This window comes from Cyprinus carpio, chromosome B20 (assembly GCF_018340385.1).
Source record: "Cyprinus carpio isolate SPL01 chromosome B20, ASM1834038v1, whole genome shotgun sequence".
In the NCBI taxonomy this organism is placed as follows: Eukaryota; Metazoa; Chordata; class Actinopteri; order Cypriniformes; family Cyprinidae; genus Cyprinus; species Cyprinus carpio.
Genome location: NC_056616.1, coordinates 23,755,806 through 23,817,966, shown reverse-complemented (window position 1 = coordinate 23,817,966; position 62,161 = coordinate 23,755,806). Strand labels below are relative to the sequence as shown.

Sequence of the window (62,161 nt, the reverse complement as noted above, 5' to 3'; positions counted from 1 at the left end):
AAGCCAAGACCAGTAGACTGAAGGACAACTTCATCCATCAGGCTGTCAGGAAGCTGAACTCGCTCCCGAACTTTTTAACTTTATTTTTATTATGTGTTTTTTTTTTTACATGCGCTTATTGTATTGTTGTATCTTATATTTTATATTTGATCTAGATTTTTAGGTTCTACTGTTAGTGTTATCTGTATGCACCAAGGGTCTGAGAGTAACACAATTTCGATTGTCTGTATGTATTCATGTGGAAGAATTGACAATTAAGCAGACTTGACTTGACTTGACTTGACTTGCTTGAAGTCCAGTGTTAAGTTTCCACAGTGTGTGATGATTTGGAGTGCAATGTCATCTGCTGGTGTTGGTCCACTGTGTTTTTTGAAAACCAAAGTCACTGCACCCGTTACCAAGAAATATTGGAGCACTTCATGCTTCTTTCTGCTGACCAGCTTCTTCAATATGTTGATTTCATTTTCCAGCAGGATTTGGCACCTGCCCACACTGCCAAAAGCACCAAAAGTTGGTTAAATGATCATGTTGTTGGTGTGCTTGACTGGCCAGCAAACTCACCAGACCTGAACCACATAGAGAATCTATGGAGTATTGTCAAGAGGAAAATGAGAAATAAGAGATCAAAAAATGCAGATGAGCTTAAGGCTGTAGCATCTGCTTAAGATCATGTACGATCGTTTGGGCTTTATGTTGTAGGGATTCCTTTAGCCTTTTGACATTTGCATATAAATTACAGAATCTGGCCCCATAGTATACATTTATATGAGTATCTGGAAGATACTGAGCAGACCTTCTTTAAGGTCTCCCCATCCAACTTCAAACACATTCCGAGATAACTAGATAGCCCTCGATAGCAGACACCTAATGGGCCCGGCTGAGCAGCCAACTCACATTCTCACCACACACACACACACACACACACACACACACATTTTATTAATTGAGTACATGTACAGAAATTGAACATACTTTCCTGAAGGCCAACAATTCACTAAAATGTTTTTTTATTGGTTTTGTGAAGTATTCTAATTTGTTGAGATAGTGAATTGGTGGGTTTTTGTTCAATTTGGGCCAAAATCATCACAATTAAAAGAACCAAAGACTTAAACTACTTCAGTCTATGTGCATTGAATTTATTTGATACAAAAGTTTCACAATTTGAGATGAATTACTGAAATAAATTAACTTTTCCATGACATTCAGATTTATTGAGATGCACCTGTATGTAATGAAAACAAGTAGCCTAATTTATTTGCATTTATTTACTCGCATTCTGTTGCTTCTTTATGGCATCCTCCACAGCATCAATAGTTTTGGAGTAGGTCTCTTTGATCTCCATTTCAGAGAGAAAGGGTAGATCCTTAAATCTTGTTTCCAGAGCTGATCCCATGCACAGTGTCTCTCTTTCACTGGCATATCTCTTTCCCAGATCTTGCGCTATGGCAGCCTCGATGTCCTTTGCTGTCTTTGTATCATCCAGGCTTTCTTCTGTGCTTGTGACAAGCTTTGAATAAAGTGGTGCAATGACAGAAAGAGTGGGCATACTCTTTTCTGACATTACCAATGTGGCATTCTTCATTGACTTCAGTGCCTTGAGCACTTCCTCAGCACATGTGATGTGAGCCTCATTCAGTGTGAAGACATCCTTTTTACTCATTCTGACTCTGACTTGAAAGTAGTGCTGCAAAAAAATCTAAAAATCTTTCTATCACGTCATAAGAGCTATTCCACAACGACAAAAATCTGTGTTAACCTGTGTTTTGCTGGAGCAGGGGGCGTGTTTGTGTTTTAGTTGCCAAATAGTCGCTTCACGGCTGGTAATTTCGGTGCGTGAGGGCGAGATTCAAGGCTATGCCTTGGCAATGGATGTCTGCAAGTTCAGTCGCAACATTCGTATTTGATGCATTGTTGTCTGTTATGATCGGATGTTTCCATTTGACGGCGACTTCCTTTAGTAATTCTGCAATCGTGTTATCCCCATGTGTCATCGTCACTCACTCTTTGTCTGTAGTACATACAATCCTGGATCGTATGTGATAAGCTGGTGTGTTACAAAGATTCAGTGGCTTGTGATGTCCAAGCTTGTTATCTGTTGTGTTCTGTGGCGGTGGTGAAGAGCATTACATTAGCAGCACAAGGTCATGGGTTCAATTCCTAGAACACATACTAGTAAAAATAAAAAAAATATAGCTAGCGCGATTGCACTTTAAGATGCTTTTGGATAAAAGTAACTGTATTAATGCTAGCATTAAGTGCCAGCTACTTCCTGATACTTGTTTAACTTCAGAGATAAGAAGATCAAGCTATTCAGTGGTCGGCATGGGCATATCCAGGGGAGCTATCATGGCAACCGTGGCGTACCCTGAAGCTAAGGACGAACTATTGTTGTTTCACCTCTATGCACTGCCTTTCTAAAAACACATAGTTTTTTAAGAAGCCTCATGTCGGTCTGGAAAAGCGAGGTGCTCTCTGGTGTGACCAGGTATCTGGTGCATTGTGATTGAGATTGAGAGACTCTGAAGCGGCATTGTTGAACACACGGTGACTGAATCTTTAGGTAGAAACGCCTTCAGGCTGATTACACAGATTGCATCCATGCAAGTCACTGAACCCCGCATGTCCAATCAGAAGCTCCTTTCACAAAGCTTGGTGTTGTGTTTCTTTGTTGGTAACAAGGCTGTATTCCTCTCTGTGTGGACTACATCGAACAGAACAACCTCGGACAGCTTAATCTGGCTAAAGGTGGCCACTCAACTGAGACTGCCTGCTCTACTCGGTTACTGAAGCCTAGGCAGCTCAAAATCGTACTTAATTTTGCTGGACCTGTCTGCTGCTTTTTGACACCGTTAATCACCAGATTCTCCTGTCCACCCTCAGAAAGATGGGCATCTCTGGAACCGCACTCCACCTTTCTGATAATTCCAGAGTCTTGGAGGTTGAAGTTTTGAGTCTACGTTACTGGGGTTCCTCAGAGGCTCAGTCGCGGACCGCACTTCTCTTCTCCATCTACATGATGTCGTGGGATCTGTCGTGGAAACGGCCTTTATCACTGCTACGACTTCACTACTCTGTTCAACCAGATGACCCAGCGGTGTCTGGTATTTCTGAGCTGGATGAATGTTGACATCTTTGTACAAACTCAAAGACCATTTGCTGGTGGTTTAATAACTTAATAGTTCTGGCTTCTCTACTCCCAATGGGTTGGAGTCAGCTCTCCCCTTCAGGACGGCCAGAAGCAGGAGTTGTGGATCATCGACTGCAGACGCCCACAATGACCCGGTCAGGTTGCCTTATACAACGTGTGGAAGATTGGGCCCTGATAAGAGCAACCGCAACCTTCAGCTCTTGTTCTCAGACTGGACGGTAATGTATACTCCTGGTGTTCCTGCGTAACATCGAAGCGCGGTCAGGTAAGCGGCGAGGGTTGTCTTCAATGAGTCCGCCACTTCCTCTCATCATTGGCTATCGGTAGCATAGTGCTTGCTGAACGCGCGACCGCGGCGTGCTGGCTTCATTGGTTCAATCTTATCGCCTCGAAGTTTGTGACTCTTTAGATTGAGCGGCGTAGCAATGGTGTCAAAGAGATTTAAAAAATCTCTCAGACCTTTTCCTGGACGGACCCAGCTGGTGGAATGACCCCCCGATTTCAGTGGAACAGCTGAGTCTTTACTCATTTTCAACATCTCATCTTTTCTGGCATAGCCAACTAATAGTACTTGCTTTTTCTTTTTCTTGTCTATCTTGTTGCTTAAAAAAAAAAAAAAAAAAAACGTACGTGAACACCTTTGTTTAACTGAAGACTGTCATGGCGCGGTGTTACTCTTGTTGATTGATTGCTTCATTGTTGTAGGTGAAGCTGGATAAAAAGCGTCTGCTAATGGTTGTATGTAAATAATCAATACCAATATGGTGATGGGCTTAAACTCATTTAACATAACAAGATAAATGAAAATCACTACAATCATTTGTCGTACTTATCATGCAATATTTTATGTTCATCAACCGTAACCAAGCGACAATAGAATGTAAAATACATGTATAGTTACAAAACGAGCCGCTTCATAATCAGCTTTTGGGCATCAAACCATCCAACTGCAAAGACAGATCAACACATAACAGGTTATGAACATTTTATGTCTTTCTTAGCTTTAACTTTCAAATTATAACTGGTTTTCTGTCACATGTCTTTTTTCAGTTTTTAAACATTAGATGTAAGTGTGACCAGGTTGGTTCAGTTGAGGATACTTCCCTTAATCATCTGGATCGTAATCAGTAAATTTAAACCAAACAAACTCCTAAAATATGACTGCTTTTCTAAAGGGAGACTATTTTAATGTGAAATGTGATCAAAAGAGTTTGAGTATTAAGCGATTTATAATACCTGCAGAAATGCCAGGCTATTGGTTGTTAATAGCTGAAATAAATTACGAATAGTGCACCTCTGTGCATGCGTCTCCTTTACGTAGGTCCACTAATGGTAGTAGGACGGCTTCCGGTAAGAAAACACATTTGCACTATGGGTTCAGCATATGGAACAAAAAAGAATTACATAAAAATAAATATTTATTGTGTTGCTGAGAAGCAAGTGTGATAGCAGTATTCATTCAGATATTAATGTTTTAGAGTGCTTGCAGAGCAATAGATATAAGTGGATATGTGAATCTTAAATGCCTCTTTCTTGAAAACAAGTGTAGAAAAAAATCCATAAATCAAGGGGTTTGAAGTCGAAGCTGAGAAAATATGCAAAACCAGAACAAAGCATTACGAAAAGCAAATAGCTGGGGTCCAAGAATTGAGAAAAAGATATTGGTACCTACAGTAGCAGCCAACATAACAAAAATAAAAACACCAATGGCCAGGTACGCTGTTTCTTACTCTGTGGTGGTCACTCTTTCGATAACCTTGCATTGTATAATCGCTGAGCGCGGAATACATGGATTGATGGCTACGAAAGCACACAAAAAAACCAAGTTAGAAAGGATAGTGCAATTGTGAATCACAATGTAGTCGCGTGGCAACCTTGCTCCTGCACATAGACACTGTAGGCATATGGGGAACGACCAACTGATCCACGCAGGAGACAAACGAATTTAACATAGTTACACATGTAACAATTATACCAATTTAAGACACATGGTCTAAAAATGCATATGAAAACTCAGGTGTTTAAGAGAATAAAACTTAACTAGACAATGTGCACTGGTAGTAGCACAAACAACTATACAGTGTGCTCTATAGGCACAATGGGTTTGTTTCTAATTACATTTTTGAATAAATAATGATATACCTGACTTCAGGAAGATACATAGTATAGGGCATATGAAATACACGCCACACTATGGGTGTCACAAGTCGGTCAGGCTCATCACCCTCTGCACACTCCCTCACTCATGCATTTATCTCCAGCACCTGTTCACCATCCAATCATCTAATCACCAGCACCTATTCACCATCAACCCATCAGCTCACCTCCACATAAAAGCACACAACTCAGTCACTCTCATCGTCCAATCTTGTAGCTGCTTAGCGGAACCGCTCCTGTTGTTAGCTACCTGCATTGACTCATTACAAACCTTGCTACTTACCTTTCATTGACTCCTTCTCCCAGACCCCTGTGTTTCTCCAGTGTCTTTCCAGCGTCCCTCCCGAGTGTCTCCTGCGATCCATTCCCCAAGTTCTCCTCTCCTGCGCGAACCCTGAGGTGTGTGCAACGTGTCTGTTCCCCTGGTCACCCCAACCGACGGTTCTAGAAACCCCCATCCTGTCCATCCTGCCAGAACCCGCTTCATCAGTTACCATATCCTCTGCATATCTCCCATACTCTGCTCAAAACCCCTTCAATAAACCTAACCCGCTTTAACCTTCTGTTCCCGAGTCCTTGTGTTACAACGGGCTGATCTGACAACAGAATCATCCAGTAGTGTTGTGTCACAGTTGTAAAATACTCAGACCAGACAACAAAGAAATCTTCAAATCAGTTGTAAAAACATAAAAAAAAAGTCAATTTGGTTATTTAGTTTCCCGTGATCACTTCAGGGTCACACCTGACTCTCAAAGACCACTAAAAGGGGAACACACCCCCTCGTAAGTGGAACCAAAGAGTAGATGGAGCAAGTGTTTGGCTTCACAAAGAGATCAAAGCCATTTGTTATGTGGAATGGCATTTGCATTGCGAGAGTTCCTGAGTGTTTGGCTTCACAAATAATTAATTTTGTACGGAAATAATTTCATTCCTTTCACTGAGAAGGTACTTTAGCTTTCTTGAGCATAATTACGAATTATAATGACTTATACTCAGGGGTGCACATAACTTTTTAATCCTGGTTCTAATAAGAGAACCTGGAGATTTGGCTTGGTCTTCACACTGCATATGTGAAAGTGACATACAGCCAAGTATGGTGATCCATACTTAGAATTAATGCTCTGCATTTAGCCTATCCAAAGTGCACACACACACCATGAATACACAAACCAAAGCAGTGGACAGCTATTTATGCTGCAGCACCCGGGGAGATATAATGTGACACATTAAATATAACTATGAAAATGTATTAATAATACTTATTATTGCACTTATTTAGTTTATTTAGTTTTTAAATAAAATATTAAACTAAATAATAATGTGTGGTAAAACTATTTAAAATTAAAAAGTAGGCCTAGTATTAAATACAAATACAATTATTTTATAGTAAATTTAAAAAAATAAAATGCTACTATTTACTACTACTTTATTTGTTTGCCTCTATAAGAAGAATCGCTTTATGTATTTCCCCAGTTGTAAGTCACTTTGGATAAAAAGTAAATAAAAGCGTGGTACTTGTGCAATAAAGATGGTATTAAATCAAGTCAGATCTTAATTTTTACAGCGCATTTGTATTTTGGTGGGCATGTGGACTGCTTATACTGCTTTTATGCGCTGCAGAATGTGCTCGGGAGAATCGGCGAAACAACAAGCATAATCTAAACCAGTGGTTCTCAATTCCAGTCACTCAACCCCATTGCTCTGCCCAATTTGTCTCTCATTTCTTAAAACACCTGATTCAGATAATCAGCTTGTTCGAAGAAGTGAGCTCCATGAATGAAACGGTGTTCCGATTGAATGGTCTCCGGACACAGTGTTCATTGCTCCCGGCTCACCTGAGCAGGGGGTAAATCTGAATTTAACTTCACTTTCGGAAAATTCATTCAAAGATTTGTTTCTTGTGCAACATCTTCACACAATGACAAGTGTGAAATCATGTTCTTCTGTAAATCAAATACAAATAAAATTCACATCTCGCCCCACTTCAAGTACACTTGGAAATGGAACTACGTTACCAAATCGCTTCGAACTGGAATCATGGAAAATACCCTTGTGATGTCCGCTTTGCAAGGGCACATAGTTTGAATAGAACAAAAGTCCCCTCTAAAGCGATTATAAAAAAAAGAAAATACAAGTGTGCAGGACAAAAGAAGGCGTGGCGTGAGGACTCGAATAGAGCACAAGCAGCTATACACTAGCTCAAAACTTGGCATTTTGAATCAATCAGTGGCAAATCCTTTACAAATGTGAACAGGAACTAACGCAGTCTGTGAGGACCGTCAACACACATCACCAACAGGTAGGCTCTGGTAGGGGCATGTGAGCATCTTTCTTAAAATGTCTCTACATTTTAAACTTTAAAATTATAAAACTGGTTTTCTTGTCAGCCATGTCTGTTGTCTGTTTTTTTTTTTTTTTTTTTTTTTTTTTTACTCTTTTCAGTTTTTAAAACGACCCACTTCCCTTACTCATCTGGATCTTAATCAGGAAATTTAAAACAAAAACAAACTCCTAAAATATGACTGCCTTTTCTAAGTATTTTAAATTTAATACCTTTTACTATTTTAGTACTTTGTACTAATTTTAATGTAAAACCCAAGGAACATGTGATATTAAAAATAGTTTAATTGTATTGAACGCAATTTATTAAATATCAATTTGCAGGGCTATTGCAACTGCAGGCTATTTAGGTTGTTTTATAATGGATTGAAATCTATTTGAATATAGTGCAAAACCCTGCCTGGCGCGCCCATCTTTTACCATCAGATTTCGTAAAAATATTAAAAACTGCATCCAGTAAAAACCATTTTGCAAAATAATTTCAGCATATCTGAAATTAAAACAGAATTACAATAGATAAATATTTATTGTGATGCCTGAAAATTGGTGTGGAGAGCAGAATTCCATTCAAATATGAATGTGTTAGGAATGCTTGCTGCCACAGAATAAGTGCATATGACGCATCTTAAAGGCCTTCTGAAAACAAGAGTAGAAATAAACCATAAACAAGGGGTTACAAGTCGAGTGAAATGCAAACCAAAACAAAGCCTCAAAAACAACAGCTGGGGTCCAATAATTGAAAAAAAGGGTCGAGAACCGCCACAGAAACTATCGGGGCAGCCAGCAGAACAAATAAACACCCATGAACATGGCCAGAGTTTAGCTGCTTTTCTCTCTCTGTGAGCCGACTTTGGCTTTCTTACCCTCCAGTGTCTTTATGACATACTTCTTTTGCATGTTTTCGTGCACCATAGAAGATTTTTTACATACAGAGAGCTCATGATCGTCCCAGATAGGAGATAAAAGAACGGCATATACTACTCCACTCCTTGTTACAAAAAAACTAACCCACAATTTCCCACCACCCATAAGTCTGCAATATAAGCAGTTCCAATCCAACTGCACTTATCCCTGAAAACACAACAGAGAAACTGTATACAAATGAAAACAGCCATATGAAGGTAGTAAAAACAGTCACAGTGTTGTTTGTGATCCTCATTTTGTACCTCAGAGGGTCACAAATGGCCCAGTACCTGTCAACAGATATTAAACTGAGATGCAGTAAGGAGGACATACAGAAGGTCATGTCTAAACTAGAATGAACTTTACACAAGAATTCTCCCAGATACCAGCAGCCTTCAACAGATCGCACCATGCTGTACGGCATGACCAAAGAGCCCAGCAGACAGTCACTGGCAGCCAGAGAGCGAACGATCAGATGAGTTGGAGACTGAAGCTGTTTGAATTGAGAGATGGAGATGATGATCAGCAGGTTCCCAAAAACTGTGCTGAGGATCATCAGCACAAAGAAAGCATACATTGCCACTTTAACAACAGTAAGACGATGCAGTTTTGGACAGGAGTTTGGCCGGAGTGGATAACAGAGAAACATATTCTCAGTTTGAGTCTTATTTGAAGTCATCATCTGTTCCAGATGCTGAGATGATTTCCTTTGTTAAAAGGTTGACAATTATCAACATTTGTTTAGTAAAGATAAATATAAATATATAGTACATGCCCGTCTATTTTAACTCCATAAATGTACTCAGAGCAGCTGAGTTTTGTCCATAAATACCCTCATATTTGAAGCAACCCTCCTACTCATGACACTGTTACCCATAGTTACAAAAACAACATTAGCTCTGGAGATTAAAACGAAAAAATAAGTGAGCATTAGATACACTATGGGAGTATCATGTATTTTATGCAAAATGTGGTTATATAAAACGTACATTTACTTATGTTTGTATAGATGCTGAAATGTACAATACTAATGTGTTTACAGCATCTAAACATACAACACATAAAATGTAAATTATTAATGTATGAATAACTTTACAGACTTACAAATGATTCCTTATGAATACTGCAATCGCCACATTAATATTTTTATTATATTGCATTCAGTTGTCATATTAATGGCACTGTTTTTTTCAAATGCATTTATTATAAAGGGGTAATACAAACTTTTCCCTTTCTCTTTGGAGTGTAACAAGCTCTTGGAGCATAAAGAAGATCTGTAAAGTTGCAAAGACTAAAGTCTCAAATCCAAAGACATATGTTTATAAAAGTTAAGAGTCAACCATGCCTACTTAAAACGGCTTGTTCTAACACACCCCACATGTATATGTCACGATGTGGGAAGATTTGCATAACGCCACCCAAATGTTCACGCAAAGAAAGTAGGCGTAAATTTTATTCTCGCTGTTGCCGCTGCCATGTTGTGGAGTCACTGTGTGTTTCAGTGTAAAAGTGAAAATACTTAGTTTGGCCTTCCAAAAGAGGACACAACTAGAAATCAGTGGTTAAGTTGTATTTACAACACTGTTCCAGAACAGTTCAACCCAAATATTCAGATGTATGCAGCACATTTTACAGAGGACTGTTTGCTGAACCAAGTGGTGGACAGTAACGGAGTAGCTTTACTTTATTATTGTACTTATTAGAGGTAGAATTTGTAAGATATTTGCAGTAAAATATCCAAAAACCACTAGGCTAGTGTTATATATTTTGTCCAGCTGCGATTGCACCAACAATATCTCTCAATGTTTCTCAGCTACTTGTAAATGATGAGAGAATTCTATTCTAAACAGTGACACTGGGCAGTTCAATTAAGCCTGTCATTGGCGCTAGTTACACCCTCTGTGACTCCTTTACTGACGTAGGGAAACCACATGACAACAGTAATGGGGACAAATGCGGAAGTAGTGTCAGCGTCCAGCAAACCACTAGCTTGCTTCAAGCAGTTCCTTGTTTACTTCTTCTTGCCGTTTATGGTGGATTGTTACTTATTTATGGAACATAATTCCTGTTTACCGTCTGCAGCTGGTTCTGTCGACAAGGACAGCTCCGTGGCAGTAAGCGTCGCAGACCCAATAAACGACCCAAGAAGAGTTTGGGGCCGAGAGAAGAAAGAGCGAGGATCAATATCGGTGCTGCATTTTCTAGATGGAGAGAGTTTCGCGACAAACTTCAACTAGAAAGAGATGCCGATCTCGCTTGTGTTTTACTCGACAGGTGATTTTTTTTTTTTATTTGTATCTTTACAGAAAACGTATGCTATTATAACGATCAACAAGATTAGTATTATGGGGCATACACGCCAAACGCGGGGCATCGCGTCTCTAGACTCGCGCAGGGACGCGTCTTTGCATTGACTTTGTATGTAATCTTTCCATCTGATTGATGGCCGTCATCGGTTGGGTAGAAGACAACAAATCCCATCATTCCACGCTCCAACTCACCAAAAAAAAAAAAATCGACATTATTTTCTCACCATCTTGTCATTGCAAACAATTTAGACCTTGTTTTTCTTTGAAACAACATTTTTAAGGTATCTGTACTTTATTGGAGTAGTTTTATTTTGTGTAACTTTTACTTTTACTTTACTACATTCCAAAGCATAAGATCATACTTTTTGCTTCACTACATTTCATAAAACATATCGTTACTCCTTATAATATATCACATGCTCTGACACACAGAAGCATGTCTGATTCAAGATTTGTACCTTTTAAATCGGTTCACAAATCGCACCAAATGATTCATTCATAAATTATAATGATCCGATTGCAGCTGTTCTCAAATCGACAACTCACTGATTTTAATGATCCATTTAGTGCAAGTCTCCAGTGAACTGAATTCACAAAGAACTGGGAGATCTTGTGAGCGCGTGCGCGACTTATGCTGCTAAAAGTAAGTTACTAATGTTGAATTTTAGGATTAATTATTTTAACTGAATCATATTTAGGTCAAAGTTGTTAGTTGTTTGTGAACTAAATCTTCTATAAAGGGCGATCTATTTAAGCCCACTGAAATGGTTGAATGCAGACACATCAGCATCAGTGGCTCTTAGGTCAAAAAAAGGAAACATTAAAATAACACAGATTAAATAAAATAACTCATGCACGTTCAAATTCCCCGCTGCCGTAACGTTAACAGTTTGATTAAAATGCTACGCATTTAGCCTTATTTGACGTCTGTTTTTATATTGTTTATCAACAGAATACATTTTTATAATGTTTGGATTAACCACCCAGAAAGACAGATTTGAAATAATTTATTCATAACCATACTGAAAATAAGTAAATGTTGTTAGCTGATGCTAACTGTCTAGCTAACTAAGCTTACTGAGTGCTAAGTTGGAGGGTCATTTATTAAATATAAAGAGTCCAAAATATTATTATTCAACCATCTAGATAGATTACATCTGGGAATGAAAGGATGTGATGTTTGGGAACATGGCTGACTACAGTAATTATCAAAGTGGGAAGTGATGCCCTTTAGGGGCATAGTTTTTACACCACAGACAAGGTTTGAAAAGAAAAAAAATCATTATGAAAATATAATTATATTTTCCTTAAAATGTTATTCCTAATTTCAGGCCTTATTCTCCAGTCATATATAACTATGATGTTCTGCAAAACAACAAATTTTAAAACACTTTTTTCTTACTGGTGAAAATCTGATGATCAAATGTGACCCTGTACCACTCTTAAGTAGCTGGGGTATATTTGTAGCAAAGCCAAAAATACATTGTATGGGTCAAAATTATAAATTTTTCTTTTATGCCAAATATTATTAGGATATTAAGTAAAGATCATGTTCCATGAAGATATTTCATAAATTTCCTACCGTAAATATATAAAAACTTAATTTGTGATTAGTAATATGCATTGCTAAGAACTTCATTTAGACAACTTTAAAGGTGATTTTCTCAATGTTTTGATTTTTTTGCACCCTCAGATTCCAAATTTTCAAAAAGTTGTATCTCGGCCAAATATCATCCTTATCCTATCATCAGCCGGGACATGGCATCACAGTATGGGGGCATTCAGGCAATCACAATGCAACAGATAGCTGAGCAACAGATAGCTGACGCACTGGATAGCTGGCCAATCAGAGCACACCTCGCTTTTCAGAACAATAATGTACAGTATGTGGAAAATAATGTGTTTTTTTGAACCTTAAACCACATTGCATTACAATTACGTAATCCAACACATTGCATTACACCAAATACACAAAATAATGTTCTTTTTAGTCATATAACCCCGTTAAATTAAGTTTACTCATTTATACTTAATATGAAATGATACCATTTCGGTTTGTTCTGTACACACGTGTGATTTATGCTGCCAACTCATTTTAAAAAATAAACTCTTAAAAAATGGTGCAAAATAACATTAAAATCGGTTCATTGGCACCTAATCATAGGGGAACCACTTTAAGTGCTATTTATGATCTATCTTTAAAAACCTTTCTCAAATGGTGAATTGCCACGTTTTAGAAAGACTGGGCATAGAGTATCTACAATAATGTACAGTACATGAAAAATAATGTGTTTTTTACATTAATGCATGCTAACATATTCTCTGACACTCAGTACACAAAATAATGATCTTTGAAAACAGCACCATATGACACTTTTAAGTGAGCATTAGATTTACTATGGGAGTAGTGCAAAACTGTTTCCTTAAGATGTGCCTTTAGCCCAACTGTGTGCAATAATAAATAAAATGTAAAGGATATAAAAAATACAGCAAAAATAGATACGGATACTTTAGATGCAAAACTGCGACTGATGTCACGTATCTGGCTGGGCTGTGAACAGGGGCACCTTAAGATAACCAGAGGCCCCCTGGCTACAGCATTACAATAGCCCCCCCTTCCCCAATTTTTTTTAAGCTTCCTGACAATGATTTATGTAAAATTTCTATTTTGTTTTCCCCTTGATGATACTAGTTAACATTCACAAAACTGTTCTGCATAAAATGTGAACATAAGTGAATATGCAAATTCATTCTTTGCTAGAAGGTGGCGCTTGTGAAAGCAGTCGTGATTTCAACTGTGACGACGAGCGCGTATCAGGATCAACTGAACGCTGGATTCTCAAAAGTATGTGAAATATTTAAAGTTTGCGGCAAAGAATCTTTATAATACGTCTGAGAGTTTTACACACTGGTCTGTTGTTGTGACGACATGTCCATGGGCCGGAACGTGACGCTGATTGAAACGAACTGTGATTGGTTGTTTGACATGTCGGTCAAACGGCCTCATGGTCAGGGCTTGGCCAATGAAGCTGCCATGGATTCCAGACCTTCAGCCGTCAGTCTGAAGGTCTGGCTGTGCGAGACTACATAAAAGTAAACATTATGTTATTGCAAGAATTATACAGAGGTAATATGAAAAGAAAATGCCATCAAAACTTTCCTGACTGACATGTAAGTTTACAGGTATGATTTAAACACCATAAATTACACAAAATATTCATTATTCCTCATCAGCAGATCGAAAAAAGACTTTGCAAGATGTCATAAATGTGAGCTATTTGGTGATTGCTAGCTGTGTTTTTGTTTTGAAACGTGCCATGTTCGCGCTTAATTAATTCAATCAAAGCCGTTCAAAGTTAAATGATCAAATTTAAACAATAGGATGATTCCTATCATTCCATCCCCAGATCTGAGATTGAGACTCTGAAGCAGCATGTTGGAACACAGTGACTGAATCCACAGTAAAACCTTCAGCTGACACACGCAAGTCACTGAACTCACACTGTATGAGATACTACAGAGCAGCCCAATATGCCTTTCTGCTACAGCAGTGCTGTGTTTCTTTTGTTGAGCTGCATAAGAATACATAAAGATACTCCTATGCTGGCTCTTGCATTTAGGCTTATTGCATTAAGTATTCTGCTAGTATATTGGTGTGAATACATGGAAATATACCAACTATACAAACTGTGGGAAATCTCTAACTGAACTAATTGATTATAAAATCTACACCCAAGGTATTACTGAAAAATGAGTGTGTGAGTTTGTTTATGTACGCTGCTATTACCAAGGTAAAATTTAAGTATATCAGCCACTATAAGAAAACAAAGAAATAATTCCCTTTTTGCAGGCAGTGGATGACCTTCCCAGTGGTGGCCTCCCCTGGGCTCTGCCCGCTGAAGGCCTGCATTAATGCGCTTCTGGCTCTGAAACCTGACAGGATGAGTGATAAAACAATGTGATCTATCGATCTATCTCTTTTTTTAACGTAAAGTGTAGTTCTTCCAAATGTACATTTACTTTCATTTGCAGAGATGCAATACTGATGTATCATCTAAACATACAATACTGACATACTGACAACACCTAAGATGTAAATTATTTAACTTAACAGACTTACAAATAATTCCTTATACTGCAAACCCGGCATTAACATTTTTATTATATTGCATTCAGTTGTCATATCAATGGCATTATGTTTTCACCTGCACCTTCAAGTTTTTTCATTTATTTAAAGGGTCATATGATGCTACTGAAAGAGCATTATTTTGCATGCTTTGGTGTAATGAAATGTGTTTATGTGGTTTTAAGGTTAAAAAAAAAAACATTATTTTCCACCTACTGTACATTGTTGTTTCTCCTCTATGCCCTTATTCTGAACGTCGATTTTTACAAGGCTCATCATCTGAAATGCGAGGTGTGCTGTGATTGGCCTTTATCCATTCTGTGTGTGATTGTCAGATACCTTAAGTGTCTTGACAGAAATGTTACAGCCTCTTAATATATTGTGATGCCCTGTCCAGCCAGAAGCGGACGAGACATAAACATAAAACCACATTATAAGCATTGATATAAAACATGATTTCTAGTCGTGTCTTCTTTGGAAGGCAAAAACAAATGTTCGCTTTTCTCCAGCGAAACAGCGTCACCGTGGCCTTGAGTGACCAGGCAGGAGCCAGGAGTGATACGATGGTGAACAATAAGCAGTGTTGAGCAGATCTTGAGCGGAAGCGGGCAGATTCTGAGAAGGAAGTACGTGTGCTTGCAGCAACCAGAATGTGGCGACACGGGCTGGATAAGCTTCATCCTTGGTGAAGCCGATCCAGCGATCCACAGTGCAAAGTTGATGTATTTCCTCAGCGACCAGCACGGATCAGCTCCAGGCATGATGAAGCTGATCCTGATTCCTCTTTTGGAAGGCCAAACAAAGTAGTTTTGCTTTCACAGTGAAACACACAGCGTCTATACGACATGGCATACGGTGGCAACAACAATATTACAACGAGAATAAAATGTACGCCTTCTTTCTTTGCATTAACATTTGGGCGGCGTTATGCAAATATTCCCACATAGTGATGTAAAGATGTGGAGGCGTGTTAGGCCGTTTCGGGGTATGAACGAGTCTTAACTTTTATAAAGAATGGCTCTTTGGATTTGAGACTTTAGTCTTTGCACCTTCACAGATCTTCTTTATTCACCAAGAGCTTGTTACACTCCAAAGAGAAAGGAAAATTTGAAATCGCATCAAATGACCCCTTTAATATGAAAAGATAACATTTTGTTCTGTTGTGTGATTTCTGCTGCCAACTCGTTTAATCCTAAACAAGATCAATGAAAAACACTTCTGCAATCATTTAACCATTACTTATCATGCAATATTTACTTTGTTCATATAGCCATTTTCTCTTAAATGCTGTTACTGACAATAGAACCATAAAATACATTTAAAAAAAAAAAAAAAGCAACATATAAAACTAATCAAATTTATTTGTGCACTTTATAATCCAAATCTGTTGTTCTGGCTGCAGGGGAACGGGCCTAAACTTCAGGCCGTGGTTTCAAACTGGCTGAAAAGAACAGTTAGCGTTCCAATCGGTTTATGTTGTTTTCATAGCAAAAACACCGCAGTTAGGTTTAAGCTGCAAACACACACAAATACTCCCATCAAATGATTCATCATTATTAAAGGTTTTCTGCAAATGGGATCACATCAATAGTCCTGCACTGCAGTACATGACTTTCTTAATTACTATTTTTTGGCTTGTTTTAGAGTGTTTTTTTTATTTTTATTTATTTATTTATTATTATTATTTAACTTTTTATTTTGCGCTCTGTAACTGTTAAAAAATCCTTTCAGAGCCGCTTTGTTATTGAGCTTTTGGAGCTCAAAAATCCAACTACAAGGGCCGTCAACACACACTCCAACAGGTAGACCGCGTGATATCATTCTTAAAATGTCCATACATTTTAACTTTAAAATTATAACATTTTTCTGTCAGTCATATCTTTTTCTCTTTTCAGTTTTTTAAAACAGAAGATATAAGTGTGACCAGGTTGGTTCAGTTGATGATATTTTTCCTTTAATCATCTGGATCTTAATCAGGAAATTTAAACCAAACAAACTCCTGAAATATGACTACTTTTCTAAAAGGAGACTATTTTAATGTAAACCCTACGAAATAATGATCAAAGAGTTTAATGTATTAAATGCCATTTATAATGTTAATTTCACAAAAAATGCAGGCTATTTAGGTTGTTTTATAATAATTTAAATATATTTTTGAAAGTAAAGCTGCAAACCCTGCATCGTGCCCCTCTTATTCATCAGATTACTAAAAATATTAAGACTGCTTCCAGTAAAAACACATTTTGCAAAAATGGTTTCAGCATATATGAAATAAAAGAATTACATAAAAATAAATATTTATTGTGATGCCTGAAATAAATGTGTGAGAGCAGTATTCATTCAAATATTAATGTGTTAGAATGTTTGAATGCCACAGATATAAGTGGATATGAGAATCTTAAAGGCCTTCTACAAACAAGGGGTGCGAAAAATCCATAAATCAAAAAGGGGGGTTTACAAGTTGAGGTTGAAATATACAAACCAAAACAAAGCATCAAAAACAACAGCTGGGGTCCAAAAAATTTAAAAAGTGTTGAGAACAGATGCGGTAAAAGAGGCAGCCAGCAGAACAAATAAAAGCACCCATGACAATGGCCAGAGTTTTAGCTGCTTTTCTCTCTCTCTGTGAGCAGAGCTTTTGGCTCTTCAACCTCCCAGTCACTCTTTCTGACATAGCTTTTGCATGTTTTAGATTGCAACGACAGAAGATTTTTTACATACAGAGAGCTCATGATAGATCCCAGGAAGGAAGAATAAAAAGAGACTGGACATATAATACTCCACTCCTTGTTAAAAAACATAACACAATTTCCCACACAATAAGTCTGCAATATAAGCATTTCCAATCCAACTGCATTTATCCCTGAAAACACAACAGAGAAACTGTATACAAATGAAAATAGCCATATGAAGGTAATAAATACAGTTACAGTTTGTTTGTGACCCTCATTTGTACCTCAGAGGGTCACAAATGGCCCAATACCTGTCAACAGATATTAAACTGAGATGCAGTAAGGAGGATATAGAGAAGGTCATGTCTAAGCTAGAATGAACTTTACAAAGAATTCTCCCAGATACCAGCAGCCTCTCAACAGATCGCAAGCACCATGCTGCAACCTCGGCATGACCAAAGAGCCCAGCAGACAGTCACTGGCAGCCAGAGATCGAAACGATCAGATGAGTTGGAGACTGAAGCTGTTTGAAGTGATAGATGGAGATGATGATCAGCAGGTTCCCAAAAACTGTTGTGAGGGATCATCAGCACAGAAGAAAGCATACATTGCCACTTTAACAACAGTAAGACGATGCAGTTTTGGACAGGAGTTTGGCGGAGTGGATAACAGAAATATATTCTCAGTTTGAGGTCTTATTTGCGGTCATCATCATGGTCCAGATGACTGAGAATGATTTCTTGTTTAAAGGTTGACGCTTTATAAAACATTTTGTTTAGTAAAGATAAATCTACATATATAGAGTAAATGCCCCGGCTATTTTTAACTCCCTAAATGTACCTCAGAGAACTGAGGTTTGTCCCATAAATTACCCTCAATATTTGAAGCAACCCCTCCTACTCCTGACACTGTTACCCAATAGTTCCAAAAACAACATTATCTCTGGAGATTAAAATGAAAACAAAAATACAGTGATCATGTAGAAACACTAGAGGGAGTCTCATGTCTTTTTAATGACCAAAATGTGGTTCGATAAATGGTACAGTTGTACTTATATTTGCATAGATGCTGAATTGTACCAATAATAATGTATTTACAGCATCTAAACACAGAAAATGTCCAAATGATTCATATTAAAAATGCACACTTTATCGACTTACACATTAAGTCTTAGGAATACTGCAATTGCCACATTAATATTTTTTGTTATATTGCATGCAGTTGTCATATAATGGCAATGCGCTAGATCCAAGAGTGAACTGCGATCACTCGGTGGCAGTAGTTGCACGAGTGGCCGATAGTTAGTAAACTTTGCGAGTTTTTGCGGTTGTTTTTACTTGTTATTTTGTTGTCATACGTGTTGGATGTTGTTTGTATGGGGGGGGACTGTTCTATGACAGACACATGCTTTTAAAACATAGGTTCCTGATGTCGCGAAAAGCTTTGACGGACCTTTGAGTTCTTGAACACTGCCCGTCTTTGTTTACAAACACCGCATCAGAGCCACTGTGTCCGGGGCCGCACAGTGCGAGACAACAGAAATGCCACCCGGACAAGGGGGAAGAAAAGAAAGACAGTATTCCTTGTCAGACTCAGATGGTTGTCCCCTCCAACCCTTCTCTTCAAACCATTTTGCTGGCTAATGTTCAGGCCTCAGACAACAAAGTCTTGTGACCTGCAGGCATGTATCTCACTACCAACGAGAAACAAAAACAAGGGACTGCTGCAATTTTTGCCCACACAGAAGACCTGGATTGTCTGCAGTGGTTACCCGACTCAGCCGTTCGAAGCTTACTGGATCACCAAGCACAGAGGGTTCGTCAGGTTGGCGGCGTTTTTGTTTCTTGTATCAACAACTCGTTGTGTGATGACAAGGAACATACACTCTTTAAAATCCGTTTTGCTCCCCTGATCTGGAATTTCATATGCTTCTGTGTTGACGCATTCTGGCTACCGCAGGTAATTTACATGCAGTCAGCAATCACAGCTGTATAGTTACATTGAGTGATCTTTTTTGTAGGTGCCGACAAAAACAACCAGCATCTACCCAAACCGCAAAAAACCGTGGGATTAATATCGAGTGTTCTGAGCAGCCTGTGTCATCAGCGGACATCTGGCTTTTTAATCCGGAAACGATGTGATGATCACAAAACCAGCCGTAGTTACGATCTCAGCCGCCACAAAAGGACAATATAAAAAACAAGTTTGAAGAACAGTCCAAACCAACGATGCAACTACAGCATGTGGCAGGGATTCAATAAACATCACCAGATTGTTAAAAGGGAAAAAACCAGCTAAGTGTGAAAACAGTGCCACCATCTCTACCGTCTGAGACTTAATAACTTTCATGCTCCGGGTTTCGAGTCCTCACCTACAATGCCCACACGGAATTGCTCCCTTGGCCGGGCAGAAGAGGTTCTGACCTGGGGAATATCCGCACGTCTGCGGGTCCTGATGACATCCCAGGCCGGTGCTCCGAGCATGGCATCTCTAACTAGCGGTTGTTTTCACAGACATTTTCACACCTCTCCCTATGTCTTGTCTGTTGTTTCCCTCGTGCTTCACAAAAATCCACCAGTTGTGCCCATTACCAAAGAAAAACAAAATCACATGCTTAAATGACTGGATGCCCGTTGGCTCTTCCACCCAATCTGTCACATAAAGTGTTTTTAGCGACTTGGTCAGAGTTACACACTAAGCAACACTCTTGCTGCCTGCCTCACATGAGTCCGCTACAATTTGCATAATCGCAGTAACCGTTCTACAGACAATGATATTGCTTTCACCCTACACACTGCTCTCTCCCACCCTGAAAATAAGAAACACCTATGTGAGAATGCTGTTTGTGTGGCTACAGCTCAGCATTTAACACATAGTGCCCGCCACACTTGTTGCAAAACTCCAGACTCTGGGGGAACTAAACAGATCTCTGACGCAGCTGGATCCTGGACTTCCTGACAGGCAGAAAATCCAGGTGGTCAGAATGGGCAACAACACTTCATCCCTGCTGCACCCTCAACAGTGGTGCTCCTCAGGGCTGTGTCCTCAGGCCCACTTCTGTACTCCCTGTACACACATGACTGTACAGCCACACATAGCTCCAGCGTCATCATCAAATTCGCTGATGACACAACGGTGATAGGCCTGATCAACCGACAACGATGAGACGGCCTACAGAGAGGAGGTGAGCACCCTGACTAAATGGTGTCAGGAGAACCACCTCTCACTAACATCGACAAGACCAAGGAGCTGGTGGGTGGATTTCAGAAGACAGGAGCATAAAAACACCAACCCCCATCACCATCGACAAAGACACCTGTGAAGCGGGTAAGCAGCTTCAAGTTCCTCGGCGTTAACATCAGTGAGGATCTCACCTGGTCTACACACACTGACGCAGTGCTGAAGAAGGCTCTTCTTCCTGAGATGGCTGAGGAAGTTTGGAATGAGCCCCAGCATCCTCAGAACATTCTACACTTGCACTGACGGGCTGCATCACTGCCTGGTTTGGAAACAGCACCGCGGGGCAACCATAAAGCTCTGAAAAGGGTTGTGCGAACTGCCAGCCACATTGTTGGAGGTGAGCTTCCCCTCCCTCCAGGACATCTACACCAGGCGGTGTATAAGGAAAATCCCGGAGGATCATCAGTGCTCCAGCCACCCGTCCCACACACTGCTCTCTCTGCTGCCCTCAGGAAGACGTCTTCGCAGTATCCAATCTCGCCACTGGCCGACTGAGGGATAGCTTTTTTCCCCTCAGCTATCAGACTAATGAACAGTCAGAACTAATACACCTTTACAGCATAACTCCCACAATATGGTATGCAACACACTGCACTTTAACTTCAACAAGTTTCAACAACTGGACTATACATACACACTGCATTTAATACAATAACCTACCCCGTTACCACTGGATACCCATCCGATGCACATCAATGACATTTCTTTATCCAGTTCACATATACTCTGTTTTGCACCGTAGCATATTTTCATGCGTATATATGTTTACATAATGTGGAATGTGTATACATTCTGTGTAGTGTATAATGTGTAGTGCTAACTGTATGTATGTACATATTGCGTATAATGTGTAGTGCTAACTGTAAGTATGTCTAATAATACACTGTGTGTACTGACTATATGTATGTGCATATTGCACATTGTCATCTGTTAAAGTCTGTATGGTTATATGTTAATTGTTTCTGCAATTTCTGGAGCACGCTCCCAAGAATTTCACTCACCAAGGCACATGTGCTGTGGTGATTTGACAATAAAGGTAACTTGACTTGATGTGATTTCAAGTTTTCCTTTCTCTTTGGGGTGTTACAAGCTCTTGGTTCATAAAGAAGATCTGTAAAGTTGCAAAAACTAAAGTCTCAAATCCAAAGAAGATATTCTTTATAAAGATAAACTAGTCCATGCCCAACACAGATCTCACTCCAACTCAATCATATATCTGATGCTTGGTCAGGACCCCTGGGCATCACTTTTTGATGCCTCAAGGTACACCTTTAGCGTCATTTCTCGAAGCACAGGGTCTTCCATTGTTTTTGGTTGTTTGTTTTTTTAATTTAATGGTTTTTTCATGCTTTGCATTAAATATAAAGTAATTTTATAATAATTTTATACTTTCATGGAGCATGTAATCCCACCCCTACCCTTAACCTATCCACTTCTGAACAATATAAAACTTGTCACCTAGCGGCGCAAATAAAAGTACAGTCACAGGTATTTATTGCAAAAACCAACCATAAACTCCCAGCGCCCCCAGCCTACTAAAAGCATTAACAATCATGTTGTGTTGCATTCCCAGTCTCTCTGAAGCCATACGCATATCAGATTTATGAAGAAAGAAAAAGAGTAAAACATAAGGTTTTAATTGCTTAAAATGAATCCCGCTCTGTTTACGCACTCACATCACATCATTCAAAAAGATACTCCAGTAGCATGATGCAATCGGTCACGAGACACACAAGAGCCAATGGCCTGATTGTAAGGCTTCTTCTGGCGGATTTTTTTTAGAATTCGCGCATTATGTCCCCACTGGATGCAACAAATGCCTCATTTATAATGGGTTTGTATTGTTTTTGTCTCGCGTTTTTCCATCGCGCTGGGACACGTCATCACAGTATGTTAAGGGGCATAACATTTCTGTCACATGGCTTGAGGCATTCGGCCAATCACAACGCACTGGATAGCTGGCCAAATCAGAGCACACCTCGCTTTTCAGAACGATTAGCTTTGTAAAACTCAATGTGTTTTCAGAAGGCGGGGCATAGAGGAGCAACAATAATGTACAGTATGGGGAAAATAATGTGTTTTTTGAACCTTAAACCGTATAAACACATTTCATTACACCACAATACAGGAAATGTTGTTCTTTTATAGCAACATCATATGACCCCTTTAAATTATGTTTATTCATTTATGCTTAATATGAAATGATACCATTTCGTTTTGTTTTGTGTGATTTCTGCTGCCAACTCGTAGTTAAAGAATACAACGCTAAAAACAAATTGTGCAAAATCAACTCTAAAATTGGTTCATTGGCACGTAATCATAGCGGAAAACCATTTTTTAGTGCTATTTAGCATCTATCTTTAAAGATGGTGCTATGTAGAACCATAAGAGGAACCCCATTCTCCTCCTTAAACCTTATAAATTTCACCAAAATTATTATAAAACATACCTAACAACATGTATTCAAATACAACAAAAAAAGTCTCAAATCACTTACCCTTAATATTTCCTTATGGGGGCTCATGTGGGGGCCCTGGAATATTTCCTTATGGGGGGCCTTGGGGGCAAAAAGGTTGAGAACCACGTTATCTTCAGAAAAAAACACTGTATTTTAATGTTGTTTTTAACCCCTTCCCCAACTAAACTGAGAGATATAGAACCTTTAAAAGAACTATGCAGGGCCTTAGTAGGTTCTTTGTATGGCAGTGGTACTATATAGCACCTTAACCACCACAAAGAACTGCTGAAGAAGAACCAATTTTTGTGTGTTGTCTGTTCATAATGTTAAACAAGACTAAACTTTAAACTTTAAAATGAAAATCTTTTCTGTAATCGTTTAACCATTACTTGCCATGTAATATTTACTTTGTTTGCTGTGGGACACAAAAGCCCTTTTCTTCTAAAAGATGTGACTAAAGAATAGAAGTACATTAAAAAAATACAACAGTTTGAGTCATTCCACAAAATCGGTACAATTTGAGTCCCTCTGACCTTTTTAAGTGTATTTTATCTATTGGGGGTCACAAAAATCTATTTTTAAAATCTTTTTGTATTAATTGAAATGTCCCTCCTTTAATAGGTTTTAAAAAAAACATGACATACATTTTATCTATATATTAGAAATTATGTTGTTTTTTTCAGTGGACACCACCTTTTTTCCCTCATGGCCTTCTATAAAAGTGTACTTGGGATATGAATAATAAAATTAGAAAAAAGTCCATACATTCTGCTATTCTCATAAATATCTATCTGTACTTTTTAGCTGGTAGTATTTTTTTTTCTAATGTAAATTTCATGGTTATTCAATAAAATAATATTATTTAGTTCCGTACCTCAGTAACCCCTCAACCCCATTACACAAATCATTCTCCCCCCCATAAAAATAATGAACTGATCCGTATGTGACATCATTAAAAGGAAGTGACATCATATAACTCTTCTGAACAATATTGTGAGCAGACACAGGCAAGTTAACACCTTCTTTTATAACCATAACATTATCAATATTGGAATATTGTGATTGTCAAGCTTAATGACTCAACCCTGTTACATCTAATAAAGATAGAAAACGATTACTTGTGAAAATTATCTTTGTTATTTTAACAATATACATGATACCATATGCTCTCCTGTTATTCACTACAATTAGGGCAGGGGCCGTTTTGAGCAAAAAAATCACAATCCCGTCACACTCAACCCCATTATTTATTTGATCATAACGGGGTTGTGAGATTGTGATGGAGTTATGTTCTTAACACCTTTGATTCTGAAGTTATCCAGTAATTTTAACATGAATTATTATATTGATCAAGAATCTAATACCACATGCATATGTTGAATGTAGTAATGTCCATGTCAAAGCTATGTTTGTGTGTGTGTATGTGTGTGTGTGTGTGTGTGCGTTCTGCCTAGATTTTCCCATCTCAGTGTTCAGTAAACAATACCCCATAATGACAACTTGAACAAAGTTTGTTTGAAATCTTTGCAAATTTATATGCTTTTTGCAGCAATTACAACCAACAAAAACACACACACACACACACACACACACACACAACACATGTACATAAGTATTCACAGCCTTTGCTTAATACTGTGTTGAAGCACCTCTGGCAGCAATTACAGCCTCAAGTCTTTGAGTATGATGCTACAAATTTGGCACATCTATTTTTGGGACAGTTTCTCCCATTCTCCTTTGCAAGACCTCTCAAGCGCCATCAGGTTGGATGGGGAGTGTCGGTGAGTCGGGTTTTCAGATCTCTCCAGAGTTGTTCAGTTGGGTTCTAGTCTGGGCTACCCTAGGACATTCATAGAATTGTCCTTATACCCACTTCTTTGTTATCTGGCTGTGTGATTAGGGTTGTTGTCCTGTTGGAAGGTGAACCTTCTGCCCAGTCAGAGATTCTGAATCATTTTCATTAATGCTATCTCAATCAATTCATTAAAGGGATAACACAACCAAAAATAAAAATTATCAATCACTTACCACCATGTTGTTCCGAACCCGTAAAAGCTCCGTTCGTCTTCGGAACACAATTAAAGATATTTTGGATGAAAACCGGGAGGCCTGTGACTGTCCCATAGACTGCCAAATAAATAACAGTGTCAAGTTCTATAAAAGGTATGAAAGTCGAATCAGAATAGTCCATCTGCCATCAGACGTGCAATCTGGGTTATATGAAGTGACGGGAACACTTTTTGTAAGTGAAGAAAACACAAGACTTTATTCAATAATTACTTTGTCAACGGTCTCCTCTGTGTTCCTGTCACTTAATATAACCCAGATAGCACGTCTGATGGCAGATGGAGTATTCTGACGACAACTTTCATACCTTTTATGGACCTTGACACTGTTATTAACATGGAAGTCTATGGGACAGTCTCAAGCCTCCAGGTTTTCATCCAAAATATCTAAAATTGTGTTCCAAAGATGAACAGAGCTTTTACGGGTTTGGAACGACATGGGGGTAAGTGATTAATGACAAAATTTTCATTTTGGGGTGCTGTATCCCTTTAATTCTATCTCAATATTTTGGTGCACTGAGCTTTTCTTCTACTCTGAAGAGTCCCTCAGTCCCTGTCACTGAAAAACAGCCCCACAGCATGAGGCTGCTACCAGCACACTTTACTTTTGGGATGGTACTCTGCAGGTGATGAGCAGAGCTGGTTTCCTTCAAACATGATGCTTGAAATTGAGGTTTATCAGACCATAAAATCTTGCCTGAGGTAGCCTGAGGGTTCTTTAGGTGCTTTTTTGCAAATGGCAAATGTGTTTTCATGTGTCTTCACTGAGAAGAGGATTGTGTCTTGCCAACTGTCTCAAAGCCCAGATCGGTGGAGTGTTGCTGTGATGATTGTCCTTCTGTAGGTTTCTCCTATCTCCACATATGATCATGGAGATGGAATGAACAATCAGGTTCTTGGTCACCAGTCTAACCAAGGCCCTTCTCCATCAGCTGCTCAGTTTGGCCAGGAGGCCAGCTCTAGGAAGAGCCCTGGTTGTTTCAAACTTCTTCCATTAAGGGTAATGGAGACTACATGCTTCTGTGAACCTTCAATGCTGCAGAAATTTTTCTGTACCCTTCCCCAGATCTGTGCCTCGATACAATCCTCTCTTGGAGGTCTACAGACAATTCCTTGGACTTCATGGCTTGGTTTGTGCTCTGACATGCATTGTTACCTGTGGGACCTTATATAGACAGGTGTTTTACTTTCCAAATCATGTCCAATCAACTGAATTTATTACAGGTGGACTCCAATCAAGTTGTAGAAACATCTCAAGGATAATCAGTGGAAACAGGATGCACCTGAGGTCAATTTTGAGTGTCATGGCAAAGGCTGTGAATACTTATGTACATGTGATTTATAAATAAGCAAAGATTTCAAACACACTTCTTTAACATTGTCATTATGGTATTGTTTTTAGAATTTTGTGGAAAATAATTTAATTCATTTTGGAACAAGTTTGTAACATAACAAAATGTGGAAAAAGTGAAGTGCTGTGAATACTTTCCGGATACAACTGTATAGGGGTGTTGTATGTTGCTGGGAAACCAGAGCCTGTGTGCTTCATGTGCTTCTCCATGTGGAGATCTTGAAAGAGGTGTGGGCCAGATATTGAATGCCACACAAGTTATATGTTTTATTTTGAAGACCTATTCAGTCAGTTTATAATCTTCTAATATGTACTATGTTATTGTTGTTTTTCCTGCAGTTGGGTTAATAAAACTCAGTTCAATTGCAATTTATATCTGTTGTCTTTCTTGGTCACATAATAAAATACAGTGTGAAAATCTTACAGGGAATTTGAGTAAAAAACAACTACTTACATGTTAAGATGTATTTGTCTCTTCAACCCCGTTACCATCTTCAACCCTGTTACCCTAGTCTCAACCATCACACCTACATTTTTATTAATTATTTTTTTAAGTTTATGAAAAAGTAATTTAATGTTTATTGAACAAAGTCTGAAGTCTTCAGTGCAAACATAAGAAAACTGATTTTAGTTCAAATTCTGAAGTAAACCCACTTCTTTGATCAAAAATGATGAGGTTGCTGTCATAAAAAATTCCATTTCAGGATTTAGTATAGCAAAACTGTGAGATTTTATGTAACTTTTATATTTGCAAATACTGAATTAGTGTGAGGGACATCTGATTCATAAAAAAATTGATATCACAACAAAAACATCATTTTATCATATTCAGAGTGCTCCCATAGTGTCCATCATAACGGGTTGAATTATAGTGCCCATAAATAATTACCAATAATAATAGGGATTTGATGCCTGAGGTGGGAAAATGTGTTTTTCAGGAAGTTTAATATATCATTAATGCTGTGGGGTGTTCAGAAAAGTAATATTTTTTGGTAGTTAAAAATCTAAAAGTCCAAATCATACCAATTTCATGGAATGCAAAAAAATTAAATAAATAAATAAATAAAAAAAATCAACATTTAAAAAAAATAATCTAATTTAATTGTGCACTGTAATCCAAATCTTCAGAATCTGAGTGCAAGGAACATACACAAACAAAAAACAGAAAGTAATAGAACGAAATACTCCAGCAAACAAAAGACTAGGTGAGCTACATATATAATATGTATGGTATATATAACGGTGAGCTACTGTAATAGAAAAAATTATAAACAGCTGAAGGTAATGGAACAATAATCAGTGCAAGGGGTGATTGGAACTGAAGTCCAAAAACAAACCAACAATGATCCAGAAGAGTGCCCTCTGGTGGCTGTCATAAGCACACCAGCTGATGACTGTGACAGGCTCTCTGCAAATAGTAACTATTTAGACTCAAACTGTCCTGAAAAACCATTTTGTGATAAGAGTTTCTCTTTTTTTAAGAGCTTAGTGTTCTTTATCCCACCCCCGCAAACACACACACACACACACACACACACACACACTTTTTTTTTTTTTTTAATTCTGTAACTGTCAAAAAAATTCTTTCAGAGCCAATTAATTGCTGTTTTTTAGAGCTCCAACATCCAACTAAATAGACCATCTACACACACTCAACAGGTGATATCTTTAATAAAATTTCTATATATTTTAACTGTCAAATTATAACTGGTTTTCTGGCAATCAAGACTGTTTTTTGAAAGGGAGACAGTTTTAATGTAAACCCACTGAAATATGGTCCAAAGTGTTGAATGTATTAAAAGCAATTTATAATGTTTATTTCACAAAAAAAAAAAAAAAATAAATAATAATAATAATAATAATAAAAAAAATGTTTTTTTTTTTCATAATAAATGGAATATATTTTGTGCATGCATGGTTTTACACCAGATTACTTAAAATCATTGCCTCCAGTAAAACATATTTGCAAAACTGTTCCAGCATATATGAAATTGAAAAGAATTACATGAAAATAAATATTTATTGTGATGCCTGAAATAAGTGTGGGAGCAGTATTCATTCAAATATCAATGTGTTAGAATGTTTGATGCCACAAATATAAGTGGATATGAGAATCTTAAAAGCCTTCTGAAAACAAGGGTAGAAAAATCCATAAATCAAAGGGTTACAAGTCGAGTTGAAACATGCAAACCAAAACAAAGCATCAAAAACAACAACTGGGGTCCAAAAATTAAAAAAAGGGTCAAGAGCAGCAGCAGTAAAATTCGGCAGCCAGCAGAACAAAAAAACACACATGACAATGGCCAGAGTTTTAGCTGCTTTTCTCTCTCTGTGAGCAGAGCTTTGGCTCTTCAACCCTCCAGTCACTCTTTCTGACATAACCTTGTTTTCGTGCAACATAGAAGATTTTCATATACAGAGAGCTCATAATCGTCCCGGGAAGGAAAAATGTGAGAATTGGACATATAATACCCCATTGCTTGTTAAAAACCAAAACACAACTTCCCGCACAATAAAACTGCATGATGAACGACTCCAAACCAATTTTGTTTACACCTGAAAACACAATAGAAAAACTGTAGAGAAATGAAAACAGCCAAATGAAGGTAGTAAATACAGTCACAGTGTTGTTTGTGACCCTTATTTTGTACCTCAGAGGGTCAAAAATGGCCCAGTACCTGTCAACAGATATTAAACTGAGATGCAGTATTGAGGAGATACAAAAGGTCATGTCCAAAGTAGAATGAACTTTACATACAAATTCTCCCAGATACCAGCAGCCTTCAACAGATCGCACCATGCTGTACGGCATGACCAAAGAGCCCAGCAGACAGTCACTGGCAGCCAGAGAATGAACGATCAGATGAGTTGGAGACTGAAGCTGTTTGAATTGAGAGATGGAGATGATGATCAGCAGGTTCCCAAAAACTGTTGTGAGGATCATCAACACCAAGAAAGAATACATTGCCACTTTAACCATGACATAACGAGGTACTTTCAGACAGGAGTCCGGTCGGAGGGGATAGCAGAGAAAAACAATCTGAGTGTCAGTTTCATTAGAAGTCATCACATCCACTCTAGATGCTGAGATAACACTCCTTTGTTACTGTAAAAAGGCAGTTAACTATAAACCAAAGTATAAACAGAATAATTTTGCAGATTATAGTTTGGTAAAGACCAATATCCAAAGAAATGTGAACATATATATAGTACATGCCCAACTAGTTTAACTCTCAAAATGCACACAGAGCATCTCAGATTTGTTTATATATATACACTCTCAGATTTGAGGTAAACCTCCCTAAACCTGTCACTGTTACCCATATTTACAAAAACAACATGATCTCAGGAGATTAAAATGAGAAAATTCATATTTCAACTGTGTGCCCTGATCTGAAGATCAATAAATGGGATGGAGACATCATTAAACCATTAGTGAGGGTGTACAACTATTCGGACATTTATTTTTTTCCCACCCATTGGTATAACTATCACTATGTCAGTCACTGCAGTTTTGAGAGCGTATCCCACATTCACATGCAGATGTCACACCTAAAACTTCACAGCATGTATGTGGCCGTTGGTCCTCTTGCCACCATAAAAAGCAACTTTTATTAAAATTCTGAATGGATTGTATGTGGCCTAGAAAGCGCACAAAAAGTGCTCTCTTTACAATTACTAAAAAACTATAAATCTTAGTACATCTCAATCTCATGACATTATGGCTGTGTTTACACAATCGGATCATCAGTCAGTCAGAACACGGCGCTTTTACACTTGGCAACATCAACTGACTTTTTTATCTAGATAAACGATCGGATCTGTCCTTCCCGTGCAATATTTAAATAAGTCTGCAGAGAATGGCCCAGTGCAATGTCAACCTGAAGTGGTGGGTTTTCTTTTGAAAAGCATTTTCAGTCACGGGATATTTTACAAATCAAAGAGAAGTGTAGGAGTCTCACTAGTCTACACACGGGTGTTCTCCGTCTTTTTTCTGACAGTTCGCGAGAGAGGGGGAATCGTTTTGTGTGACATCCGCCTTCGAATGAAGACACGATGGCTGGATTGCGTTTACATTACACCGAGATCCGATCACTACCTCTGGACCAGGACACGCTGATCAGATAACATTCCTTTCTGAAGTGCGTTTACACTTGTCTTTTCGATGTGTATGTGGACAACATTCTGATACAGGTCGCATGTTAATGCCAAATGTAAACGAAGCCCATGTTTTAAGCAATGAAGTTTTCTAAACTGTGAAATGTTTCTCTTATTTACATTGTGTCTACACTTTGTTATAATGAGAGGATTCATGAGTGTGCAGAACCAGTCAAAAACACCAACGATTTGAGTGGTATCAAGTCGATTCTAACTTAAACACTTCTGATTGGTCATTGTGTTCAAGAGATCAAAAGAATGATTTCCTTCAAACATTTAAATAGAAACCTTTGATGCAAACTGGCTTCGCCTATATACTATTATTACAGATTCAACTGGGGGTGCATTTACTTTTGTTTGATAGTGTTTAGCTGAGAAATGAAGACTCGTCAGATTATGTCACACCTCATGAGACCCCAGTGACTTTCAATGTATATAAAAAAAACAAAAAACAGAGACATTTTACAAAAATACTTTTGTGGTCTAAAAATGAAAGTCATACAGGTTTGGAATGACATGAGGAAGAGTAAATGATGATATAATTTCCATTTATGGATGAAATATGACGTAAAGCATCATTTAGGTCTTCCGGTTGGCGCCGCAGATGGAAGCCATGGTTAGTTGGTCCTTGGTACTCTTTTTGTTAGTTTGTCCTGTTTTAAGCAATATTTTCCCGATCAGCTTTACTAGGAACGAACTCCTGGACATCAGAGATAGCACAACAAATAACTTTCTGCTGACATTTGAGCATTCAGATGTTTTACTGGACATTTTAGTCAGAGGAGCTGCGTTCCTATACAAGCGCTCCAGGCGACGCAAGCGAGGGAAGCATGCCGGCATGCTCGTTAAATTCTGAGAGTGGGGATTTAGGACGCCGCTGCCGAGCATTCATCTGGTGAATCTCCGCTCCCTAGCAAATAAATCAGATGAACTACGACTCCTCACACGCACAAACAAGGACTTTTTAAACTCCGCTGTGCTCTGCTTCACAGAAACCTGGCTGAACGGAGCAATCCCAGACAGTGCGTTACTTCTAACGGGCTTCCAGCTGTTCAGAGCAGACCGCGTCATCGGGGAAAACGAGTAGCGGTGGATTATGTTTTTTTATATCAGTGAAGGCTGGTGTACAGATGTGACAGTTTTAAAGAAGATGTGGTGCCCAAATTTGGAAAGCTTTCTTCATTAACTGCAAGCCTTTTTATTCACAGCGGGAGTTTTCATCATTTATTCTGGTGAGTGTGTACATTCCTCTTGAGGCACGTGTGAGCGTTGCGCTAGAACTGTTGGCCGATCAGATCACACACACAAAACAACGTTATCCGGACTCTTTCATGATCATTCTCAGTGATTTTAATGAAGCTAATCTCACCCGTGAACTGCCTAAATATAGACAGAACATCACATGCCCCACCAGAGACAGCAATATACTGGACCACTGCTACACTGTTTTAAAGGATGCATACCACTCTCTCCCCAGAGAAGCACTGGGATTCTCTGATCACTGTTTAGTTCATCTTCTACCAGCCTACATACAGAAACTGCTAAGCCTGTAGTAAAATCTCTTAAGAGATGGACTGCTGAAGCAGAGCAAAATTACAGGCCTGCTTTGAACTTACTGACTGGAGTGTTTTTGAGGCTGCAGCCACTGATTTGGATGAGCTTACTGACACCGTGACATCTTACATCAGTTTCTGTGAGGACGTGTGTTCCCACCAAGACTTATTTAACTTTTAACAACGACAAACCTTGGTTCAGTGCAAAGCTCAAACAGCTTTGCCAGGCCAAAGAGGATGCCTACAGGAGTGGGGACAAAGACTTGTACAAACAGGTAAAATACACACTGAATAGGGAGATAAAAGTGGCAAAGTTAAACTGCTCTGAACAGCTAAAACAAAAGCTTTCAAGTAATGACTCTACATCAGTGTGGAATGGCCTGAAAGCCATCACCAGCTACAAGACCCCATGCCCCAGCACTGAGGCCAATCAACACCTGGCTGAATACCTGAACAAGTTCTACTGCAGGTTTGAAAAGCAAAAGCCTGGTCTGATACCCCACACACGCTCTGACCATCTCACAGCACAGCCATCAACACCCTCTACCTCCCTACCCCCTATTGTTTCTTAGCCTGTACTCAAGATCTGTGAAGAGGATGAATGCGAATTATTCAGGAAGAAGAAGATAAGGAAAGCCAAAGGCCCAGACAGTGTCTCTCCAGCCTGCCTCAAAGCCTGTGCTGTCCAGCTATCATCCATCTTCACATTGATCTTCAACAGGTCTCTGGAGCTGTGTGAAGTCCCCTCCTGCTTCAAAGGTTCCACCATCATCCCTGTACCCAAGAAACCAAAAATCACAGGACTTAATGACTACAGACCCATTGCTTTAACATCTGTGGTCATGAAGTTATTCGAGAGACTGGTGCTGGGCTACTTGAAGGACATTACTGGACCCTTGCTGGACCCCCTGTAGTTTGCTTACAGAGCAAACAGGTCTGTGGATGATGCAGTCAATATGGCACTACATCCTCCAACATCTGGACAAACCAGGAACTTATGCAAGGATCTTGTTTGTGGACTTCAGCTCTGCTTTCAACACCATCATCCCAGACACCCTTCAGAATAAACTCACACAGCTCTCTGTACCCACCTCCATCTGTCAGTGGATCATACAGGCAGCAGCTAGTGAGACTGGGAAAACTCACATCCAACACCCGCACCATCAGCACCGGAGCTCCTCTGGGCTGTGTTCTCTCCCCACTGCTCTTCTCCCTCTACACAAATGACTGCACCTCTAAAGACCCCTCTGTCAAGCTCCTGAAGTTTGCAGACGACGACACAGTCATCAGCCTCATCCAGGACGGCGACGAGTCTGCTTACAGACAGGAGGTTAAAGAGCTGGCTGTATGGTGTAGTCTCAACAACCTGGAGCTCAACACGCTTAAAACAGTGGAGATGATAGTGGACTTCAGGAGAAACCCCCCTGCTCTCCCCCCACTCACCATCATTAACAGTACTGTGGCTGCAGTGGAGTCATTAAGGTTCCTGGGCACAACCATCTCTCAGGACCTGAATGGGGACATTCACATTGACTCCATTGTGAAAAAGGCCAAGCAGAGGTTGTACTTCCTTCGTCAGTTGAAAAAGTTCAACCTGCCACAGGCACAGATGACAGTTTTCTCGGCTATTATTGAGTTGGTTCTGTGCTCTTCTATAACTGTCAGGTTTGGGAGAGCCAGCATATCACATTTAAGAAGACTGCAACGGACTGTTAGGACAGCAGAAAGGATCATTGGTGTGCACCTGCCCAGTCTTCAGTGAAGAAACGGGCAGGTAACATCATCAAAGACCCCTCTCACCCCGGACACAACCTGTTTGCACTTCTCCCCTCAGGCAGACGCTATAGATCTCTGTGCACTAGAACATCTAGGCATAAAACCAGTTTTCTCCAGCTAACATATGAATCATTACCTGTGTTCTGTAATTGATTTCCGTAAATCATTCTACATCTTAAATGATTGCCTTTCTCAAGTATTATGTAACACATATGCATATCTCTATATTTATACAGTTCTATATAGAGTAAAATTGCACAAATCTGTACATAAATCAATCTACTGTTCCAGATTCATATACATTATTTATTGCTAAGCCTTACTAATTTTATTTTATTTTTATTCTGTTCTCATGTCAGATGTGTATGTATGCATGTATGTATGTATGTAACAGCAGCACCTTAAAAAAAATTAAAAAAATAAACTGATTCTGATTGGGACTATGCTGAGAAAATACCCTTAAAGTTTCATTCACCCAATGGAAATTCTGTCTCATTTACTCATCCTCATGTTAGAGATGTTCACAAGTCTTTAAGTTGGAGTCTGAGTCAAGTCTCAAGTCTTTAACCTGGAGTCTGAGTCAAGTCTGAAGTCTTTGGTCATGAGTCCGAGTCGAGTCTCAAGTCATTTAATGGCTCCCTAAAAAAATCCCATTCAGTGTCACGGAGTCACAGCCTACACCCTCTCCACATGCCACGCCTACTCGTTCATAATCACCAGAATTCTGAGCACCTGTCCATCATCACCAGGCTCTCATATAAGGACTATCACTTCTCCTCACTCCTTGTCTGATCTAGCATTGACCCACATGTACTTACCTGAACCCTCGCTACCATTGTTGTTCCCCTGGATACCTGTTGTTCCTTCCTCGTCAGTTCCTCTGTGCCGCCTTCCGATTCAGTCGCGAGTCATCTACTTCCATCACAACCAGAGCTAAGTTCCAACCATCTTCGTGTCAAGACTATTCCTGTTGCTTCACCGTGTGTCTGAAACCTCTGTCACAATAAATACTGCTACACGTTCACCTACCTCTGGGTTCCTGTCTTGTGTCTGACATTCAGAATCCTCATGTAGTGAAATCTTCCTACAAAGCTGTTTTATAGGCTATAGACAAAATGTATGATCTATGATCTGTTTTTTGTTTTGTTTGTTAGTTTTTTTTTTAAAGAGGTGTTAAGAGGTACATTAAGGTTAATATACATCCAGCCTGTTATATGTTTTAATCCATTAACATGTTTAAAACAGTTTTTTCTCTAATCAAATTCTATAATAACAGTCCTATCTACCATGACACATAAGAATATAAGAATACTCATAAGAATACCCCCCCCACTCACCATCATGGACAGCTCTGTAACGACAGTGGAGTCATTCAGGTTCCTGGGCAGGACCTGAATCTCCCAGGACCTGAAGTGGGACATTCACATTGACTCCATTGTTAAAAAGGCCCAGCAGAGGTTGTACTTCCTTCGCCAGCTGAGAAAGTTCAACCTGCCGCAGGAGCTGCTGAAACATTTCTACTCCGACATCAATGAATCCGTCCTCTGCACTTCAATAACTGTCTGGTTCAGCTCAGCTACCAAATCTGACCTCAGAAGACTACAGAGGATAGTCCGGACTGCTGAGCAAATCTTTGGTACAACCCTCCCCACTCTCCAAGAACTGAGAGTGAGCAAAAGGGCTGGCAAAATCACTCTGGACCCCTCACATCCAGCACATGACACCTGACAATAATTGTGGAACACACACTATTTATACACTTATTTGTCTAACACTCATACTTAATTTTAACATACACATACATTTCAATTTGCACATAATATACCTGTACATACAACTGTCTATTGTTATATATCTGTACATACAATTTTCAATTTGTATATTTTTTTATTCCTTATTTACTTGTTCGGTTTTTTTTTCTTTTTTTTTTTTATTTTTTTTACTGTCACTGTCATTCTGTTACACTGTGAAAGCTTCAGTCACGAAAACAAATTCCTTGTATTTGTAAACATACCTGGCAATAAAAGCTCATTCTGACTCTGATTCTAACCAAACAGCTGACAGTAGCCATTGACTTACATTGTATTTTTTTTTTCATGCTATGCAGCAGGTTCCCAAAAACTGTTGTGAGGATCATCAGCACCAAGAAAACATAAGTGCTAGGCAGGTGAGCGCTGGTATTAACACCTCTGATTGGTCAGACTCCTTTGAGAGTCACTCTGATAATAACAGAGTTATTGGACCTCATGGGTCCAAGAAATTAATGAGGTGTGTGTGACTGACAGCTGTGGATTTGAGAGCCTGCAGTGGAGGCCCAGATAGACATTAACTGTGCAAAAAATATATGGAAATGGTTTTATACATAATAAGTATTAAACAGAACCTCTTCTAAAATTTAAGAAATGCTCAGGTCAGTGCAGAAATTGTATTTACAGTTGTTGTAGATATATAGTTTGAACTAAGCAATTTAAAGACAGATCGAAAGTTTGAAGGTTCTTTAGTCTTCTAGACTGAACATTTCAGCAGGGGTGTGTGAAGTGCATTCCCATATTTTTACGTTTAATCACTTTTTCTGTTATCTAACACTAAAAACACTAATAATTTAATAACAGTTAAATTAAACTTTCAATTCTCAAACTGAACATGCATTTTTTTTTACTGTTTGTTATAATGTTGTGATGCCTAAATTCACCTGTAGCATTGAACACAACAGGTTTTATTTATATAAATGTATATTATTGAAAACAACGGATATATTACATATAATATAGTTTTTTTTTAATAGACAAAATAGAAATATTAATAATCTAACAATACTGAGCACTTATTGGTTTATTATTTTCTTATTTGGTATATTTGGTTCCCAAGCTGCTAGTAATTTAATAGATAATAAATAATAAATAATAGTAGGTTGCATAATTGTCTAATAATAAGAAGAGGGCCTGAAAAGGATATACAGTATTCAAAGATGTATATTTCAATTCACAGATGATCACATAATTTTTTTTTTCATCAGTGTATATCATATTGTTTCATTTTGTTTGTTGTTTTTGTGACCATGGGTTTTAATTGTCAGGTGTGGATGGGTTCCTCTGAATCTGAGGGTATGTATAGACAAAACTGAGCTTTTATCATTAGGAAGACAGACAGGACAAACTTTAACTTTCTTGTGCTTTAGTCTAATCACAGCAAGACAGTAAGCAGAAGAATTTTATAATTGATACGAGAGGATACAGGTAGCCAATGGAGGTTGAATAGAATAGGAGTGATATGTGCAGACCATTTAGTGTAAATTAGCATTCTTGCAGCAAAATGTTGAATATATTGCAATCGAGAGATGGAGCGTACTGATTATCCAGGGGGAAAAAAAGTGTTACAGTAATCACAGGGGGTTGTGATTAAATAATGTTCTAGTAACTCTTATGAGGTCACAATTAAAACATTTATAGAATCATTACACTGAATGTTAATTAGAGCATATTGCTGCAAAATGACCACAAAAACACACCCAACTCTTCAACCTAGATATTACTGTTTATAGGATACCAGGCTTTAGGTTTTCAGTGTATAATTTAAAGATTGAAACCATTTTTCCACTGTATATGAATTTTGAGGTATTAACATCAAAATGATGGTGAGCAAAAGGTTATTTATATAACATTATAGTTTAGCATAGGGCTGGAGTTTTTTTTTTTTTTTTTTTTAGTTAATAAAACAACCTGGTTAGAAAAGGCATAATAATTTTAATTTGGTTTTTAAATGTGTATCAACCAACAGCCTTGCGTTACAGTCATATTTTTCTTGCCTCATTGATCGAAATAGACATAAGTGCTGGCCAGTTTTTTGTTTGTTTGTTTTTTTTTAACTCCTTTTAAATTTTTTCATGAGATGTGTATTTAAAGGCAAATACATTAAAGGGCTGTTGATTGCAATTTCACTTTTTTAACGTTAGTTAGTGTAATGTAACTGTTTGAGCATAAACAATATCTGCAAAGTTGCGGTGCTTAAAGTTCAATGCAAACGGAGACATCATCTTCTAAAATTCTGGCAGTTTATTGCCTACAAAAATGGCTCGTAGTGACTACAATGAGTTACGTTCCGGATTTTTTGACATCACAAACCCAGATAAAAAATCCTGTTCCTCACGTCCCCTGCCCTGCAAACTCTCTGCATCTCTCTCTCTCTCTCGTGTTTTTGAGAATTATGTCTTGGCCATGGACGAAGAGCTATCGGACGCCCGAATTATTTCACATTTTACACGCTCACGGTTGCAGATGATAAGTATGACACGGCATTCCAAGCTATTCGCACATTCTTCGAGCCAAAAGTGAATGTGGTAGCTGAACGGTACAGATTTCGCCAGCGAGGACAATGGCATGGTGAAACTACGGATCAATATGTTGCGGCGTTAAAGGAGCTTGCAGCTACATGCGAATTCAGAGCCATGGAGGAGGAAATGATCCGGAATCAACTTGTTGAAAAAACAAATTCAAATCGCATACGGGAACGTTTACTCCTAGAGGTGGATCTAACTTTGAAAAAAGCTGTCACAATTGCCAGCCAAATAGAAACGGCAGTGGCGGAGGCAAATGTGATGAGCAAACCGGCAGATGGCACAGTACAAGTGATTCAACAGTCACATTATCAGCACAATAGATCTGGCAGTGAAACGGGGAAAAATGCACAGACATTACGAGGAGCAACGAGATGCACTCATCTACATTCCAAGGGAAAACATGTTACAGGTGTGGGTCAAAACAGCATACTGCCAACTTTCAAAAATGCCCTGCCAAAGACACTATCTGTAATGCATGTAAGAAAAAAGGACATTTTGCCAAAGTGTGCCGTGGACACAAAAACGTAAGTGAGATTTCAATTCCTGAAGTGACTGTGCTTACGGTAGAAAGCCCTTATCGTGACTCAAGCAAGATAATGTGTACTGTTCAAATTACCGTATGTGAAACAACACAGAACGTGGAGTTAATGCTGGATACGGGCTCAGCAGTATCAATTATTCCAATGTCAGTGTGTACTCAGTATTTTTCTAATGCTACCCTTTTGAAAGCGAAAATGAACTAAGTGAGCTATGGTGGACACGCCATATCTGTGATGGGATGCATAGAAGCTGAGATCATGTATGGCGAGCGGCGCACTACAGCTGAACTGTTTGTTGTGAACACTGGCACTGCGGTGTTGGGACTACACTACTCAGCGTCACAGGAACTGCAGCTGTTAGATGGCCGTATTGTTACATCGTCATGCCGCACCATAAATTCAGCTGACGTTAGTACGGATCCTGAGAAACTGGGCTGTGCACAAGGATTTACACACTTAGTCAAAGTTCGTGCCGACGTGAAACCAGTACAGCAGAAACTGCGCCGCCTTCCATTTTCAGTCCGTGATGCTGTGTCACAGGAATTACAGCGACTCATTCAGCAGGATGTGATCTAACTGATTGAATCATCAGAATGGGTCTCACTAGTTGTGGTCACTAAAAAAAAGATGGAAACATGCAACTTTGTGTGGATTTGCGAGAACCAAATAAGGCCATAGTAGTGGACAGTTTTCCACTTCCTCACATGGAAGAAATGTTTGCAGAGCTGAGTGGATCAACTGTCTTTTCGATGCTAGATCTTCAAAGCGCCTATCACCAAGTCCTACTGCATGAGGATAGCCGCAGCCTCACTTCATTCATCACACATGAAGGCTTATTTCGCTATAAGCGAGTACCTTATGGACTGGTGTCAGGGCCGAGTTGTTTTCAGAGACTGATGTCGACCATACTTAAAGAACTTGCACATGTTTAATGTTACTTGGACGATGTCATTGTCTCAGGAAAGACCATTTAGGAACATGACAAGAACTTGAACGGAGCACTTCAGCATCTAGAAACAGCTGGACTTAATAAAACTTTGACAAATGCCACATCAGACAGACGGAGCTGTCGTTCTTAGGACACACAACCTCATCCTTCTCATGTCCATGCAGTCTCACAAGCTCCACCACCCACTGATACTGCCAGCTTATGCTCTTTCCTTGGGCTCACATCGTGGTATTCAAAATTCATACCTGATTATTCCGCAGTGGTTGAGCACCTTAGACCATTGACTTGCGGATCTGCTTCATTCACCTGGACGCCTGAGGCACAGAAAAGTTTTGAGCAGGTGAAAGACCTTATAATTAATAGCCCTGCACTGACACTTTTCGACCCTGAGCTACACACTATCGTTACAACTGATGCTTCTAATTATGGTCTGGGCGCCGTTCTCACCCAGATACACCCAGACTGGTCTGAAAAGACTGTTGCTTTTGCATCACGCACCCTCACACAGGCTGAACGCAAGTACTCCACAACTGAGAAGGAAGCATTAGGCTGTGTGTGGGCAATGGAGAAATGGAGAACTTATCTGTGGGGGCGACGTTTTACATTATGTACAGCCCACTCACAACACTGCACACTTCGAAGGGACAAGGATGAGCAGGACTTCGGATTGCTCGGTGGTCAGCTAGGTTGATGACTTCTGACTATGACATCCAGTACAAGCCTGGACGTGAAAATGTTACAGCTGATTGCTTGTCTTGCTTGCCATTACAGAGCAGTGAACCTGTGCTGGAGGATGACGTGGAAATGGTTGCACTTACTTCAATCTTCACGGCCATATCTGCTGATGATTTCAGAGCTGCAGGGGCTACCTGCCCCATATACAGTGAAGTACGTAACTTACTGATAACCAAATGGCCAAAATCTCCTAAGGGCCTAGGACCTGATCTGTTACCATACTTCAAAATTCAACATGAACTTTCTCTACAGGATGATTACGTGGTAAGAGGCACACACAGACTTTTAGTACCAGAGTCTTTGCGTGGGCAGTTCATTGCATTGGCTCACAATACTCATCAAGGCATTGTTAGAACCAAAGCAAAGACTCAGAGAGCTGTATTGGTGGCCGGGTTAAACAGGGTTATTAGTAAAAATCAAAGCTGACTTTCCAACTGAATTTTTTGCATCTTTACTCCAGTCACAAATCCTTCAGAAATCCTTCTAACATCTTATTTTCTACAAAAAAACATTTATTGTTATATTATTATCATCATCATTATTTATTAATTATTATTAAATGTTGAAAAAGAAGCTGAGAAATATTTTTTTTTAGGTTTTTTAGGGGGAGAATTGAAAAGAACAGCAATTGATTGTTAATTTGTTACATTTCCATTTCATTGGTACATTTATATTATTTACATCAAGCTTTTGCATGGTATAGTATTGTAATATTGTTATTGACAACTTCATAATATTCACTTGATTATACATTGTAGTCAGGAATTATAGTTTGGAAAAAGTCTTTGAAAAAGTCTAACTAGTAAAATGTTTACACTGTTATGTGAAAACTATACAAGTAGTATAAATAAATAAAAAGAGACTTACTCATGTTTATGATCTCTGCTGAATAAAGTGCTTCATTCTTTTTTCTGAGGAAATCCAAATCTCAAATCCTCAACCACATCACATCTTTTTGGGGCTTATTTATGTCCTTAATTCCTCTCATCGCGAAGCAAACATGTAAAATAATAAAAACTTGAAGAACCGTCGCGCTGCGTTGTCTCTGTTGTTTGTGGCGTATTCAAAAGCCGCGCGCTTCAGTGAAACATTTGAATCTCAAAGCGCCTAGCGCGGGGCGTTGTCTGCATTAGAAGATATGACGGCTTGGTGCATTAAAATAATGAAGGGAGACGTGAAAAAACGGACATCGCGTTGTTTTCATTAATGGATTACGTTATCACTGAAGAATATTTGTTTTCGTAGCAGTTTAAAAGTAGACATGTCAGGCTTTCTATAGATATCTCTCTCATGTCCTCAATGTGTTGAGTATTCACTGAGTTACAGTTCATATTTAATGGGGACGCATTTGTAACTGAAGATCACGCAGACAAAAGCTGCAGACAGCACTCCTTGTTTGTTATCTTTAATTTTATAAGTGCACAAGTTTTGTGTGTTATTATTTGTCTGTATACAAAAAAAGTAGACCCTTTACAGATTCGATTGATGTATTTTGCTCTTATCTGTACGATCAAAACTGAAAGTGTAATTTAAGTTCTTTTCGGGGTTTATCAGGAGAAATACCCACAAAAACGGTATACGCGTTAATCGCTCCAGAGGGTTAAAGGACTTGCACATGTTCAATGTTCTTACCTACGAAATGTCATTGTCATTGTCTCAGGAAAGACTCGTTGAGGAACATGACAATAAACTGAAACGCAGCACTTCAAAAAGGTAAAAGTACTAATACGTGTCACAGTAAAGTACATTCAAATCAATATATGTATAATCACATTGCCACTTGAATAAAGTTAAAGGGTGGTAATCTGCCAATTGTCCTGCAGGTGACCGCAATAAAGTCTGTTTCTTATGATGCACTTAGGGCTTTATTATTACTCCAGAGCACTCGTTAGATCTATGATTTCATTTCAAGTCCTACTTAGTTACGATGCGTTTGAGAAATACAGACCGTACTATTAAAGATCAGTAGGTACAATCGTTTTATGAGCTTTTTGGGAAACGCATACCCTGGCTGTTTGATGAAGAGAAAGATCTAAAATGTAGGTAGAATATGTGTCACGGCTGGCTCACAAGCCGTGACAAAGAAGGGAATGACACGTTGAAGTGGTATGCAAAAAGGAACTTGACAAGAACTTGAACGCAGCACTTCAGCGTCTAGAAACAGCTGGACTTAAATTGAACTTTGACAAATGCCACATCAGACAGACGGAGCTGTCGTTCTTAGGACACACAATCTCAGCTGAAGGACTTTCAACCGGATGCTCTCTGTCTATACGCGTCTCACATGTCCATGCATTCTCACAAGCTCCACCAACCCTGATAACTGCCAGCTTATGCTCTTTCCTTGGGCTCACATCGTGGTATTTGCAAAATTCATACCCCTTTATTCCGCATGTGGTTGAGCCCCTTAGAGCGTTGACCTCTCGTGGATCTCTGCTTATTCACCTGGACGCCCTGAGGCACAGAAAAGTTTTGAGCGGGTGAAAGACCTTATAATTAATAGCCCTGCACTGACACTTTTTCAACCCTGAGCTACACACGATCATTACAACTGATGCTTCTAATTACGGTCTGGGCGGCATTCTGACCCAAATACCACCCAATGGGTCTGAAAAGACAGTTGCCTTTTGCATCACGCACCCTCACACAGGCTGAACGCAAGTACTCCACAACTGAGAAGGAAGCAGTAGGCTGTGTGTGGGCAACGGAGAAATGGAGAACTTATCTGTGGGGATGACGTTTTACATTACGTACAGACCCACAGCCCACTCAACACTGCTCACTTCTTTCGAAGGGACAAGGGGGAGCAGGACTTCGGATTGCTCGGTGGTCAGCTAGGTTGATGACTTTGACTACGACATCAAGTACAAGCCTGGACGTGAAAATGTTACGGCTGATTGCTTTGTCTCGCTTGCCATTACAGAGCAGTGACCCTGTGCTGGAGGATGACATGGAAGTTGGTTGCACTTACTTCAATCCTCACGGCCATATCTGCTGATTATTTCAGAGCTGCAGGGGGCTACCTGCCCAATATACAGTGAAGTACGTAACTTACTGATGGGCCAAAATTCTCCTAAGAGCCTAGGACCTGATCTGTTACCATACTTCAAAATTCAACATGAACTTTCCTCTACAGGATGATTACATAGTAAGAGGCACACACAGACTTTTAGTACCAGAGTCTTTGCCATGGGCAGTTCATTGCATTGGCTCACATACTCATCAAGGCATTGTTAGAACCAAGCAAAGACTCAGAGAGCTGTAAATTGGTGTGCCGGGTATGGATGCCCAGGTTGAGACAGCCATTAAATCATGCATTACGTGTCAAACTCATGACAAGTCAGCAGTCGTTCGCACTCCGCCACTCCCAGCCTGTAGCCCTCCCATATGGAGCATGGGAGAAACTCGCTATAGACATTGTGTGCTGCTTTGCCAAAGCTCAGCAGAATGTTTTTTTTTGCTGTAACTTTAGTGACTACTTAGGTATGGCCAGAGGATTGCTTTCATTCCTCCGGTAACCTCTAAGGCGGTATCAATTTTCCGGTCGCCGTAGTCAGCTGTGAAGGTACCCTAAGGAGCTTGATCTCGATCACAGCATCTCATTTCATGTCAATTGAGTTTGGAAATTTTCTTCAAAACCGGGGAAATTAGTGCATCGAACTTCATCTGTGTATTATATCCTAGTGCCAAATGAGAGGTCTAACGTATTAACCGTACTTTGAGCCACGCATTGCAACTGCTTCTGTTGAAGGTAAAGGATGGAAGGAATTCCACAGGGAATTCCTAAAGGCATACCGTGCTACACCTCATTCTCGACTACTCATCGTTCACCTGCTGAATGTTTACATGCAAAACAGATGCACACTAACTTCACATCTCAGGATTCAGAAACTGCAGCACTTCAGCAACCATGTGCCCAGAACTTGTAGATCGAGTGAACACCATTCAGAAGAGCTCCAAAACATGACGCAATCATGGGGGCGACAGAAGTTCCATTCAAACAAGGATTTTTTTGTTCGAGTGAAGTGACCATGTATCCTTCCTAATCTCTTCTGCATTTTCCAAACCATTGGAAGTACGGCAAGAGACTGGTCCTTTTTACACTTACACCACTGTCCTGTGGGCGTACTTGAATGCTTCTCATCACATCACCCCTTTCTCTTAATGGAAGGAGGAGAGTGGGCCAGGAACTGGCTAACATTGTATGACCTGTAAAATGCAAACTGCAACCAGTGACTCGCCGGAAAGACAGGTTAGCGTTTAAACAACACCAGTATTGGCTCGTGACTATGTTAATGAACTAAGGCAGCTCATTGATTTCCATTGTGAATATTTTTTTACCTGGGGAATGTGATCAGGTAACAAATACAATAGAGTGGTTGTCTGTAAATGCATGTTTGTCCTGTGGTGGAATTACAAGGGAAAATGTTAAGTTCATGTTTTTGAAAGGTTGGGTACGGTTATGCAAAGTTCATTTTAAAAAAAAAATAACACATTGGGGTCACTATACTGACATGTGATATAGGTACGAATTTGTTAAAGAGAGCGAGATGTTGGTGTTACCACTTGTCCTGGGTGGCACTAGTAGAGATCTGAAATGCAGTGTACCGGAAAGAGGCAGATGAGTTAGTCTGAGTAAAGCATGGTTGAAAAGTTAGCCTCTGTGTTGTGTTGTTGTTCTTACCAGAGCAATAACACCCTATTAACTAATATTCCCTCGTGCATCTCACTTGAGCTCAAAGGTGATAAGAGATATAGATACCACCACTGTTTACAATAAAAAGCGGAGCACATGCCCGCTGAGGTGAGGGGGGAGGATGCTATTAGACGCACCACTAGAGTGAGTGTTTAGCCAATCACAAACACACTGAGACTAGACTACCCAATCCGAGGCCCATCACGATGGAGTGGACTTCATAAACGCATGAATGATCCAGCGCGTTAATCGAGAAGGAAAAGAGCCTCACAACCTGCTCTGTCCTCCAGATCTATAAACATAGATTTTCTGTTCCTATCAAAACATTCAGCATGGGTTTGTACTTCTCCAACAAATAAAACTGATGCATTTTTTGTCAATAATCTATTTATAAGCAACAAAATATTATATAACATAGAATGTCGATTTGCTAAGTCCGCCCCCACATGGTCTGCACTTAAAAATGAACTTTTGCTGTTCCACAAACTGTCTCATAAAGGTTTGAGAATGCCCAGGCTAAAAAACAAATGCTAAACATTTAATAACACTTCGATGATATGCGAGTCCCTTTTATTTGGTTTGTTTGTTTTATTTTATTTTATTTTGTTTGTAGTTTATTTTTAATTGTTTGTTTTTTTTTTTTCAATCAAGTTTGTTCTCCCTTGTCATGTGAACAGTTATAGAAAATGTCTTCTCAGATGATTTGCTGGAGGGTTGTGACTCTTAGTTTATGATACAATATATTGCCCTTTTTATTGTACATTTTGAGGATGTAATATTTTTTTTCTGTTTTTGTACCGCACACAATAATAAAAAAAAAAAAAAAAAAAAAAAACACAATAATAAAAAAAACAATAAAAAAAAAAAAAGTGAACCTTCTCGGATCCTTACAAAAAAAAAAAAAAAAAAAAAAAAAGCAAGAAGGGAAAGAGCGGTGTGGACGAATAAAGGTAAATTATGTCAAAAATAAGTTTTTTTTTTTTTTAACACGAAGCATTAACACGTTTGACTGCACCCCAGAAACACAATCAAGCTGAGAAAAAACAAACAGTCAACCACCCCTTTCATACAATTCATAAATGCATCCCATTATGTTAATATATATATCAGATGCAGACCGTGATGATACTGTACCTTCTTGAAAAAGCCACACAACCTTCCTGTAATTCTAGCTCAATATTAAATTTTGATATCTTCAGCTTTGACTAGTGACTGTACTGACATAGTCTTGCTGTGGAAAAAGTTATAGCAATATCCTGCACAACTATTCTAATTACAGCAAGGGAGAAAAACCTATATAAAGCCATAAAAAATGGGTTCTTCTCACCATTTTGTTCACGATACCCACTCCCCATGCAATCATGTGTACTAGAAACTAGAAAACTGGTGACCAGGTTTTCATATACTGCTGACAAAAAATGATCCATACAGTCTCAGCACAAATCCGATTACATAAACTTGTGTTTTAATAACAGTTAAGTGGATTGCACACCCGAGGAACTTACGTTTAAATGTTGTAAAAATGTTTACTCTCAACCATGGTATTGTAAATCAACTCTATAAGCACCCGATACTTCTTTTGAACCTTGAAATTCTAGAAAAATATAATTTTTTTTCATGTCCTAAAACAGGTCTAGACTTTACACACAAAATCTCCCAGATACCAGCAGCCTTCAAACAAATCACACCATGCTGTACGGCATGGACCAACGAGCCCAGCAGACCGTCCCGCAGCAGCCAGGGAGAGCGAATGATCCGAGAGTTGGAGACTGAAGCTGTTTGAATGAGAGATGGGAGATGATGATCAGCAGGTTCGCGCAAAAAACTGTTTGTAAGCGATCATCAGCACAAAGAAAGGGCCTATAACACTTAAACTACAAACAGGGTATGGCTAGAACAATGAGTGTGGGAGTTTGTTTACAAAATGCTGTTGTCACTGCTGCAATTCCCATATTTATTAAAATAATTATTCAAAATTTTTTTCGCTCCTTTGTTATATTGCAGCCATTTGCTTGTAAAATCCTTTAAGTTCATTTTTTCCTCAATGTTACCCACAGCACCCCATATTGACACGAAAAACACAGAAATTGTTGACATTTTTTTTGCAGATCATTAAAAAAATAAAAACCGAAAATATCACATGTCGCGTAAGTATTCCAGACCCTTTGCTCCATATTTAGTAGAAGCACCCCTTTTGATCTAAGACAACCATGAGTCTTTTTGGGAGAAGATGCAACAATTTTTTTCACACCTGGATTTGGGGATCCTCTCCAGTTCTGTCAGGTTGGATGTAAACGTTGGTGGCACAGCCATTTTCAGGTCTCTCAGAGATGCTCAATTGGGTTTTAAGTCAGGGCTCTGGCTGGGCCATTCAAGACCAGTCACGGAGTTGTTGTGAAGCCACTCCTTTGTTAATTTAGCCTGTGTGCTTAGGGTCTATTGTCTTGTTGGAAGGTGAACCTTCGGCCAGTCTGATGTCCGGAGCACTCTGGGAAAGGGTTTCGTCTAGGATATCCCTGTACTTGGCCGCATTCATCTTTCTCCGATTGGCAACCAGTCGCCATGTCCCTGCAGCTGAAAAACACCCCCACAGCATGTATGCTGCCACATCCATGCTTCACTGTGTTGGACGGCATTGGACAGGTAGATGGAGCAGTGCCTGGTTTTCCTCCACACATACCGCTTAAAATTAAGGGCCAAAAAGTTTCTATATTGGTCTAATTAGACCAGAGAATCTTATTACTCACCATCTTGGAGTCATTCAGGTTGGTTTTTAATGTGTCTTTCACTGAGGAGAGGATTCAGTCTGCCACTCTGCCCATAAAGCCCCAAATGGTGGAGGTTCTGCAGTGATGGTTGACTTTCTACAACTTTACTCCCATCCTCCCGACCTGCAATCTCTGGAGCTCAGCCACATCGAACCTTTGGGTTCTTCTTTGACCTCTCTCAAACCAAGGCCTCTTATGCCCCAGATTAGGGGCTCAGGTTTGGCCGTACGGCCCAGATCTAGGAAGGGTGTCTGGTCGTCCCAAACATTCTTCCTTTAAGGATTATGGAGGGCCCCTCTGCTCTTGAGGAACCTTAAGTGGGCGTCAGCGAAAATTTTTTGTGACCGTGGCCCAGATCTGTGCCTTGCCCACAATTCTGTCTCTGATCTCGTAAGGCCAGTAACTTTGATGCCTGATTCTCATGTGGGCTTGACATGCACATGTGCGCTGTAAGGTCTTATATAGACAGGCTGGGGGGTGTGGCTTTCCAATTCAAGGGCAATCTAGTATAATCCAACACAGGGTTCTCTGGACTCAAATGAACGGAGAAGAACGCATCTCAAGGATGATCAGAAGAAAGAACGGAACCGCACCGGAGGTTAAATATATTGTATTGTCACAGCAAAGGGTCTGAGCTACTGTAGGACCATGTGATCTTTCATTTTTTCTTTTTAAGGAACATCTGCAAAAATGCGAAACCATTCTGGTTTTTCTGTCAATCATGGGGTGCGGTGTGTACATTCTGAGGAAAAAAAAGGAACTGAATGATTTAGCAAATGGCTGCGATATAACAAAGAGTGAAAAAATGTACGGGTTGTTGGATACTTCCGTGACACCGTATATATTTCCTTGCAGCCAGTGGGGCCCCCTCTCCCAGTGTAGGCCCCTGGGCTTCAGCCCCTGCATTAATAAGCCCCTGGCTGTTTACCTGACAGATGAGTGAAAAATCAATGTTATCTAATGAGAATTTGTTAATAAATGCTGATGTATTTACATCATCTAAACATACAAAAACTAACAAATTAAAAAACCCAAAATGTAAATTATTTATGTATGAACAACTTTACAGACTTACAAATGAATCCTTATACTGCAAACGCGGCATTAACATTGTTATTATATTACATTCAGTTGTCATATCAGTGGCATGATGTTTTCACCTGCATTTATTAAATTTGTTAAATTAAGTTTTTTCATTTGCTTAAAATGAAAAGTTAAAATTTTGTTCTGTGTGATTTCGGCTGCCAACTCATTTAATCCTATACAAGATCAATGAAAAACACTTCTGCAATCACTTAACCATTACTTATCATGAAATATTTACTTTATTCATGTAGCCATTTTCTCTTAAATGCTGTTACTGACAATAAAAACATAAAATACATTTTTAAAAATGCAACATAATTACAAAACGAATCAAATTTATTTGTGCACTGTAATCCAAATCTGTTCTGGCTGCAGGGAACAGACCTAAACTCGGTGTGTTCAAACAGCTGAAAGAACAGGTAGTTCCAGTCAGTTTATGTTGTTTTCATAAAAACACACAGATTGGAGTTTGCGCTGCGAACACACAGAAAATGCTCCATCAAATGATTCATTATTATTAAAGGTTTTCTGCAAATAGTTACAGTATTATTTAGACTCATATCCTGAAGAACCATTTGATGATAAACGGTCCGTTTTTTAAGAGCTTAGGGTTTTTTTTTTATTATTATTATTATTATTTTTTTTTATGTGTAACTGTTAAAAAATCCTTTTAGAGCCACTTTATTATTGAGCTTCAGGAGCTCCACCATCCAACTATAAAGACCGTGAACACACACTCAACCGGTAGACCATGTGATATCTGTCTAAAGATGTCTATACATTTTAACTTTCAAATTATAACTGGTTTTCTGTCAGTCATGTCTTTTTTCTCTTTTCAGTTTTAAACAGAAGATGTAAGTGTGACCAGGTTGGTTCAGTTGAGGATATGTAAGGGATAATGTACCTCCGCTTCACGTCGGGGTCCTGATCACCCTGTCGATGTGAAAAATTGATTTGAGTTTAAATATTTGAATGCAAAGCTTCTGTGAAGACAGCAGTTGCGAGCAAGCAAGCAAATTCAAACTAAACTGACATTTAAGGGAAACAGAGCAGGAAAACCACGTATTACACAACATTTCAGCACAAAATAATTAAGGGCAATAAATGAATTAAGACAAAAATGTTTTAAAACCTTACCAGTTTGTTAGTTCTCTTATAATCCATTACAGCGTAAACAATCCAATTGTAGCAAAATAGCAGCAGCTGGGTTTTTATGAAACGAGAGCGAGTCCGCAATACCAGGATCACATAATTATTAAACAACTGTTTACCATTTTGAATCGAGTTTTAATATTTTATTAGGCTAAACAAACGGAAGGCTTCCACCAAGAACAAAAATAGTTCAAGCCAAGTGTACAGCGCCCGACTGCTGTTACCCGGATGAGCCTGTGTTATTAGCCTTTTACAGTTGTTATCCAGGGATAACATACCTCGGAATGTCGCGACTGACCAATCAGAATCAAGTATTCCACAGAGCCGTGTAATAATTTCCTTTAAACATCTGGATCTTAATCAGGAAATTTAAACCAAACAAACTCCTGAAATATGACTGCTTTTCTAAAGGGAGACTATTTTAATATAAACCCAATGAAATGTGATAAAAAATAGTTTAATGTATTAAAAGCAATAATGTTAATTTCACACAAATCCAGACTATTTAGGTTGTTTTATAATAATTGAAATATATTTTGAAGGTAGCGAAAACCCTGCATGAGTGCCCCTCTTTTCCATTAGAATACTAAAAATATTAAGATCATTGCTTCCATTAAAACACATTTGCCAAATTGTTTCAGCATATATGAAATAAAAAGAATTACATGAAAAAAAATATTTATTGTGGTGCCTGAAATAAGTGTGAGAGCAGTATTCATTCAAATGTTAATGTGTTAGAATGTTTGATGCCACAGATATAAGTGGATATGAGAATCTTAAAGGCCTTCTGAAAACAAGGGTAGAAAAATCCATAAATCAAGGGGTTACAAGTCGAGTTGAAATATGCAAACCAAAACAAAGCATCAAAAACAACAGCTGGGGTCCAAAAATAAAAAAAAGGGTCAAGAACAGCAGCAGTAAAATACGGCAGCCAGCAGAACAAATAAACACCAATGACAATGGCCAGAGTTTTAGCTGCTTTTCTCTCTCTGTGTGAGCAGAGCTTTGGCTCTTCAACCCTCCAGTCACTCTTTCTGACATAACTTTTGCATGTTTTCGTGCAACATAGAAGATTTTTACATACAGAGAGCTCATGATCATCCCAGGAAGGAAGAATACAAGAACTGGACATATAATACTCCACTCCTTGTTAAAAAACACAACACAATTTCCCACACAATAACTCTGCAATATTACCATCTCTATTCCAACTGCACTTATCCCTGAAAACACAACAGAGAAACTGTACACAAATGAAAACAGCCATATGAAGGTAATAAATACAGTCACAGTGTTGTTTGTGACCCTCATTCTGTATCTTAGAGGGTCACAAATGGCCCAGTACCTGTCAACAGATATTAAACTGAGATTCAGTAAAGAGGAGTTACAGAAGGTCATGTCCAAACTAGAATGAACTTCACACAAGAATTCTCCCAGATACCAAGCAGCCTTCAACAGATCGCATACGGCATCATGCGGCATGACCAAAAAGAGCCCAGCAGACAGTCACTGGCAGCTCAGAGAGCGAACCGATCAGATGAGTTGGAGACTGAAGCTGTTTGAAGTGAGAGATGGAGATGATGATCAGCAAGTTCCCAAAAACTGTTGTGAGGATCATCAGCTAACAAAGAAAGAATACATTGCCACTTTAACAACAGTAAGACGATGCAGTTTTGGACAGGAGTTTGGCGGAGTGGATAACAGAGAAACATATTCTCAGTTTGAGTCTTATTTGAAGTCATCATCTGTTCCAGATGCTGAGATGATTTCCTTTGTTAAAAGGTTGACAATTATCAATATTTGTTTAGTAAAGATAAATATAAATATATAGTACATGCCCGTCTATTTTAACTCCCTAAATGTACCCAGAGCAGCTGAGTTTTGTCCATAAATACCCTCATATTTGAAGCAACCCTCCTACTCCTGACACTGTTACCCATAGTTACAAAAACAACTTTAGCTCTGGAGATTAAAAGGAAAAAATAAGTGCGCATTAGATACACTATGGGAGTATCATGTATTTTATGCAAAATGTGGTTCTATAAAACGTACATTTACTTATGTTTGCATAATAAATAAAATGTAAAGGATATAAAAAATACAGCAAAAATAGATATGGATACTTTAGATGCAAAACTGCAACTGATGTCATGTATCTGGCTGGGCTGTGAACAGGGGCACCTTAAGATAACCAGAGGCCCCCTGGTTACAGCGTTACAATTGGTTGTTTGACATGTCGGTCAATCGGCCTCATGGTCAGGCCTTGGCCAATGAAGCTGCCATGGATTCCAGACCTTCAGCCGTCAGTCTGAAGGTCTGGCTGTGCGAGACTACATAAAAGTAAACATTATGTTATTACAAGAATTATACGGAGGTAATATGAAAAGAAAATGCCATCAAAACTTTCCTGACCGACATGTAAGTTTACAGGTATGATTTAAACACCGTAAATTACACAAAATATTAATTATTCCTCATCAGCAGATCTAAACAAGACTTTGCAAGATGGCATAAATGTGAGCTATTTGGTGATTGCTAGCTGTGTTTTTGTTTTGAAGCGTGCCATGTTAAGGCTTAATTCAATCAAAGCTGTTCAAAGTTAAATGATCAAATTTAAACAATAGGATGATTCCTATCATTCCATCCCCAGATCTGAGATTGAGACTCTGAAGCAGCATGTTGGAACACAGTGACTGAATCCACAGTAAAACCTTCAGCTGACACACGCAAGTCATTGAACTCACACTGTATGACATTACAGAAAGTTTGGTCAAGCTCCTTTCACACAGCAGTGCTGTGTTTCTTGTTGATCTGCATGTTAACATAAAAACACTCTCATGCTGGGTTTTACTAGCGCATGCATTGTATATTCTGCTAGTATATCGGTGGAATACATGGAACATACCAACTATACAAACTGTGTGGGGGAAACTTAAACTGAACCACTGACTATAAACTACAACCAAGGCATTACTGAAAATGAGTGTGTGAGTTTGTTTACAAAATGCTGTTGTCACTGCTGCAAATTCCCATATATTCAAATAATTATAAGAAACAAAGAAATAATTTCCTTGCAGGCAGTGGACACCCTTCCCAGTGTAGGCCCCTGGGCTTCAGCCCGTTGAAGCCCGTGCATTAATGCGCCCCTGGCTCTGAACCTGACAGATGAGTGATAAAACAATGTTATCTAATGTTTTTTACATAAAGTGTAGTTCTTCCAAATGTACATTTACTTTCATTTGCAGAGATGCAATACTGATGTATTTACATAATCTAAATATACAATATTGACGTACTGACAACACCTAAGATGCAAATTATTTACATATGAACAACTTAACAGACTTACAAATAATTCCTTATACTGCAAACCCGGCATTAACATTTTTATTATATTGCATTCAGTTGTCATATCAATGGCATTATGTTTTCACCTGCACCTTCAAGTTTTTTCATTTACTTAAAGGGGTCATATGATGCTGCTAAAAAGAACATTATTTTGTGTATTTGGTGTAATGAAATGTGTTTATGCAGTTTAAGGCTAAAAAAGAACATTATTTTCCACATATTTGTTACGAATGAGGTCAAATCTCTAGTCAAAGAGGATTTCAAAACCCATTCATAACAATAATCAGGGAGCCGATCAACAGACTCCCTGGAGTCCCCGCTCTCACTCCCAAGGCTTCAAAACACCAAAAACACTCTTTAAAGTGAAAAAAGTGAATTTATTAAACAAAAGTAGATAAGGAGCAACATAAGCTTCAGGAGGGGGAAGAGCCAAAACAAATAACAAAAACAAAGCTAACTCATTTTAGAGATACTGACCTAGAATTAAAAGAAACTAAACAAAAGTACAAAAGCTTCCCTCCTAATTATCATAACCAGGAGAAAACGAATAATAAAAAGAAAGGCACCCACCTCCCTACCATGCTCCAATTAGGTAAGGATCAGGATTTAACAAAAGAGTCATAACATAGCAAAAGATAGTGGTTTACAACAAAGGTCTCATAACAACCAGTTAACAACACACTATGGGCACCATACTACATAGAAAACACATCTGTCTATCAGTCAAGGAAGCCATGAGAGCCGGGAGCCGTAGATCCATGGTTCAGGAGACTTAAATACAGCCCAATCACTCCAGTCACCAATCAGGGCACTTTCGTTAGCAGCTCCACCTGTGAGTCATTGCAGTGAGAGTAACAAAAGAGGAAGAAAAACACGCCAGGGAAAACTAGACCACAAATACACATCTTCCCCATAAACCACACAACCTACTACACTCCCACGTAACATATTGTACATTATTGTTTCTCCTCTATGCCCCGCCTTCTGAAACGCGTCGATTTTTACAAGGCTCATCGCTCTGAAATGCGAGGTGTGCTGTGATTGGCCAGCTATCCAGCGCGTTGTGATTGGCCGAATGCCTCAAGCATGTGACGGAAATGTTACACATCTTAACATATTATGATGCCCTGTCTGGCCGGAGCGACGAGACATAAACATAAAACCCATTATAAGCGTGATATAAACATGATTTCTAGTCATGTCTTCTTTAGGAATGCAAAAACAAAGTAGTTACGCTTTCTCAGGAAAACAGTATCACACACCAGGGCCTTGAATGAGCAGAGGCTGGAGGCCTAGAGTGAGCCGCGGCCAGCTTGAGAACGGTGCAACAGTCGGATTCTACAAAGGAGCGTACCGTTGGCTTGCAGCATCCACATGTGATGACCCCGGGCTGGACTCCGCTTCATCCACGGTGAAAGCTGATTCAGCGATCCACAGTGCAAAGTTGATGTATTTCCTCAGCGACCAGCACGGATCAGCTCCAGGCATGATGAAGCGGATATCGTACCCTTTTGAAAGGCCAAACAAAGTAGTTTTGGTTTCACAGTGACGGTGGCAACAACAATACTACAACTAGAATAAAATTAACATTAACATTTGGGCAGCGTTATGCAAATCTTCCCACATAGTGACGTAGAGATGTGGGGGCGTGTTAGAATGAGACGTTTCAGGGGGGTGTGGACAAGTCTTAACTTTTATAAAGAATATCACTTTAGTCTTTGCAGCTTCACAGATCGTCTTTATTCACCAAGAGCTTGTTACACTCCAAAGAGAAAGGAACATTTGAAATCGCATCATATGATCCCTTTAATATGAAAAGATAACATTTTGTTCTGTTGTGTGATTTCTGCTGCCAACTTGTTTAATCCTAAATAAGATAAATGAAAATATATAGCCATTTTTTCTTAAATGCTGTTACTGACAATAGAACCATAAAATACATAAAAAAAAAAGCAACATATAAAACTAATCAAATTTATTTGTGCACTGTAATCCAAATCTGTTCTGACTGCAGGGAACAGACCTAAACTCGGTGTGTTCAAACAGCTGAAAGAACAGGTAGTTCCAGTCAGTTTATGTTGTTTTCATAAAATCACACAGATTGGAGTTTGCGCTGCGAACACACACAATATACAAAATCAAATGATGTATTATTATTAAAGGTTCTCTGCAAATAGTTACAGTTTTATTTAGACTCATATCCTGAAGAACCATTTGCTGATAAATGTCCAATAAATATAAGAGCTTATGTTTTTTTTTTTATTATTTATTTATTTATTTATTTTTATTTTATTTTTTTATCTGTAACTGTTAAAAAATCCTTTCAGAGCCACTTCATTATTGAGCTTTTGGAGCTCCACCATCTAACTACAAAGACCGTCAACACACACTCAATAGGTAGACCACGTCATATAGTTCTTAAAATGTCCATACATTTTAACTTTAAAATTATAACATTTTCTGTCAGTCATATCTTTTTTCTCTTTTCAGTTTTTAAACAGAAGATATAAGTGTGACCAGGTTGGTTCAGTTGATGATATTTTCCTTTAATCATCTGGATCTTAATCAGGAAATTTAAACCAAACAAACTCCTGAAATATGACTGCTTTTCTAAAAGGAGACTATTTTAATAGTCTCATTGAAATGTGATCAAAAGAGTTTAATGTATTAAATGCAATTTATAATGTTAATTTCACAAAAATGCAGGCTATTTAGGTTGTTTTATAATAATTGAACTATATTTTGAAAGTAGTGCAAACCCTGCATGCGTGCCCCTCTTTTTCATCAGATTACTAAAAAGATTAAGACTGCTTCCAGTAAAACACTTCTGCAAAATGGTTTCAGCATATATGAAATAAAAAGAATTACATAAAAATAAATATTTATTGTGATGCCTGAAATTAGTGTGAGAGCAGTATTCATTCAAATATTAATGTGTTAGATTGTTTGATGCCACAGATATAAGTGGATATGAGAATCTTAAAGGCCTTCTGAAAACAAGGGTAGAAAAATCCATAAATCAAGGGGTTACAAGTCGAGTTGGAAATATGCAAACCAAAACAAAGCATCAAAAACAACAGCTGGAGTCCAAAAATTTAAAAAAAAGTGTCGAGAACAGACGCTGTAAAAAAAGGCAGCCAGCAGAACAAAAAAACACCCATGACAATGGCCAGAGTTTTAGCTGCTCTTTCTCTCTCTGTGAGCAGAGCTTTGGCTCTTCAACCCTCCAGTCACTCTTTCTCTGACATAACTTTTTGCATGTTTTTGGGCAACATAGAAGATTTTTACATACAGAGAGCTCATGATTGTCCCAGGAAGAAAGAATACAAGAACTGGACATATAATACTCCACTCCTTTTTAAAAAACACAACACAATTTCCCACACAATAACTCTGCAATATAACCATCTCTAATCCAACTGTATTTATCCCTGAAAACACAACAGAGAAACTGTACACAAATGAAAACAGCCATATGAAGGTAATAAATACAGTCACAGTGTTGTTTGGTGACCCTCATGCGTTTGTACCTCTGACGGTGTGTGCGGCGTCACAAAATGGCCCAGTACCGTGTCCACACAGACTATGGATCAACTGTAGACTGCATTAAGTGGCGCATCGTTACACTCCTTCGGTCATGTCCTCAAAACTAGAAAAGTAATTTACAAGTTCTCATACACACATACCCCGACAGCCTTCCCAAAGCGTTACACCATGCGGGACTCATGACCAGAGCCCAGCCACCATCCGGGCAGGCTAGCAGTAGCGACGATCAATAGTTGGAGACTGAGCTGTTGAAAGTGAGAGATGGAGATGATGATCAGCATGTTCCCAAACACGGTTGTGAGGAGCATCAGCACAAAGAAAGCCTACTGGGCAACTTAACAACAGTACTACCATTGCCAGGTTTGACAGGAGTTTGGCCGGAGTGGATAGCAAGCTCCATATTCCAGGTGAGTCTTATTGAAGGCACACTGTTCCAATGCTTAGGATGATTTTCTTTGTAAAAGGTTGACAATTATCCATGTGTTTAGTAAGATAAATATAAATATATAGTGTGCGATGGCCGTCTATTGTAAACTCCCTAATGTCCTCAAGCAGTCTGAGTTTTGTCCATAAATACCCCTCCTATTCAGCAACCCTCTACTACTCCTGACACTGTTACCCATAGTTTACACAAAACCCATTAGCCTGGAGATTCAAAACAAAAAATAAGTGAGCATTAGACAACATTGCCTAGTATCATGTATTTATAGGCAAAATGTGTTATTACAATGTACTTTTACTTTATGTTTGCATAGATGCCTGAATGTTCAATACTAATGTATTTACCGCATCTAAACACAGAAATGTAAATTATTTATTATGAACAACTTTATGATTTACAAATAATCCTTAGGAATACTGTATCGCCACCATTAACTCATCACTTTCTACGACAGACCACTGCGTTTAACATACTGGTAGGGTTCCCGAATGTCCCTAATGGCAGTGCGGACTTGCAGTTCTTGAACACTGGCGCTTTGTTTCACCCCGCATCAGAGCCTTTGTCCTGGGCCGAACAGTCACGACAAAAGAACGCCACTGGAAAAGGTGAAGAAAGCCAGTATCCGTTCAGATCTCAGATCTTGTCCCGGCCCCTTCCTTCAAACCATTTTGTGGCTAATCTTCAGGCAACTAGACACAAGTCCTGTGACTGCAGTCATGTTCGTCATACCACCGAGAACAAGGGACTGCTGCATTATTTGCCTCACAGAAACCTGTATGTCTGCATTGGGTTCCACGACTCAGCCGTCCGAAGCTTACGGGTTTACCGTGCACAGGGTTCTTCAGACAGAACGAAAGAGCCACAGGCAAGCAAGGTGGAGGCGTTTGTTTCGTCTTGTATCACCAACTTCTGGTGTGATGAAGGAACCTACACTCGATTAAATCCGTCTGCCTCCCCTGATCTGGAATTTCATATGCTTCTGTGTTGACCATCGGCTACGAAGGAATTTACCATAGCGGTTCCAATCACAGCTGTTTTACTTCCCCTCAAGCGAAACACAGACCCGGCCTCAAAACTCAGGGGAATATAAGTGAGCAGGAACCTAACGTACCCAGATCAGCGTTTATTGTTATGGTGAATTAACAAAGCCACCGTCATGACAATAGCTCCAAAAATATGGTCAAAACACATCACCATCACATGCGTTGTGATCGTGCACTGAACCCTGCTACTCGCCATTCCGGGACGCCTAAAATCTCTCTCCTTCCCACCTTCGGCAAATCGGATCACTCTTCCATGTTCTCCTGCTTTATAGGCAGAAACGGAATGGGAAGCAACCCGCCCCCAAAAATCCAATTCCGGTCCGGACCAAGCAGATGCTATACTACAGGACGTTTTATCACGTGGACTGGGGGCATGTACTGGTCATCGGATGACGACATAGAGGTGTACAGAAACTGTAATGTGTTTCATCAGGAAGTGTGTAGATATGTAGTGCTAACAAAAACAATCCGCATCTATCCGCAACCAAAACCGTTGGAGTGATATCGATGTTCGAGCCGTACCTTGTCAGCGCGGACATCTGATTTGAAATCCGGAAATGCTGACAACCCGCAAACAAGCCATTACAATTCTCAGCCGCCCAAAGACAATATAAAAACAAGTTGAAGGAACATGCAACACCACTGATGCAATAAGCATGTGGCAGGGGCATCAATAACAGCACAGATTTTAAAGGGAAATAAACCAGCTACTGGTGAACATTGCCACTTCTCTACCGTATGAGCGTAATAACTTTAGTGCCTGCCACCTTGTTTCCCAACTCCAGACTCTGGGACTAAACATCTCTGTGCAGCTGGATCCGGACTTCCTGACAGCAAGTCAGTGGTCTGCAACAATACCCTCAACCAATGGTGCTCCTCAGGGGCTGTGTCCCTGCCCACTCCTGAACTCCCTCTAACACACTGATTTGCAGCCATACAAAGCTCAACGACTAGTCAGATTTGCTGACACACAACGGTGAAGCCTGATACCGCATGAGAATGGCCTACAGAGAGGAGTGTGACACCCTGACTAATGTTGTGAGAACAATACTCGACAAGACCAGGGCTGTGTGTGGATTTCAGAAGACAGAGCATAGACACAAAACCCATCACCATCGACAAGACACCTGTGGAGCGCGTTACCAGCTTTAAGTTCCTCGGCGTAACATCAGTGAGCATCTCCCCTGTTCTACACCAACGATGCATGTGCTTGAAGCCTCTTCTTTCTGAATGCTGAGGAAGTTTGGAAAAGAGTCCCGCATCCTCAGAACAATTCTACACCTGCAATTGGAGAGCATCCTGACGGGCCTACATCACTGCCTGGTTTTGGAACAGCACACCGTGGCAACCGCAACCAGATCTGCAAGGGTCGTGCAACTGCCGGCTACATTTTGTTGGGGTGATCTTCCCTCCCTCCAGGACATCTACACCATCTGTTGTGTACAGAAGGAAATCCCCAGAGGCTCCTCAGTGACTTCGCAGCCACCTGTCCACACACACTCCTCTCGTCTATGCCACTCGGCACTCGCTCCCGCAGCATCCAGCCTGCCTAGCCGATAAGGGGATATTTTCTCCCTCAGCGATCAGACTAATAACATCAAAACTAATACAAACCGACAGCAGCCCTACAGACATACTCCCACCAGATAGGTATGCAACACACTGGCACTTTAACTTCAACAGTGCAACCTGGACGATACATACCACTGCTTTATACCAAATCGGCCGGCTACCACGGGTACCATCAAGGCCATCCGGACATTTTGGTGGGCCCGTACATGTAGACTATCTGTTGTACCGAAGCAGTTTGTAATGTGTATATCTCCACATAATGTATATGTGACATACTGTGTAAGTGGAATATGTTTAGGGGCTAACTGTAAGTATTCTAATAGTACACATTGTGTGTACTGACTTATAGGTCTGTGCAATATTGCACATTGTCATCTTTAAAGTCCTGTATGGTTTATATGTAAATTGTTTTTCTGCAATTGCGGGAGCCCGCTCCCGAAATTTCACTCACAAGGCACATTGATCTGTTGGTCATGTGACAAGTAAAAGGGGACTTGACTTGACGTGACTTGACGATGGTTTTTAACTGCATTTAGTAAATGGGTCATATGACTGTGATTTGAAGTTTGTCCCTTTCACTTGGGGTGTTACCAAGCTCCTGGTCACAAGAAGCTCTGTAGAAGTTGCAAACACTAAAGTCCCAAATCCAAAGAGATATTCGTTATAAAGATAAGACTTGGTCACGCCCAACACAGTCATCCTCCAACTCAATCATAGATTGATGCTTGTCAGGACCCCTTGGCATCACCTTACATTGATGCTCAGGTACCCCGTAGCGTGTTTCTCGAAGCACAGGGTCCTTCCATTTTTCGTTGTTTGTTTTTAAATTTTTAATTGTTTTCAGCATTTTGCATTACATAGACATAAATAATTTTATATAATTTATACTTGCATTGAGCTACGTACCCTCACCCCTACCCGAAACCTCTCCACTTTCGACAGTATAACCGTACAGGCAAATAAAATACAGTCCCAGGTTATTTGTATTGCATAAAACCAACGCCTAAACAGCGGTATAAAAGCATTACAATCATGTGTGTTGCCTTTCCAAGTTTCGAAGCCAGACGATCTCTTTATGCAAGAAAGAGTAAAACCTAAGGTTTAATTGCTTAAAATGGATCCATGCTTCCGTTAACAAGCACATCAACAATCAATCATTCAAAGATACGCCCGTAGCTTGACGCAGTCGGTCACTAGACATACAAGAGAGCCAATTGCTGATGTAAGGCTTCTTCTGGCCGCATTTTTTTGATTTGCCGTCTATTCCTATCACATCAATCGCTTTGCCTCCAAAGACTGGATATGGAATATTTTTTTTAATAATTATGACGGTAGTTTGTATCTGCCTTTCTATCTTGTTGTTTATTGAAAATGGTAGGTTTAGTGCATGGTTGGGTTCCTGCTCATCCAATGTGGTAAAATAGGTAATATAAATATAACTATTGTGACTGTTTACATTGAAAAAATCACACCTCAAGCTCATATGAAATATGGCAATTATGCCCAATTTATAATTTAATCATGATGATAGTTTTGCGTTGGCATATTGAATGTTTCGAGTTTTCTTATTTGACGAAATGGCGAGACCCTGCACGTGAAAAGAATACGCTAAAGGTGTACCCGGTGCATCAAAGCAGCGCAAAAGTGTCCCCCATCTAAACTGAAAGTTCTAGACCTTTTAAGAATTATACA

The 62,161-nt window shown here is 39.3% G+C and overlaps 4 pseudogenes; all 4 read right to left on the bottom strand.

Moving 5' to 3' along the window:
- Positions 1 to 8,227: 8,227 nt before the first annotated feature.
- On the bottom strand, positions 8,228 to 9,261 carry LOC109092300 (annotated as a pseudogene).
- An 8,077-nt stretch (positions 9,262 to 17,338) lies between these two features.
- Positions 17,339 to 20,143, bottom strand: LOC122140962 (annotated as a pseudogene).
- Positions 20,144 to 28,825: 8,682 nt separating this feature from the next.
- LOC122141074 lies at positions 28,826 to 37,267 on the bottom strand (annotated as a pseudogene).
- Positions 37,268 to 51,233: 13,966 nt separating this feature from the next.
- LOC109074477 lies at positions 51,234 to 52,260 on the bottom strand (annotated as a pseudogene).
- Positions 52,261 to 62,161: the final 9,901 nt, after the last annotated feature.